The sequence below is a fragment of the Helianthus annuus genome, chromosome 5 (genome assembly GCF_002127325.2).
Source record: "Helianthus annuus cultivar XRQ/B chromosome 5, HanXRQr2.0-SUNRISE, whole genome shotgun sequence".
Lineage (NCBI taxonomy): Eukaryota > Viridiplantae > Streptophyta > Magnoliopsida > Asterales > Asteraceae > Helianthus > Helianthus annuus.
Genome location: NC_035437.2, coordinates 35563118 through 35635206, shown reverse-complemented (window position 1 = coordinate 35635206; position 72089 = coordinate 35563118). Strand labels below are relative to the sequence as shown.

At 37.5% G+C, this 72089-nt stretch overlaps 2 protein-coding genes and 2 long non-coding RNA genes across 9 annotated transcripts; 2 read left to right on the top strand and 2 right to left on the bottom strand.

Annotated features, from left to right (window-relative positions):
- Positions 1–38187: 38187 nt before the first annotated feature.
- On the bottom strand, positions 38188–40416 carry LOC118492048. Of its 4 annotated transcripts, none has more exons than XR_004892491.1 (6): positions 40098–40415; positions 39308–39742; positions 39169–39236; positions 39006–39085; positions 38743–38820; positions 38188–38577 (listed from the first exon to the last, which is right to left on the bottom strand). It is a non-coding gene; the product is annotated as an uncharacterized LOC118492048 (long non-coding RNA). The 4 variants fall into 4 exon arrangements; XR_004892489.1 differs by having other exon boundaries at positions 38743–39085; positions 39308–39441; positions 39534–39742; XR_004892490.1 differs by having other exon boundaries at positions 38743–39085; positions 39308–39874; positions 40098–40416.
- A 4812-nt stretch (positions 40417–45228) lies between these two features.
- LOC110940303 lies at positions 45229–47409 on the bottom strand. Of its 3 annotated transcripts, none has more exons than XM_035989807.1 (7): positions 47306–47409; positions 46554–46649; positions 46272–46468; positions 46019–46195; positions 45633–45698; positions 45429–45548; positions 45229–45324 (listed from the first exon to the last, which is right to left on the bottom strand). In XM_035989807.1, the coding sequence occupies exons 3-7, from the start codon at positions 46371–46373 to the stop codon at positions 45244–45246; spliced, it is 546 nt and encodes a 181-aa protein (XP_035845700.1). In that variant the 5' UTR covers positions 46374–46468; positions 46554–46649; positions 47306–47409; the 3' UTR covers positions 45229–45243. The 3 variants fall into 3 exon arrangements, with proteins under 3 accessions (XP_035845700.1, XP_035845702.1, XP_035845701.1); XM_035989809.1 differs by having other exon boundaries at positions 46019–46192; XM_035989808.1 differs by lacking the exon at positions 46554–46649.
- Positions 47410–58895: 11486 nt separating this feature from the next.
- LOC110938702 lies at positions 58896–59568 on the top strand. Its single transcript, XR_002591607.2, has 3 exons — positions 58896–59103; positions 59178–59267; positions 59476–59568. It is a non-coding gene; the product is annotated as an uncharacterized LOC110938702 (long non-coding RNA).
- A 598-nt stretch (positions 59569–60166) lies between these two features.
- LOC110938701 (dol-P-Man:Man(5)GlcNAc(2)-PP-Dol alpha-1,3-mannosyltransferase) lies at positions 60167–62524 on the top strand. The gene is made up of 6 exons (XM_022180847.2): positions 60167–60485; positions 60619–60772; positions 60834–60931; positions 61009–61087; positions 61504–61560; positions 62110–62524. The coding sequence occupies exons 3-6, from the start codon at positions 60844–60846 to the stop codon at positions 62144–62146; spliced, it is 261 nt and encodes an 86-aa protein (XP_022036539.1). The 5' UTR covers positions 60167–60485; positions 60619–60772; positions 60834–60843; the 3' UTR covers positions 62147–62524.
- The last annotated feature ends 9565 nt before the right edge of the window (positions 62525–72089 follow it).

Here is a 72089-nt window from a genome sequence, read left to right as displayed (position 1 = left end):
CCTCAAAAACGCTGTCTGTCTATGTGCTGGCATTGTCAGCATGTTTTCTGGGTTATCCGCTCACTGTGCTAACTGTGCTTTGTGCATCAAGTTTGTCACTAAAGTTTACGTGTAATAAATGGAGTGACAGTATGAATGTGATGCATATGTATGTATGTAACAGAAATCAGAAAGCAGTTTAAATTGTCAGTTGTAATTTAGCACAGTCATTAAGCACAAATTAATATAAATTAAACGTACGGATGTATGCAAATTTGACAGTTGTCACACAGAGAGTCAAAGTTGCAAAAGTTACAAATGACCTGATCGGACATGTATTTATAGGCAGAGTCAGGATAGAAGAAGTGCAGTCCAATCGACTAGCATTTGATGTTGTCCGGTCGGCTGGCATTACTGACCAATCGGACGGCTGTCCGATCAGCTGACATAGCCAACAAAAGTCAACACTTTTACAATAACGCGCCGTATCCTGATCTGCTAATCTAACATACATACAAACATATTGTCACACCCCCAAAATCCACCTGCGGAGTATCACCGCTTGGGAGCGTGACTGACCAGGATCAAGCCACCAATCATATAGAACAATATATAGTAAAAGTAATTGCCATTAAATCAAACCAAATCCATATGAAAGGTGTTCCAAAATATAATTAAGTTATCACTGTTTAGCGGAAGCGTATAAGTAAAACCGATCATAATAAAGTATCAAATGTCATAAAGTGTTTAACAAACGATCATGATCCAAGCCCACAACGACCAGCTCCTCCCTGTGCAAGCTCCATGTACCTAACGACCTGCAAGGCATGCAACAGAGGATCAATAACTAGTTGAGCGAGTTCACAGAATGTAAATGCGTAATCGTAAGTTTGTTGTAACATGTGGCTCTACTGGGCCGATAGTACGTTCTATTGGTGGGGGCTTCCCATGTTATATAACCACTAGACTATTCGTAACCATAAGTATCCTTCACAACCGAGGATAGTAGTAAGTATAAATACACGTAGGTTTTACGTGAGTATCCTTCACAACCGAGGATAGTAGTAAGTATAGGTCTACGTAGATTGTAAGTATGTGTCCTGCACAACCAAGGACAGTGAATAGCATAAGTATGTGTCCTGCACAACCGAGGACAGTGAGTAGCATAAGTATGTGTCCTGCACAACCGAGGACAGTGAGTAGCATAACTATGTGTCCTGCACAACCGAGGACAGTGAGTAGCAGATGTATGTGTCCTGCACAACCGAGGACAATGGTATGATAGTCTAGTATTAGTGTCAGTACGAATCTATTCAACCTTATTCCTTCACTCCCATTCCTAAGCCCTTGGGAATCCCATGCCTTAATAAGGGTGTGAACTCACCTTGGATTGCTCGGTATGTTATTGCCTCTAGGGTTAATTTAACGTCTAAGTCCGTTACACACGACCTAGGATACATTGCACATACTTGACGTGAGTATATAAGTTCAATTAGGGTTTACAAGTCTTGGTGTTCAATCGACTGTGTGTGATAATTGACTACATACTGATCTGACATGGTTTGCACATAAATACAGTAATATACAGCAATTGCAGCAACATATGGTATCATTTCATGCAGAGCAGAGCACAGTTAACACTTAACAGTTAACAGGGTTAATCAGCTTGGCTTAACAGGGATTCATATACTTTTTATACGTAACGCAGTCGACATACATGTTTAACAGGGTTATCTGGCTTAACAGATCCAATAATAAGTAACACACAACTCATGACTTCATTTTGATCATTACACAAAGTCGGACAAATGCCATAACACTTAAAAAGTCGGACAAGTGGCCATTGCCTTCACAAGGTCGGACATGGGGGGGTTCCTTTGATTAAAAGTCGGACTAGTGTCTTGGGTTTAAAAGTCGGACATTGTGAGGGTTGGCTAAGAAACTCGGACACACATATAGCTCATAATGTTCGGACCTAGGGTCTTGCAAGGAAAGTCGGACCAGAGGAAGAACAAGCATAAACCTCGGACCAAGTGTGGGTGTCAAACTCGGACTCCCATCTTTGTCTACCAAATTCGGACTTAAACTCTTAAACTCGGACAATCATTGTGCAATTAAAACTCGGGCTCTTTGATATGTTCATACAAACTCGGACACCTTACATCTTAAAGGTCGGACCATAGTGTTTATCAACAAGCTCGGACATGATCACATATTTAAAGTTCGGACATAACACATTTCACAAAACTCAGACTATTCTACTAATCAAACGTCGGGCCACGAGTAACATCAACCATCAAGCATAACATCAACTACATGAACAACAGTTACGTTCTTACGATCGTGAAAACCCTAATTTCATTGCATTTGCATTGCAGTAATCCCATTACCAAATCAATCATTCTACATATCATGTATTCTTAATCATCAGACAATCAATTATACGACTAATCACATCATTATCACAATAATCAGAATCAAATCAATTGAAAACACAGAACCATCATATGATAAACTAGGGTTTTCAAGAATTACAAGAATCATGCATTGTTAACAATCCAACAATCAATAAACAATGATTACACAATTACCTTGAATGGTTCTAGAGAAAGAGAGGAATCGAAAGTGATGAATGTCTTGTGCCAATGATGGTGGTGATGATGATTGCTAGGGGATTAGAGAATTGCAAGTACGTGTTTTGTTTTGTGTCCAAATGATTAGTGAAAAGGGATTAGGGTTAAGTATCTCTAGGATTTCACTAATTACCCTCTACCTCCCTAAGTATCATATTTTACACATGTACACCATCTCATAACCATTTCATAGTTTCACCACCAAGTTCATATATTTGACAAATCTTTCATAATCAACACATATACTTAACTGAATCAAAAACATTACAACTTCACAGCAAACTAATTATGCAAGCAAACAATTAAGCAATCAATAAACGTGCAATAAATGTGAAATAGAAATCTTGGAAATTCGAGTTGTCACACATATACTATTCACAAACATACAAAATATGACTACATGCTGTTGGTGCACTACATCTGTCGACTTCGTCTTGTATCGAGTTTTACATTGAATTGTATAGATTAGGGCACGTTTTACGAGAAAATAGGAGAATGTATGTTTCTTAGGTGATGATTTCGCTCATATGGTCATAGACAGGTGATTTCGCTTATTTGAAAATGTTGGGATTTCGCTTTTGTGGTCATTTACATAAGGGCGAAATCAGAACACTATAAATAGGTGTTCCTTGAGCGAAATCATTAGTGATTGCCTTGTATTCCATACCGAGGTGCTGCCGGTGTGAAGATTGAGCTATAATGTCACACCCTGCTAGTAGCGGAAGCGTATTGTGTGTGACGTAAGAAAGGTAATCATTGCACCCAAATGTATTAACAACATAAACCAACAACGATGCCATAGATATATAGTTTTCAACAAAAGATTACAAGTTTTCAACTACGTTTGACATAGCATAGTTCTAAGTTATTTACACATAACAAAAGATAGATTTTGACATAAAACATAGTAAGGTTTTGTCCACTATATACCCATACGAAGTTGGGATATAAAAGACAAACCCTCCAAAAGTGGCCATCGTTGTCATTTGTTTTCCCGAATCCCATAGTGAATCACCGGCTCAAGACCTGTTTCCTGAAATACATGTAGTTTTAAAAAGTCAACAAAAGTTGAGCGAGTTCATGCAGTATTTGTTATCATATGAAATCTCGTAAATGTTATCTGGTAATCATGGTATGTTCTGATTCATTCATGGAGTCTGTTAAGGATCTATCAGTGGGTAGCGAGCCCCCTGACATAATGTACCATAAGTAAATAACCAAACCGAGAACACTTTGTCATCATTTGGGATCACAAAAGCACTCCAGGGTATACCAACCAGGAGTGGGGCGTGCCTCAAGCCCAATAGATCTACACCTTTTGCACCTTGGTCACTAAGTGATTAATGGTTACTAATGTTATCTCCCTACTTATGCACATTGATCATGTTATCTACTACTCCGTAACTAACATACCAATAGTTTTAACATGTATTTCCCCTCGATGTTTTTGAAAACAAAACATTGAAAACAGTGAAAGGAGGGACATGAACTCACAAGTTTGCGTTCCGTGTATTATGATATCAAAGTGAGCGTCCGTACGTATCAATAACCTACATGTGTACTAATCTCGTTAGACACTAGGTCTTTCAGACCCCGTACAAGTTGTTCATCTTGAATTCTTTATTATGTTCTCGTTTGTCATTTTTGGAACAACCTTGTATTTTAGAGCGTTGATAGTTTACTCGCTCGATTGTTATGTGTATACATGTATTCTATTCGTATTGAATTCGTAAGCGTATTCATGTATTCTATGTGTATTGACTTATGTGTGATCGGCTTCGTTCTTCACACGTCCTCGTGCAGTGCACGCATGTCATTGAGCCTTTGCTCATGTCATTGGGCCGAGCCCATGTCATTGGGCCGAGCCCATGTCATCTATGTTATCGTATCTAACCATGTTTTAATGTTATTGGGCCGAGCCCATGTCATTGGGACGAGCCCGTGTTATCTATGTTATTGGGCCTAACCCATGTTTTATTGTTATTGGGCCGAGCCCATGTTATCTATGTTATCGGGCCTAACCCATGTTTTATTGTTATTGGGCCGAGCCCATTACTAACTTTGATAGGCCCAATTCTAACTTTATGAGTCCATTAACATAATCTTGCAATTTTTTACCAAAATGTTACCAAGTAGCAAACTTTAAATAAGTTCATTTTTCCTATGAAAAATACTTGGTAATTTTTATAGTTTTCGACTTTCCGGATTCTTGTTATAGGTCACTTACATATGTGCTCGTTTAAACGTCGAAAATATGTTATTTTAGACTCGACTTTGTAGTAACTTGTTTACGGTGCCGATATGCCCAATTTGTTGTTGTCAAGTGTTACGTATTTCCATTTCGGCCATTTTATTTAATTGTCCGATTTTACTAGCATTTCTTGGACCATGTAGGAACATGTATGTGTATTTATTTTGATCACCCTTTAGGTATCTACTACATACACATATATAGCACACATTGCAAGCACTTAGAAAGTTTTCGAAAATATATAATTTTTCTTACCAAAAATTATATTTACACATTGTTATATTTTTATCCATTAATGTTTGTAAAAAAAATAAGTTTAAGTTCATAAGAACTTCTTGAATATTTAAACCTTAAATATTCCCATCAAAGTTTCCGTAATGATGTTTAAGACCACTAATCACGTTTAACATTGTTAATCACCCTTTAATCCCTTCTTTAATCGCGATTAGATTTTTAGAAAAATTCGCCATAGTTTCCCCTAAACTATGACGTTTCCCACGTTACAAAAATGCGCTTAAATCAATAACCAATTCACTAAATCATCATTATTCACCAAGTTTCTTTTGAACATGTTTATATGTTAACATAACTTCCACATTTCATGTACTTTCATAATACACTTTTTATACATAAAAGTTAGACCTTTTTAAGGTGATTTTCATAATAAACAAGTTGTTTAATTTATCTTGTAAAAACAAAGTTCACTAGACTTCCCAAGCTTAAGTTTTAAACCTATTTAAACCCTTGTTTCTTTATGTAATCCAAAAATTATATGATTACTTCATGAAATGAGTATGATGATCTTTCTTGATTTAAACATAACCATGTTTAAATCACAAATTTATGTTCATCATGATAAGATGAACACAAATATAAAATACTACATGAAACTAACAACATGATCATCATAAATATAGCCTTTAACTCACTAATATTAACAAAAATAACATAATCAACAAGATCACATGAACATATTAACACTAGACAACATAAATCAACACATAATATATTCATATTTAGTGTTTATTAGCTTTGTGTTTAGGGTTTTTGATTATGTTTTTCTTGATTTACAAGATGATCAACTTGTACTTCTAATAAATACTAGTATTAAGAAGCTTAAATATGATGGTTTTAGAGCTTACAACTTTGCACTTGATGTTTAAGAAGATTAAGAAGATGTTTAAGCTCCAAGAACTCCCTAATGCTTCTCCATGCTTAATCCTTGCATTAATGACCTTAAAGTGCCATGAAAGTGAGTAATTTATGGTGTTTAATGGTCATTTATGGTGGGGTTTTGTGTTCTTCTTTGTGCCGTGAATAAGAGGACTCCAAATGGTGGTTTTGTGTTTTAAACTTTAATGAAATGAAGTAATAAATGATGGTGGTGTGTAGAGGTTATTATTTCATATCTTTTCAAGTCTTTAAAACCATACTTTCCTTCATACCCTCCATACATAAGATCTTCCACATTTCAACAAAAATCTTGTGAGTGGGACCCACTTTGACCAATTTCTAGAATGGGGGGGGGGGGGTAAAGTGTAACTTTTTTTATAAAAAGTCTTAAAAATCTAGATATTTTGGTAATTAGGAGGTGTAGGGTGATTAGCATTTTAAGTACATCATTAGTAGGGTAATTAGGGATTAGGACTTTAATTATCATTAACTAGTTCACTAGACTAGTTAAAATAGTGTTTAATTAGTTTAAACGGTTCCCGGTTAAGCGCCGGTTCACCTATGATGCTTTTATGTCGTACCGATAAGGATTTTCAGTAAGTTGTTTTCTTGCATCCGAAAGTTGTATGAAGTGATTCCGAGTCCCAAATTTAGCTTAACTAGTTCACTAGAGTCTCCATTTGGTTGCTACGATGACGGAAATATTGCTTACTAGCTCGTCGGTTCGCTAACGGACTAGTTTAGTGCATGGCGATGTAATACCAGAAACTTGTGATTAGGAACATTCCATTGATATCATCCTATTGTTTTAGTGTGTTTTTCATCAATTGACATTATTCCGAAGTCCCGGAAATGCTTCGTTATAGGTTCGGACACGTTAAAAATGCTATATTTTAAGCCGAAACGGACATTTTTGAGATTAGGGCGTTATACCGGAAAGTCTTGTTTCTTTGCAAGATGTGTTTTCATAATAATGTTTTCTTATATAAATGGACTCAGTATGCTATCCGAGTGTTGTTTTTCAGCGTTTCGGTCTGATTTCACGGTTTGCTTGCATGAATAGTGTAACCGTGAATAGTGCACGCAACACTTTCTACCAACACTTTTAGGACATTGTTTGTTTGGTTTCGCATTACGACAAAAACCAACATATGTTTTAGCTTTGTTTTCTTGTCCTAACACTGTTATCCAGTATACGACACAGTTACGTAATTAAGTTACGCTAAATGCATGAGATTTAGAAATATAAATAGTGATTAGATTGTACGGAATTACCAGTTATTTGCCAGTTGTCACATTCTCCCCCTGTTAAAAAGAATTTCGTCCCGAAATTCAAGTTGAGTCATCCTTTGCAGGAGTCTTCTTAAACAGGTGGGATATTTTGCCTTAATCTAATCTTCACGTTCCCATGTGTACTCGGGTCCGTGACGTGAATTCCAGCGGACCTTGACTAGTTCGATATTACTTCTCCTTGTCTTGTGGACCTTCCGGTCCATAACCTCAACGGGTTCTTCGGTAAACTGGAGCGTGTTGTCTACATGAATTTCATCCGCTGGAATGATAACTGTATCAACGGTCGGACTTTTCTTGAGATTCGACACATGAAATGTGTCGTGTACATTACTGAGTTCTTCTGGCAGTTTCAACTTGTACGCGACGGTACCGATCTTTTCTAGAATCTCAAATGGCCCAATGTATCTCGGGTTTAGTTTTCCGCGTTTCCCGAATCTAGCTACGCCTTTCCAAGGTGAGACCTTCAGTAAGACTTTGTCTCCGACCTCGAAGACTAATGGTTTACGTCTTCTGTCCGCGTAGCTCTTTTGTCTGTCACGAGCCACTTTGATACGGTCTCGTATCTTTGCTATCTTGTCAGTAGTCTCTTGGACTAGTTCAGGGCTAATGAGTTGTTTGTCTCCGACTCCCGCCCAACACAGCGGTGATCGGCACTTCCGTCCGTATAGTGCTTCGTATGGGGCAGCTTTGATGCTTGTGTGATAACTGTTATTATAGGGAAAACTCCACCAACGGTAAATGAGTATCCCAGTTTCCGCCCAAACCATCACACAGGCGCGAAGCATGTCCTCCAACGTTTGGATGGTTCGTTCGCTTTGTCCATCGATTTGCGGATGAAATGATGTGCTTAGATCCAGACGAGATTCAAGCGATTCCGGATATGATTGCCATATTCTTGACACAAAGCGACCATCGCGATCCGAGATTATTGAAATAGGTACTCCTTGACGTGCTATTATTTCTTTGAGATAAAGCTCAGCTAACTTCTCTGTACTGTCTTTCTCGCGAGTTGGCAATAAGTGAGCTGACATGGTTAATCGATCGACGATAACCCAAATCATGTCATGACCTCGAGAGGTCGTTGGGAGTCCTGTAATGAAATCTATTGATATATGTTCCCATTTCCAAACGGGAATCTCGGGTTGCTGTAATAGTCCAGATGGCTTTTGATACACGGCCTTGACCTTTGCACAAGTTAGGCATTTCCCAACGTAGGTCGCACCATCTCCTTTGAAGTTAGGCCACCAGTAATATTCCTTTACATCCTGATACATCTTATCAGATCCGGGATGTATTGAATATTTTAACTTATGTGTTTCATCCAACACTAAGTCTAGCAATCTGCCAAAGTAAGGAATCCAGATTCTTCCCATGAAGTACCTTGTGCCATCTTTGATCTCTTCCAGTCGTTTCTCTAATCCTCGCAAGGATTCTGCTTGAATGTTCTCCGGCTTTAGAGCTTCTAGTTGTGCATCGCGCACACGAGTAGTGAAGTTCTTCTGAATGGTTAACTCTAAAGCTCATACTCGTAAAGTTTTGACTCACTCTTTCCGGCTCAAAGTATCCGCCACAACATTTGCTTTGCCCGGATGGTACTTGATTTCACAGTCATAGTCATTCAACAATTCTACCCATCGCCGCTGGCGCATGTTTAATTCTTTTTGATTGAATATGTGTTGAAGACTTTTATGGTCTGTGAATGTGGTACACATAGTACCATAGAGACAGTGACGCCAAATCTTTAAAGCGAATACCACTGCGCCCAACTTCATGTTGTGAGTGGTATAATTCTTTTCATGAACTTTCAATTGTCGTGACGCGCACGCGATGACTTTTTCACGTTGCATTAGAACACAACCCAAACCTTGGTGCGATGCATCACAATACACCACAAAGTCATCAGTACCGTCAGGGAGTGATAAGGTTGGTGCTTGGCATAGTTTATCCTTGAGTGTTTGAAATGCCACCTCTTGTTTTTCACCCCAATCGAACTTTTTATCCTTTTGAGTGAGTGAGGTTAGCGGTTGAGAAATTTTTTTAGAAATTTCTCGATGAATCTTCGATAGTATCCCGCTAAACCCAGAAATTGTCTTACTTCCGTTAGGGTCTTTGGAATGCTCCAGCTCTTTATAGCTTCTATCTTAGCTGGGTCCACATGAATTCCATTCTCGTTCACGATGTGATCGAGAAATTGGACCTCGCGAATCCAAAATTTCGCATTTTGAGAATTTAGCATACAAGTGTTGTTTCTTAAGTAGCTCCGGAATAGTTCTCAAGTGTTGCTCATGTTCCACCTTGGTTCATGAGTATATTAAAATGTCATCAATGAATACGATCACGAACTTGTCGAGATATGGCTTAGATACCCGATTCATCAAATCCATGAATACGGCGGGAGCGTTTGTTAAGCCAAAGGGCATAACAAGGAACTAGTAATGCCCATTGCGAGTCCTGAACGCTATCATATGAATGCTTTCCTCTTGGATCCACAGCTGATGGTGTTCGGATCTTAGATCAATTTTGGAATAGAAGCTAGAACCTTGTAACTGATCGAACAAGTCGTCAATCCTTGGTAAAGGATACCGGTTCTTTATGGTTAACTTGTTCAGTTCTCGGTAATCTATACACATTCGAAAGGTTCTGTCTTTCTTCTTGACAAATAGCACCGGAGCTCCCCAAGGTGAGAAACTCGGTCTATTGAATCCTTTGTCAAACAATTCCTGAAACTGAATAAATAATTCTTGCATCTCCGAGGGTGCGAGTCTATATGAAGCTTTCGCCACCGGTGCAGCTCCTGGCATAAGATCGATACTGAATTCGACTTGTCGCTGCGGAGGTAGTCCCGGCAAGTCTTTTGGAAAGACTTCAGGGTATTCCATTACCACAGGGATGTCCTCCACCTTGCGCTACTCGACCTTCTTGTCGACCACAGGGACAAGAAAGGCGATGTATCCTGTTCTCAGACTCTTCCGAGCCTTCATACAGTTGTTGGTCAGCAGTCGCGTGTCATGTTTCTCTTTGTGCACCAAAATATGTTCTCTCATCAGACAGGGAAAAAAAATAATAGTTTTCGCAGCACAACTACTTCTGCTCGGTTGTCGGCCAACCAGTCTATGCTAGAAGTTAAGTCGTAACAACCTAATTGAATGAGTGAAAAGTCGTTACTGAATTTTCCTGCTCCAAGTTCGAGTGTGCATCCTTTGATGTCTTTCCTGACTTGACTAATTTACCATTGATCAATCCTATTGAATGGGAAGACGTCTTGTTTACTTGACTCGGCCAAGCATACTTTGAATTTTATGGGGATGAAGCCAATACCGACAGCGGTGTTAAACAAAACGGATGCAACGGGTCAGTTGATAGGAACGTATCGGTGACCCTTAATGACTTCACATGACTTCGCTAATTCCTCATTAGCTAACTTGATAGAGCAAGACATGTTTAACCTACATGACTCTAATTCGTGTATATGCTTAGTATCTAAAGACACTAAGTTAAGCCGGCGTTGGTATCCAAAGAATTGATACATGATGGTTGTAGAGTAGAGCATACCCCTGGACTTCCTTACTCACTAGCTTGATTCATCCTTAACCGTCCATGCTCGTAGTGACCTCCTTGCCATAGTAAAAACCACCTCGTTCATTCTTAAATATGGCTAACTCATTAGTTTCTGTTTTGTGCCAAGTCTCACCACACTGCTACTCTTGTCACTTTTGCAGGTGCCCTCATGATGAAAGTTTCACCTATCTCATTCCGAGTTTTGACAAGTTATTAGCATACTTCTTAATGCGAGCATCGATTATGGCAGTAATCGCCTTCGCTTTGCGTGTCACGGGATTTCTCTTTCTCTTAACACCCTCCTTGGGCAGTCCCCCATCCTCACCACACCCTTGGCGAGACTAACTGAGAGAGTTACTTGAAAATAAATCTAGGTAGGGTGACATGATGTGATCATGATTCGGATCTCAGGGCTAAACCCCAAATGTAGCGCTCCGTGCGTTTAGATTCGAGTGTTATCCAATATGCAATCAATCCTTGACAGATTGTAGAGGCGTCAGGGTAACTAACAACATTAGCTCTAATCATGATCGAGTTCTAGAGCTCGGTCCCAAACTTGGAATTTTTCCACTAGCGAGCAATACTCTTCTCGCTTAAGATTCTTGAGTTCTTCCCACAATAACCTCTTGTTGTATTACTCCCTATAGTTTGCACTTGGAGATTCCACCAAGTTAACGCCTCATTCAACAGAAGGCTATTAGTTTACCCAAAATGTTTACTTAGGAGTACATTTATTAGCAAGGTTAACTGACTTCCTTGTCTTTAACTAACGGATAGAACTCACCGCACCTTCCGTATCAATGAGGTCTCGCGAGTTATAATCCGGAAAAGCCTTAGGATTAAAATCTGGTGTGATTGCATCTCCAAGTGTGGCATTGCCACTCATTCTCGTCCCATCGGGATTTGAACCACTTGAACTACCGGTACCATCAGTACCATCACTAGTGTCGACTTGACAACCTCATGTTGTTCCATATGACCTCTAGTTCAACTTTAATAGTAGGGCGCTGATTAACTGACCCTCTTCTAGGCGTAGATTTTCTTGTCGATGTCACGTTGTTTCCGATACATAGTATCATTGGGTCTAGGCTTTTATTTGGACAGATATAGCCTATCATGCGCCTAAGAATTAAGAATGTGATTGGTCATGGAAACCTCAAGACAGCGTTGCTCTGTTATGTTTGAACAATGATATACATGAATAAATGCATTCCAAAATGCATAGTACCTCTTGAGTGTATTAGCCATGTGCCTAAATGGGAAAAGAAGTAATTCGTTGAGAAGGAGAAACCAAACGGTCGTCTCCAATTTTTACAACGTGTATCCCATACTTCATGGATCTCGATCGCCCAAAGTAGGAAAAATCCTTCGCCGCACTAGCCCGTGTGACGAATACGTTGATACTCCTTGAGCTCCATGAGCTTCGACAAGATTGTTATAATTTCCATAGACGTCGAATAATAAAATGAAGGGGTTGTAGCTTGGCTCATGCCATAGTATCCATTGGAATAAGACAAATATCAAACGATGTAGTTTAATGTAATCATCTCCGATAATAAGATGAGGTAAGGTGTCATAGACACCAAAGAACCAGCCCATGTACAAGAATTTTGAGAATGTTGAGGAAAAATCCTCCATGAGTGGCTAACGAGTTTTGTTTACTTTCGATGACTAGTCTCAGACGACTCGTGTTATAGATCGAATGTTAAGTGCAAACAATACGTGTAGTTTTCCTGTATCGTAGAGTGTTATAGTAACCATTCCGGTTAGTGTTCTACTAGATAGAAATTTGAACAACTTAAGAACTTCGAATGGATAGTGATCTCTTGGTTTGAACAACTTAAGAACTTCGAATGGATAGTGATCTCTTGGTTTGACCCGCAGAGCCCACCAGGATTCCCATGCACTACAAGCTGTTATTACGTGGGCCCCCGTAATAATAAATTGCCTTGCATGGTCACCCCAGTGTCTCTCGTTCGAAGCAGACGAACAGTCAGAGACAGGAGTCTATTATCTACATACCTTGAACATAGAAGGGACCTTCGTGTTGGTCCACATGCCAATGCCCCTTGTCATTACTCGTGAAAGGGCACAACGTAAGACAGAATAGAAATATAGAGAATCCGTAATAATAGCAACTGGAGGGGCAACTTTAAGATGATTACTTCATCTTCCTTTTCTGGACGAGAGTGTCATCAATCACGATTAGTATGAGCCTCAGGGACCTCGTCCCACTAGTAGAGTTGTTGTCCAAGGCTGCCACCTCCGCCTCGTCGTCACTACCGAAGCCGGACATATATCATCCAAGGGAAAACAACCATCTTCCACGGGATCAATGCTTTAGGGTCTCGCTTAGGGACCACGACCGCCATAAGCTTCGTAATAGACGCGAGGTCATCATTCTCATCACGTGAGTCAAGTGTAAAAAATAGAATTCGTAGTCGAAGGTATTTTCATTCTTGGCAAATATTCCATACAACACATATATAAATACATTATATATATAATCACTAAATCTCATGTTATTTTTGTTCTCATGTTTCACATGTAAGCCTTAGTGTTTTCAAGCCTTGGTGTTATAGTGACACAATGAAAACCTTTTGCCATTTTGTCATACTTTTTGAAATCATCTTTGTAATGTTATCAACTTTGTTTTCATGTGAGAGCCCTTAGTGATTGTAGACCAAACTTTATAAAAGTTTGTCCCCGGTTCACTACAATCGGAGCTCTGATACCAATCTGTCACACCCTGCTAGTAGCGGAAGCGTATTGTGTGTGACGTAAGAAAGGTAATCATTGCATCCAAATGTATTAACAACATGAACCAACAACGATGCCATAGATATATAGTTTTCAACAAAAGATTACAAGTTTTCAACTACGTTTGACATAGCATAGTTCTAAGTTATTTACACATAACAAAAGATAGCTTTTGACATAAAACATAGTAAGGTTTTGTCCACTATATACCCATACGAAGTTGGGATATAAAAGACAAACCCTCCAAAAGTGGCCATCGTTGTCATTTGTTTTCCCGAATCCCATAGTGAATCACCGGCTCAAGACCTGTTTCCTGAAATACATGTAGTTTTAAAAAGTCAACAAAAGTTGAGCGAGTTCATGCAGTATTTGTTATCATATGAAATCTCGTAAATGTTATCTTGTAATCATGGTATGTTCTGATTCATTCATGGAGTCTGTTAAGGATCTATCAGTGGGTAGCGAGCCCCCTGACATAATGTACCATAAGTAAATAACCAAACCGAGAACACTTTGTCATCATTTGGGATCACAAAAGCACTCCAGGGTATACCAACCAGGAGTGGGGCGTGCCTCAAGCCCAATAGATCTACACCTTTTGCACCTTGGTCACTAAGTGATTAATGGTTACTAATGTTATCTCCCTACTTATGCACATTGATCATGTTATCTACTACTCCGTAACTAACATACCAATAGTTTTAACATGTATTTCCCCTCGATGTTTTTGAAAACAAAACATTGAAAACAGTGAAAGGAGGGACATGAACTCACAAGTTTGCGTTCCGTGTATTATGATATCAAAGTGAGCGTCCGTACGTATCAATAACCTACATGTGTACTAATCTCGTTAGACACTAGGTCTTTCAGACCCCGTACAAGTTGTTCATCTTGAATTCTTTATTATGTTCTCGTTTGTCATTTTTGGAACAACCTTGTATTTTAGAGCGTTGATAGTTTACTCGCTCGATTGTTATGTGTATACATGTATTCTATTCGTATTGAATTCGTAAGCGTATTCATGTATTCTATGTGTATTGACTTATGTGTGATCGGCTTCGTTCTTCACACGTCCTCGTGCAGTGCACGCATGTCATTGAGCCTTTGCTCATGTCATTGGGCCGAGCCCATGTCATTGGGCCGAGCCCATGTCATCTATGTTATCGTATCTAACCATGTTTTAATGTTATTGGGCCGAGCCCATGTCATTGGGACGAGCCCGTGTTATCTATGTTATTGGGCCTAACCCATGTTTTATTGTTATTGGGCCAAGCCCATGTTATCTATGTTATCGGGCCTAACCCATGTTTTGTTATTGGGCCGAGCCCATTACTAACTTTGATAGGCCCAATTCTAACTTTATGAGTCCATTAACATAATCTTGCAATTTTTTACCAAAATGTTACCAAGTAGCAAACTTTAAATAAGTTCATTTTTCCTATGAAAAATACTTGGTAATTTTTATAGTTTTCGACTTTCCGGATTCTTGTTATAGGTCACTTACATATGTGCTCGTTTAAACGTCGAAAATATGTTATTTTAGACTCGACTTTGTAGTAACTTGTTTACGGTGCCGATATGCCCAATTTGTTGTTGTCAAGTGTTACGTATTTCCATTTCGGCCATTTTATTTAATTGTCCGATTTTACTAGCATTTCTTGGACCATGTAGGAACATGTATGTGTATTTATTTTGATCACCCTTTAGGTATCTACTACATACACATATATAGCACACATTGCAAGCACTTAGAAAGTTTTCGAAAATATATAATTTTTCTTACCAAAAATTATATTTACACATTGTTATATTTTTATCCATTCATGTTTGTAAAAAAATAAGTTTAAGTTCATAAGAACTTCTTGAATATTTAAACCTTAAATATTCCCATCAAAGTTTCCGTAATGATGTTTATGACCACTAATCACGTTTAACATTGTTAATCACCCTTTAATCCCTTCTTTAATCGCGATTAGATTTTTAGAAAAATTCGCCATAGTTTCCCCTAAACTATGACGTTTCCCACGTTACAAAAATGCGCTTAAATCAATAACCAATTCACTAAATCATCATTATTCACCAAGTTTCTTTTAAACATGTTTATATGTTAACATAACTTCCACATTTCATGTACTTTCATAATACACTTTTTATACATAAAAGTTAGACCTTTTTAAGGTGATTTTCATAATAAACAAGTTGTTTAATTTATCTTGTAAAAACAAAGTTCACTAGACTTCCCAAGCTTAAGTTTTAAACCTATTTAAACCCTTGTTTCTTTATGTAATCCAAAAATTATATGATTACTTCATGAAATGAGTATGATGATCTTTCTTGATTTAAACATAACCATGTTTAAATCACAAATTTATGTTCATCATGATAAGATGAACACAAATATAAAATACTACATGAAACTAACAACATGATCATCATAAATATAGCCTTTAACTCACTAATATTAACAAAAATAACATAATCAACAAGATCACATGAACATATTAACACTAGACAACATAAATCAACACATAATATATTCATATTTAGTGTTTATTAGCTTTGTGTTTAGGGTTTTTGATTATGTTTTTCTTGATTTACAAGATGATCAACTTGTACTTCTAATAAATACTAGTATTAAGAAGCTTAAATATGATGGTTTTAGAGCTTACAACTTTGCACTTGATGTTTAAGAAGATTAAGAAGATGTTTAAGCTCCAAGAACTCCCTAATGCTTCTCCATGCTTAATCCTTGCATTAATGACCTTAAAGTGCCATGAAAGTGAGTAATTTATGGTGTTTAATGGTCATTTATGGTGGGGTTTTGTGTTCTTCTTTGTGCCGTGAATAAGAGGACTCCAAATGGTGGTTTTGTGTTTTAAACTTTAATGAAATGAAGTAATAAATGATGGTGGTGTGTAGAGGTTATTATTTCATATCTTTTCAAGTCTTTAAAACCATACTTTCCTTCATACCCTCCATACATAAGATCTTCCACATTTCAACAAAAATCTTGTGAGTGGGACCCACTTTGACCAATTTCTAGAATGGGGGGGGGGGGGGGTAAAGTGTAACTTTTTTTATAAAAAGTCTTAAAAATCTAGATATTTTGGTAATTAGGAGGTGTAGGGTGATTAGCATTTTAAGTACATCATTAGTAGGGTAATTAGGGATTAGGACTTTAACTATCATTAACTAGTTCACTAGACTAGTTAAAATAGTGTTTAATTAGTTTAAACGGTTCCCGGTTAAGCGCCGGTTCACCTATGATGCTTTTATGTCGTACCGATAAGGATTTTCAGTAAGTTGTTTTCTTGCATCCGAAAGTTGAATGAAGTGATTCCGAGTCCCAAATTTAGCTTAACTAGTTCACTAGAGTCTCCATTTGGTTGCTACGATGACGGAAATATTGCTTACTAGCTCGTCGGTTCGCTAACGGACTAGTTTAGTGCATGGCGATGTAATACCAGAAACTTGTGATTAGGAAAACTCCATTGATATCATCCTATTGTTTTAGTGTGTTTTTCATCAATTGACATTATTCCGAAGTCCCGGAAATGCTTCGTTATAGGTTCGGACACGTTAAAAATGCTATATTTTAAGCCGAAACGGACATTTTTGAGATTAGGGCGTTATACCGGAAAGTCTTGTTTCTTTGCAAGATGTGTTTTCATAATAATGTTTTCTTATATAAATGGACTCAGTATGCTATCCGAGTGTTGTTTTTCAGCGTTTCGGTCTGATTTCACGGTTTGCTTGCATGAATAGTGTAACCGTGAATAGTGCACGCAACACTTTCTACCAACACTTTTAGGACATTGTTTGTTTGGTTTCGCATTACGACAAAAACCAACATACGTTTTAGCTTTGTTTTCTTGTCCTAACACTGTTATCCAGTATACGACACAGTTACGTAATTAAGTTACGCTAAATGCATGAGATTTAGAAATATAAATAGTGATTAGATTGTACGGAATTACCAGTTATTTGCCAGTTGTCACATATAATCGTTGTCATATCAATACAATCAGTAGATTAAGTGAAGAATCAGCTTTTCCTAGCTTTGTTTTATGTTTTTCGCACCTGAAACAGAGTAGAACACCTCTGAACGACTCATTCGGGTCAGATCGCGATCCTACAAGTGGTATCAGAGCTCAGGAGGAGGAGTTCTGCAGAGATTAGCTGGAATGCATCTTGTTTTCTTACTTCTACACCTTCTTTCGTCATTTTAGAGAGTTTACCGGTCGAAAATCGTTCAAAATTTCACAGATTGTGTATAATTGGACATTGATAAACCCTGGAAAGTTTGAGACCTAAATTCAAAGTAAAATGGACTAAATTAACCTCGAATTTAATTTTGCTCATACGGACATTTCATGATTTCGCTTATATGTCATCTTAATTTCGCTCCAAGATCATCCAAACAGCTTGATTTCGCTCATATGTCCACCACAAAACCCTAATTTCTCTCTTGAGTACATCAGATTTCGCTCCAGTGTCACATCACTTGGTGATTTCGCTCATAAGGCCATCCAAAACCCTAATTTCGCCTTTGTGTACATTGGTGATTTCGCTTTTAGTGCACAAACTCTTGATTTCGCTCATAAGTGACTGTTTTTGAAAATCGTGCTAAGTCATCATGGATACCGATTTCTATAACGCGTTTGCAACACCGTCTGGTCCAGCTGCTATTGTTCAAGCCATGAGTTTGGAAAACGGGACGGGAACCACCCAAAAGCCCCCGAAACTGATGAGTATCGAAGAATACTACGTGTGGAAAGACAGATTCGAGAACTGGGTTCAGGCAAACCATCTTAGGTCGTGGGAATGTATACTGAAGAAATACGTGTTGCCTCGAACAGATATGCAGGTTCTTAAAGAGTTATCAGAATTCACAGATCAAGAACGGGTTATGTATAAAGCTAAAAAGATGATGATCAGTTTATTGCAACAAGCGATCAATGAAGACAACTTCATTTTGCTACAACACGACAAGACTGCAAAGTCAATCTGGGATGCTCTTCTTGTCAAGTTTGAGGGTAGTGAGAACATGATAAAGAGCAAGAAGGCGTTGCTCAAGAAAGAGTTTGATTTGTTCAGCAGTTTATCGTGAGAGGACACAAAGAAGCTGATCGAACGATACTGCCACTTGGTGCGATCAATGTCAATGTTGAGTATTACCAAAGATCGTGAAGAGTGGGTAGATAAGCTTGCTGATGCGTTACCGCAGAAAGAGTGGGGAACGTATTTGATGATTCTGAAAAATACGGGTGTTTATGACGGGTTAACGATTTCTTAGTTTATCGAAAAGATTGAAAGTCAGGATTTGGAACAGCAGAAGATCGCTAGGATGAACAGTCCGAGTGGTCAACAGGATGTGAAAATGTACTACAAAGGTAGTATTCCAGTTCCAGAAGCTGAGAGAAGTCCTAAAATCCAAACTGCATTCAGTGCTAGGGATTCAACAGAAAGAGCTGATCAGAGTTCAAACAAAAGCAGCAGTGGATTTTCATCATTTCCAAGTGTTAATCCTAAAGAGTCAAATACAAGCTTTCAGTCTCAGAGCACAAAGACAGGAAATGATTACGTGATTCAGTGCAACATCGCTCTAAATCTTCCAGCAGGTCAAAGTTTTTCGGAAGAAACTGCTAAAGACCACATGGCTCTACTTGGTTCTGTGTTGTTATCATATGAAGGTCTAGTTGCTGGTCGGATCGGAAATCCTGTGCTCACCAAAGAGGATTACGATCTGATAGACGCCGAAGAGATGGAACTAATGGATATCAAATGGTGTCTAGCGAGTGTTCTTAGGTGTGCTGAAAAGTTTAAGAGAATTACAGGGAGAAATGATTTTCTAGATGCTCATGTATCTACTTTAGGTTTTGATAAATCTAAAGTTACTTGTTTTCGATGCAGGGAGAAGGGCCATTTCAAGAGAGAGTGCAAGAACAGGGAAGCTAGTGGTGCTCAATCTGTTCGGAAAAGATGATTACTACCGGAAAGCCATTTATCAGCATGTTGGTCAATCACAAGATTCACAGACGGCTCATGGTAGGAAGATTGAGGATTCAAAGAAAGCATGTTTGGTGGATTTCAACTGGAACAACTACATATCACCTGAAAGCAAAGCATGTATAGTCGATCAAGATGATGAAAGACTACCTGAAGGTTTCAGTGGAATATGTTTGTTGATGAAAAGGGTGATTTCAAAGCTTTCATCGCTAAAATTGTCAGAGAACCAGACATGTTTGCCACCTGGATGAAGTCTATTGGTGAGACAGTGAAAAGTGTGGAAGAATAGTCTGTTACATCTGACGAAAGCTCAGAAAGTGCTGATGAACGTTCACAGAGTGCTGATGAGAATGTGCAGAATGATGTTACTTCAGAAAAAGAAGTTGTATTTGATCAAACACCGTCAGATTCTGGTTTATCAGATGCTGATTCTGAAAAAATCTATACAGTTTGATCAGTCACCAGTTGATAGTAGCAGTGATCATAAGGAAGAGAAACATATAAATGTTGCTAAATCTCATCTATCTCCTGAAAGTTTTCATTTCTATTTTGCAGATCGTATGGAGAAACTGAAGGAGAAACGAGCTGCTAAAGAACAACAACAAATGAAATCTGAAGATGTTGTTCAGAACAAGAAAGCTGAAAGTGTTGCTGAGGAGATTGCTAAAGCTGAGAATATAATTGATACAGAAAAGGTGATTGAAGGAGAAATGGTGGTTGAAGTGGTGAAAACAATCGAGGTTGAAAAGATTGTTGAAATTGTCAAGCCTTGCACAAAGTGTTTGGAAGCATGCAAGGGATGTGTAGCAAAAGATGAGATAATTGCTGAGTATGAGAAGAAGAAAGAGCAGTTACTGTTCAACCTCAACTATGTGAAAGAATCATATGATGTCTTGAACAAAACAGTAACTGGTCTCCAAAAGACAAATTCAGAAAGAGAACAAGCACTGACGATGATGAATGCTGTCATGATGTCAAAGCAGAAAGCAATAAACTTTTACATCGAAGAAAGTGCTTAGTGGAAGCAAGAGTTGGAGACAGAGAAGATTGAGAATGAGAGAATTAGACGCCTATTACAAAGTTATTCTAGTTCTGATTATCTCATTGATCGTATTTACCCAACTGTTGCAGGTATGGAAGCTTTTCAAGATGAAAAGACCAAGAAAAAGAATACTGGTAAGAAACCGAATGTTTGCTATAACAAGTGTCCGCCTCCGATTTGGGAAGGATATTCACCTAGAAAACCAAACGAGGAGCAACTTGAAAAAGCAGTCAATATAAAGCTAAAAACCGACACAACTGATGAATTACCAGAAAACATTGACGTCACGTTTACCTCGTCTGACACTGATCATGAGTCTGAGTTAATCAAAAAGGTGGTCGATCAGGTGTTGGATACTGATGAGGAGTCCGAGTCAAAGTCTGAGTCTGGAGGGTCAAATTCGTCTGTCAACAGTACAAAGTCGTCGGTTAAACGGTCTTACAGTAAAGAATTTTTGTTATCAAAAGCAAATTTGGATGATGAAACATTTGAAGTAGCATACACTTTAAATGATTCGGACAAATTATACTCCGACAAAGAGTTTCCAATAAGAAGGGTCAAATTTGAAATGATCAAAAAGGTTTTCAAAATGACAGAAATTAACATTTCTGAAATAAAAGATTTAAATCTTACTGGAAAACCTAAAAATTACACTTCAAGAGTTCAACAACGTTTAAACAAGAAAAAGGGTTACAATTCTGGTTCTGGTTTTCAAAAGAAACCTAACCAAAATCGTAGCTACAAAAAGAAAGGATTAGGTTTTATTCCACCAGAAAATCATAAAAATGTGAAAAATTCTAAAACAAAAACAAAATTTGTGTCAGGTGGAAGCTCAGAAGAGGAACAGAAAAAACCGTTCTGGAGACAGTCAAACAAGGAGTTTCTTGCTGAAAAGAAGAAGAATGGAATTGCATTGCCTCATCCAAAGGAGACTCGAACCTGTTACAAATGCAATGAAGTTGGTCACATTGCATGGAACTGTCAGAAAAATGCCAAAACAAAACAGGGAGTTTCTAAAAAGTTGAAAGAAAAGGTTGTTGATGTCGAACCACCAACAGAAAAATTTAAAGTTTTTGAAAATTCAATTTATGAGGTTGGTGAGTGTTCGAAGAAGAATTTTTATAAAAAGAAAGAAAAAGACAACCAAGTGTGGGTTGCTAAAAGGGTTGATGATAAAGTCGGCGATGAATCTGGTTCCACAAAGCCAGAAGAGCCACAGGTTGAGGTGAAGATTTCAGTGAATGATGATGAATTTCCATCACTGAAATTTGAAGAGATTAAAAAGAAAGTGGGTAAGGTTGAGATCTCGAATCAGTTTTACACAGAGAAAAATAAGTTTGATGTCGAGAAAACATTCAATGGGAAGGTAAAGAAAATTTTTGGGAAAATGCTAAATGGGAAGCAAAAGGGGTTAAAGATTTTTATGCGACTAAAAAGGCAACATACAACCCCACTGCACAAGAACTGAAAGCCATCAAGTCTGAGAAGACTTGGATGGAAGTCTGTTTTCCTTGAAGTCTTATGACTACGCCGGAGATCCCAAGTTTGTAATCGTGGATCAGGAATCGGCATCTTTCATGTTTAATAAGGTTGTTTTGAAAATGCTTGAAATTGTTAAAATTTTACAGGTTGAATGACTACGCCGGAGCTTCCAGGTTGGTAAGTGTGAAGAAGGAATTGGCATTCTGATTGGTAAAAAGGTTTATGTAGACGTAACATTCCTACAGTTAGGAGGGTGTGAATTTTTACACGTGGTATTGTTTCAGATATACTTACAAGTGGTACAAAGATTGCTTACTTACAAAACGGTAAATCAGGGACATTAAGTTGTACTTGATTTACTATACATAATAAAAATAGACAAGATGATGAACCATATCCCCGTACTTAACATGTGGTTAACCTACAAGTGGAAAAAACAAACTCATTTTCCGGAATAATCATTTTGATTAAAACAAAATTAAGTGTTTTGAGATCTAAATGAGAAAATGGTTTGTGATAGGGGGAGTTCTGATTGTTTATTCCTAGAGAATGGCGATTTGATGTGATTCGATGTCAGTTGTCAAATTTTGTACAGTTTGTTTTACATTTTATGTTTCAAGTGAGTCAAGAGTCTTGTCAGTTTTCAAATTTCCTTTGAAATGTGTTTGAATTTTAGGGGGAGTAGAAAATTTTAGAAAATCCAAAAAAATTAGAAAATTTGAAAAAGACAAAAACATGATAAAATCAAAAATGAGTGTTGTTGTGAAAAAGAGGAAATGATAGTACATCAGTAGACTGTCATAACATGCTAAAGAATTGTAAAGATAAAATGTGATAAACAATCTTGCTGTGGATGTGTCAATAGGTTTTTACACACTTAGTAAATTGTGACGATATATAAACCTAAATTTCAAACTTGCTTGTTCTGTGGGTTAACAACTTCTTGGATATATAGGTAACCCCTGAAATCTTGTTTGAAAGGTCCCTTATTCTGAGATACTAGGTCTTTATGCTCAGTGATATCTGGGGTATTATCCCGGGACTTCTGCTGTATGGAAGTACTGACCTAGTCCCCGGATAATGCTTTCCGCAAAAGCTTTGAAATATAAGCTCGCCCTCAGCAAGCTGATGAAACAATAAAATTGATAGTCGCTGTTGTTGTAATCAAAAGATCCTCTAAAGTGGACACACCGTAAAGTTGAAGCCGTCATCTCTTTGCGCATACGGAAGTATCGACCTGAGCTCTCACGGCCCTCGCATTTTAACCCCTAAACAGATATCATCTGTGGTATACACACCTGTAAGACTGACTATTGGGATCTGGATACGGGAGTATATTCAAGTAGTAGGACACACGAATAAGTTCAAGAGCTTAAGACATTAATCGCGGATCTCTGATCAATTGAAGTTTGTGTAAAAATTTAAGTGAACAAACATACTGACAATCTAGGTGAATTGATTAGAGCTTAAAATGTAATGCAGCTTAACGGTGTTGGTGACATGTCTCATTAACTGATATGATCCTCTTACGCAAACTCACAAAAATATTATTTGTAAATATTTCATTTCTGCATTATTCTGATTCTACAAGTGGTGTCAATTACTTTCTTTCAGAAAAATTAAAAAAAAAATTGTGTGTGTTTTAGCATAAACTTTTGAAAAAGTCAAAAAGATTTTCGACAACTGATGTTGGAAAGCTGATTTTCAAAATTCCGAGTGCTAAACATGATGACTTTGTTGTGAAGGGGAGTGTGCTTTGAATGTCAAAATATATTTTTTAAATCAACAAGTGGTTCATCATGTGTGTGTGATCTGAAGGAGAGTGATTGTTGATGCATATGTTTATGAGAGAGAGTCAGTGTTGGTGCATACAAATTGTTAAATTTAGAAATATCACTTCTGGGTTAAGAATGTGCAGGAATAGCCAGGCTTCGATCTTGAACCTGAAGATAAAGTGCCAGGTTACGATACCTGAAGACTCTGATTGAGGAAAGCCAGGCTGATCGATTCGGAAGATTCTATGGACAGAACTAGAGCTAAGTTTCAATCCTGGAAATTAAACGATGTGGATAGAGATTGAGCCGAGTTCCGATTCTGTGGTGAAAGCTAAAGCCAGGCATCAATCTTGGTCCTGTGAAAGCCAGACAATGATCCTGATGCAGATGTTGCTGAAGAACAAAGAAATGCCAGCAAATCGAGAGGGGGAGTCTGAAGATTTTCAAGCAGATATTGTTAAGGAAGAGTCTGTTGAAGAAGATAGAGAGAGAGAAGCCCAGAGACTGATCAAGACTGAAGAAGTGAAGACACAGCATTGTCGTGACTCGATAGTCGACTCATCAACATCTGAGGGGGAGTCCGTTGGTGCACTACATCTGTCGACTTCTTCTTGTATCGAGTTTTACATTGAATTGTATAGATTAGGGCACTTTTTACGAGAAAATAGGAAAATGTATGTGTCTTAGGTGATGATTTCGCTCATATGGTCATAGACAGCTGATTTCGCTTATTTGGACATGTTGGGATTTTGCTTTTGTGGTCATGTACATAAGGGCGAAATCAAAACACTATAAATAGGTGTTCCTTGAGCGAAATCATTAGTGATTGCCTTGTATTCCATACCGAGGTGCTGCCGGTGTGAAGATTGAGCTGTAATCGTTGTCATATCAATACAATCAGTAGATTAAGTGAAGAATCAGCTTTTCCTAGCTTTGTTTCTTGTTTTCCGCACCTAAAACAGAGTAGAACACCTCTGAATAACTCATTCGGGTCAGATCGCGATCCTACACATGCTGACGGAAGCTACAGACGTGTACACTAACAGACTCCCCCTCGGATGTAGCTGCAGTTCCTTCCAGCCTAGTCTTCATATCTTCCTGTTGCGCCTTCGCTCTTTCGCTTTCTGTCTTCTCTTTTCTGCCTTTTCTTCTAACATTCTACGCCTTTTATGCCTTCCTTCATCAATCCACCATTTTCTATAAACTGGGTCACCATCACACTTTCGATCCCATTTAGGAATCTTGTTTTCCTCTGATTCAATTGGCGTTTGATCTGTCGGAGGTACAATGCCCATTTTACGCCTTCCCAGTTCAGCTGCTCTTTTAGCAATTGCTTCAGACCTTTTGCTTCGCTTGTACTTTTTCAAAAATTCATCAATTTCAATGTTTCTCCAGTCAGTTTTCTAGTATCTTCCTGAATTGATGTCTTTGGCGAAGCATACATCCACAACCGATTGGTATTGCGGTGCTTGAACTTTGTCTCTCTTCTCGTAAACAATCTTGTTGCAGAACAAGCAATCGATATCTTTCTTTGAACAGTTAACAAGCTACATTGGATCCAAAATACAGATTCTTCGAGACTTTCCCGTGGACTTGTCAAACAGAGAGATAACTGCCTCAGCCGTCGTTTCGTTGTACAACCAACCTTGAAATAAATCATGAAAGTCTTGTTCAATGGCTCTGAGAGGCATATTCTTCACGCATCTAGGCGGCTTCACATCTAGAGTTATGTCTTTTCTTCCATTCTCCAATGTTGTTACAATCTGCTTTGGATAATGTGGCTTCCAATCAGGATAACCATTCTTAGCCTGCCACTTGATGTAGTTCCACAAATCTTGATCATGTTGTCTTACTTCAGGAACATAGTAGAACTGTTTGATATTCTTTGTCTTTACCAATTCATCTACATCCCACCACGGAAGAGTACTAATATATGATAAAAATTCAAAGTATTGAACTCTCTCTTCCCTTCTGATGGCATAAACCTTGAGATCTTCCAGATAACCCCATGATAGAATATCTCCCCATGATAGATTTTTGTTGTGAGTGAAATACTGAAGAGCTCTAAGAGACTTTCTTTCTTTGGGCGTAACTTTGAACCACTTCTTTCGTTCTTCAGCAAGAATTTCTCTTGGGATTGTTTCCGGAACACCTTCAGTAGAAACTTTTTCAATGATTTTTCTTCTGATTTCATCTTCATTTCTATCTTTGAACATTTCAGCAAATGAAGGGAATGTTTCATCAACTCCAGCATAATGAAAATTAGTTTCATCATCGGATGAATCTGAAGCATCTTCAACAATGACATCATCGTAATGATCAGCTTCATAAGCATATCTTGGCTCAAAATCTTTCTCTGGAGACTGAGGAATCTCATCCTCAATATCAAACTTAAACTTTCCATCTTCCAAACCCAATTCTTCTAACATTTCAGCTCTAGTTCTCCGAATTTCAACCTCCCCTTCTTGTTGAACATTCAGATAAATAACAGTAGGATTTGAAAGAAATACCTGATCAGCATGTTCTTTTTCGGATGACGAGGCTTCATTTTGAGAATCATCCTCTTGTTCGTTGATTTCATCATTCATCAATTCTTCAATCCGTTCTTGAACATTTGGATCTTTAACCAACAAACCAGAAGCACCCTGATCTTTATCATCATCACCCTTATCATCTTTATCATCAGGCTTGTCATCTTTCTTATCATCATTATCATCTTCATCTCCAAACAATTCTATATCAGAATCTTCATCGACGATTTCACCACGTGCTACCTTTGCCTTTCTTCGCTTTTCTTTGATCTTTATTTGGCGAGCAATTTCTTTAGCACTATAAGGCACTGAAGATGCATCACCAACAAGGACAAACTGCTTCGTTTTCCATTCCAACAACAACACTTCTCTAGCTTTTCTTTTTCTTTGAATAACAGCTACTCTTCGAAGAACATTGTTAACATCAACTTCAGGTTGACTTGATGATCCACCAGCTTCTTGAGTATCTTCAATCACACTTTTGTTCTTATGGGTGGCTTCTTCAGCTAGACGTCTGTTAGTGCATTACGTCTATTGACTTCTTCTTGTATCATGTATTAGAATAGGATAGAATAGGATATCCAGTGCATGAGGTTCGAGAAACGAAATTGAGAATTTAAGGATGTAGTTTCGCTCATATGGACATGTCCATATAAGCGAAACCATAACAACAGTTTCGCTCATATGGACTGTCCATATAAGCGAAACCCTATGTAGTATATGTAGTGCACTTGTTCATTTATTTGGTATTGCGACCTTCGGAAGTGTAACGAAGTGCTGCCAAAATCTGTCCAGGTTGTAATCATTGTTAAATGCAATATAAGTGACAGATATTAGAGTATCAAGCTGTTTACGCGTCTAGTTCTCTGATTCCGCCTTTGAACCGGACTTAAAGCTCTTCTGATCGACTCAGTCGGGTCAAACAACGATCCTACAAGTGGTATCAGAGCTCAGGAAGAAGAGTTTAGCTTGATATCATCCTCATTCTGACTTCTCACCTTCTTTCATCATTTCAGAGAGATTTATCGGTCAAAATTTGCTCAAAATTTCACAAATGGAAGACAATTGGACATAGATAAACCATTGAAAGATTCACATTCAAATTCGGACTAAAAATGACCAAAATTGGACTTCGAATAGGTTTCGCTTTTACGGACAGTGTGTAGTTTCGCTTTTATGTCACATATTCCTAGAGGTTTCGCTCCAAAGACACATAGTTTCGCTCATATGTCAACATAGTTTTGCTCATAAGAACATCAAAGACCCCTAGTTTCGCTTTTATGTCATCATAGTTTCGCTCATATGTCATCTGATTAAAGGGTTTCGCTCGAAAGACATCTGGTTTCGCTTATTTGACAACATAGTTTCGCTTATTTGTCAATTGGTTTCGCTTATGTGACACAAAACTTAGTGGTTTCGCTCATATGTACAGCTAGTTTCGTTTTTGTGGCACTACACATTAAGGTTTCGCTCAAACGGTCAAGTAAGGTTTCGCTCAAACGGTCAAGAGAGGTTTCGCTCAAACTGTCAAGTGGTTTCGCTCCTAGATACTTGGGGTTTCGCTTATAGGGATCAACCTGATTTCGTTTGTGTGTCATATTTCGCTCGAAAGTGAACTATTTCGTGTCGGAATCATTCCACGTCCATCGAGTGTCAGTCTGTTACATTTTATTTGATATTGATTGTACTGATCGTGCTTGCTTGATTATCTGTCCAGTTTGCATCATGGTTGAGGAAATCTACAACACGTTTTTCAATGCGTTCACATCCTAATCATCTGAGGTTGCAAATGTTACACCAAAAACCATCACGAAGGCGATCAACGAGAACATCAAGCATGATAACTTTTATGGAACGCAATCAAAACCACCAACTCTTGAAAGCATTGAGGATTATGCATGGTGCAAAGAAAGATTCATTAACTGGGCAAAAGCATATGCACATGAGAGCTGGTTCTGCTTAGAGTTTCGATACGATAGGCCAAAAGATGACAAAAACGAAGATCTACCATTCAAGAGATTTTTCAGAGAAGAAAAATCTGAGTTTGCAGCTGAACAGTGAATGGTTGCTTTGATCCAGACAGCAATCAGAAATGATATATTTGCCTTGCTTACGATGGATCCTCAAAATCAGTCTGGGAAGCTTTAAGAGTTAAAGCTGAGGGGGGAAAAAGATTAGAAAAAATAAAATTGCTTTACTAAAAAAAGAATTTGATCTGTTTGATAATATAAAAGGAGAAACAGTGAGACAAATGATTGAGAGATTCTGTGATCTTAAAATAGAACTTGAACGCTTTAAAATTGATAAAACGAGAGAGGAACTTATTGATAAAGTCATTGAAGCGTTACCACGAGCTGATCAGTGGCAAACATTTGTTTTTATCTTAAAAAATGATGCTTCTTATGACAATATTGCTCTTGATTCTTTGTTTGAAAAGATTGAAAGTCATGATCTGGAGTTACAAAAGCAAAGCAAGATGACTGGTTCTTCACATCAATAGAATGTGGGCTTGTATTACAAAGGCAGTGTACCTTCTGATAAAGGCGTTGGTTCACCAAAAACAGCATTTAGTGGTGAGAAGATGATAGAACCACAAACAGCGTCGACAAGTCATCATTCTGGATATCATTCATCTTCAAAGTCAAGTTTTGATGAAACTGAAGAGATTCTGTGCAACATTGCTCTCAAATTGAAGAATTCTCCTGCAATGCGCATCAATGCAGCAAAACAGCAAATGAGTTTTCTTGCATCGGTTCGGGAGTCATATGAAGGTCTTGTAGCTGGCAAAATTGGAAACTCTGAGTTGACCAAAGAAGACTACGACCAGATTGATCCAGAAGAGATGGAACTCATTGACATCCGTTGGTGTTTAGCTAGTTGCATTCGCAGAGCTCAGAGGTATATGGAGATTACCGGAAAACAATCGCTTGGAGGTGCGTCAACAAAGCTTGGATTCGACAAATCCAAAGTGACCTGCTTCAGATGCAAGTAAAAAGGTCATTTCAAAAGAGAATGCAGAAACTCTGAAGTTGCTGAAGGAAATGAACGTCCTTTCAACGATGACTATTATCGAAAGGCAATATACCATCGAAGCAGAGAAGAGCCGAAGTTGATTGAAGATAAACCAAAAGAAACTTCAAGAGCTTATGCTGTTATTTACGAGGATGCTGGTTTTGACTGGAGCGCAGTTCTTCCAGATGAAGATCGTCCTGTAACAGCTCATGGTAGAAAAACAACAAAGGCCCGGCATCATGTTCTTGTTGCTGAAATTCAAGATGAAAACAAAGACAAAGACACTGCTGAAATCCGTGAAGAAAAAGTTGAGATCAAAGAGAAAACTCGAGAAGAAATCTTGAGTGAGAAGACTTACAAAGAAAGAAATGTGGTCTACAACAGAATGGACGACATGCAGGAAGAGTATGAAAATGTTGTCAGCAGTCAAAGATGGGATAAGAAGAGAGAATGTTACTACAACAGAGAAGGAGAACCGTTTGTTCCAATGAAAGACATAATTTTTGATGATGTTCTTCTCATAGTCCCAATGAGAGCCGAATATTATCGAAATGTGATGAAAGATGACACATATGCTAAAAGGCTTGAAAAGGAGATCAGATATGCCATGCTATCATGTCTGAGAAAAAGGGATGAAGAGAGAATGAAGAAGAATGTTGAACAGATGGTGAACGATTTGAAAAAGGTTGCTGAAGAGGTTAAAACAGAAATTGTTGAAACTGAAGTTGTAAAAGAAATCAAAAGTGAAGAAGTTGAGGTGAATGAAGAGGTTAAGGAAGCTGTGACTGAAGAAGAGCTGAGTGATGAAGAGGTGCAGAAAGAAGAAAAGAATGTGAATTTGGAAGCTTGTGATGTTGGTGATGAAGTTAGTGTTGAAAAAACACTGAATGATGCTGATCATATGGAGACAAAAGCTGCTAAAAACACTGGAGTGCCAATCACTGAGGTAAATTCTGATTCTGAAAACTTAAAACTGATTGAACAGTGCAAGAAATGCATGGAACCATGCAGAGCTTGTACTGAAAAAGATGTGCAATTCAGAACAAGAGATCTTGAATTCACAAAAATCGAAAACATTTTCAAAGAAAAATGCAAAGAAATGTTAGAAAAAGAAAAAGTTTTTAAAGAAAATGATGAAAAACTTTCCGAAAAATGTAAAAAGATAGAAAAAGAAAATGAAGTTTTGAAAGAAGATGTTTTGAAAATGAAAAATAAATGCGAACAAAAAGAAATTGCTTGTCAAGAAATGAAAAAGGAATATGACTCAATGAAATTATCATATCATGTTATAAAAGAGTCATATGATAAAGTAAAAGATGAAATGAAATATGCTCAATCTAGAATGAATTATCTTTCTAAAACAACCAAAGAGCTTAAACGAATGTATGCTATAAAACAAGATGTTGTTAATTCCTATATTGAAGATGTTGCTAAGCTAAAGCGACAGATTGCTGATTTAGAACAGGATAACAACAAGTTAAAAAGTTACCACGTGTCGTCATATGTGCTTGAACGAATTTTCAATATAAAACCGGGTGATGGTGAGTCTGAGCAGAACAAGAAAGGCATTGGCTCAGAGTTTCATCAAGTTCCACCACCGAAAAAATTTGCATTTTATGATGAGGAAAAGGTCGAAAAAGCTTTCAACATGGTAGATCAATTGCCAGACAACATAGACATAACCTATTCCAAATCTGATGATTCTCATGATTCAGAGGTGGTAGGTAAAGTCGTTGAAAGTGTGTTGAAAGAAGAGTCGGTTGATACAGGTAAACCTGAATCACAGGATGAAGATGAAGGAAATCTTCATGATGCATATCTGAAAAACATAAAATCCGGGAAAAATTTGAATGATGATTCAAAGGGATTGGTTTATACCATGATTGGATCGGACAAATTATTCTTAGATGTTGTATTCCCGATTCAGAATGTGATTTCAGAAAAAGTTGACAAAGTTTTCAAAATGGTTGAGATTGAGAAGTCTGAGATTTCAAAGTTTGTTGGTAAGAGTCATAAAGGTTCGTATAACAAACCTGGTTTAAAAAAGAAAAACATGAAGGCTGGGTTGGGTTATAAGAAGAAACAGAATCGAAAGAAAAATGAAAATTATCAGGCTAAAATGAGTTTTGTTCAAGGAAACAGTTTAGCTGAAGAGAAAGAACTTAAAACTGGACGACAGTCTAATGCTGAATTTGAGGCACAAAAGAGAAAGCAACAACCACAGGTCAAAGATGTGTCCATGAGAACATGTTTCAAATGTGATCAAAAAGGACATCTTGCACGAAAGTGTCCAAATCTAAAACTTGTGGATGTTGACAACAAGAAGATTGATTCTGAGAAAAAAAATCTGAGAATGTGAGACAAAGGTCAACCAGATTTGATTCAAAACAAACTTGGAAGTACAACACAAACAAGTTTTCTTCGAATCAAAATTGGAAATCAAACTCAAACAGGTTTGATTCTAGACAAACCTGGAATTCTCACACACCCAGATTCAGAACAACACAAAGTTGGAAAACATCAGTTGATATGACAAAACCCCAAGAGTTTTGGAAACCAAAAGTTGTTGTTCAAAACCAAAGTGTTAAAAAAGATTCACATTTTTACAAACGTGGTACACCGAAAGGTCAAACATGGAGTGTTAAGAAACATGTTGATTTGGGAAAAGATGAGAAAGCTGAAGTTAAAATTGAGAAAGTTTTTGTGAAAAATGACAATGAATTTCCAGCATTAAATGAAAATTATTGTGTTGAAATGCCTAAGGTCCAACAGACCTGGGCTAAATTGTTCAAGTAATTCAATTAGTTGAATGTGCAGGTGCTCAAGAATACTGAAGATTGTGAAATTGAAAGTTGGAGCAGCCTGGCACATGAAGAGGAAGCAGAGGCTGCTGGACTCTGTGTTGGTTGAAACAGGGAGTTTATATGTTTTTCTGTACATAAATAAACAATATTTTTAAAACCTTAAAAATTTGAAAAATTAAAAACCAAAAATATGTTTGTTTTTAATTTTTGTCAAAAATAGAAAATTTCAAAAATATGAGTTGATTGAATACGCCGAAACTCTCACGGCTGAACAAATATGATTACATTCACCAGATTGAAAAACGGTTTTCAAACTGTAAAAATCAATGTGTTGTAAATCATGGGGGTACCTTATGTTAGTTTTTCTGCTAATTGTGCTAAATAGTATGTTATGTTTTCTGTAATTCGGTACACGAGAAGCAGAACATGGATGGCGAGACAAAGCTATCAGTATCGTGTTGTCAAATTTCCTTTAATGGTTTTGCATTTTAGGGGGAGAAAAATTGTCAGAAAATAAAAAAACATTAGAAAATTTGAAAACGCCAAAAACATGATAAAATTCAAAAATTTGAGTTTTGCGTAAAAAGTGGAAATGATAGTATCAGTAGACAGTTACAGTATGCTAAAGAAATGTAATGATTAAATAGCGTTAAACAGTCTCACTGATGATATGTCGATAGGTTTTTATACATTTAGTAAATTTTAATCCTAAATTCAAACACTTGCTTATTTTGTGGGGAACACTACTTGGATATATAGGAAACCCCTGAAATCTCGTTTGAAAGGTCCCTTATTCTGAGATACTAGATCTTTATACTCAGTGATATCTGGGGTATTATTCTGGGACTTCTGCTGTATGGAAGTACTGACCTAGTCCCTGAATAGTACTTTCTGCAAATGCTTGAAATATAGCATCGCCCTCAGCAAGCTGATGAAACAATAAAATTGATAGTCGCTGCTGTTGTAACTAAAAGATCCTCTAAAGGGGACACACCGAAAAGTCGAAGCCGTCATCTCTCTGCGTATACAGAAGTATCGACCTGAGCTCTCACGGCCCTCGCATCTAACCCCTGACAGATATCATCTGTGGTATACTCACCTGTAAGACTGAATATTGGGATCTGGATACGGGAGTATATTCAAGAGGTGGGACACAGGAATGAGTTTAAGTTCTTAAAACATCTAATTCGTATCCTGAATCAGTTGAAATTTGTATGAAAATTTAAGTGGATCAGTATATCGACAATCTAAGTGAATTGTTCAATTCTTAATGTGTAATTAAGCTCAACGGTACTTGTGACTTGTTAAAAACTGATATGATCCTCTGACGCATACTCAAACAAAAATATTGTCTGTAAATATGTTTGTACATATTTCTTTACTGCTTTATATTTTCAGAAAAATACAAAAAGATTTTTGATTCTGCTTTATTTTCGACCACCGATGTCTGAAATGCTGAGTTTCAAAATCTACGTAAGTTGATTGTGTTGCTGAAAATAAAACAAGTTCATTAATTTGATACTTGAATTAAAATCAAAAATTTCAAAAACAGTTTATGATATCTCCAAGGTCATTAGTTTGGACTTGGAAGATTAACTGTGAGGGAGTTGGATTCTTTAACATTGCCATATCTGTAAAGTTTGTTGATAGGGGAAGTGGTTTAGAGAAGGTAATTGCTAATACGAAAACATTGTATTTATGAATGTTTGAGTGGTTGCAGATAGTCCAGACTACGATCCCGAGAGCAGAGTCTAAGGGGGAGTCTGAAGACAAGCATGAAGCAAAGAGAAGCTTGTAGAAGGAAAGCTAGGCATCGATCCCCAAGCACGGAAGCTTGATGAAAGGGGGAGTCTGAAGCTGATAGAAGAAGAGAAAGATTGAAGGATGCTTATAGTGTTACAACTTGAAAGAATAGGCAGAATGATCAAGACTGAAGATGTGTCATATTGAAGATTAGTCACTGAAGACTTCGTCAATATTCGAGGGGGAGTCTGTTAGTGCATTACGTCTATTGACTTCGTCTTGTATCATGTATTAGAATAGGATAGAATAGGATATCCAGTGCACGAGGTTCGAGAAACGAAATTGAGAATTTAAGGATGTAGTTTCGCTCATATGGACATGTCCATATAAGCGAAACCATAACAACAGTTTCGCTCATATGGACTGTCCATATAAGCGAAACCCTGTGTAGTATATATAGTGCACTTGTTCATTTATTTGGTATATCGCGACCTTCGGAAGTGTAATGAAGTGCTGCCAAAATCTGTCCAGGTTGTAATCATTGTTAAATGCAATATAAGTGACAGATATTAGAGTATCAAGCTGTTTACGCGTCTAGTTCTCTGATTCCGCCTTTGAACCGGACTGAAAGCTCTTCTGATCGACTCAGTCGGGTCAAACAACGATCCTACAACGTCTTTCTCGTTCGATTCTTCTTTCCTCAGCTCTTTTTACTTCTATTTCATTGAAGGCAACATGAACATCCATCTTTAGGTGACTCTCCATTACAGAGTATAGCATATGTAGTTGTTCATCTTTCACCACTTTATCTGCTTTCATGGCTTCCATTTCTAACTTCATTGCCTTCATTTCGTTTGATGTAGCTTCACTCATTTCACTGAGAAGCTGATTAAGCGTCTGATTCACATCTTCCAAGTATTTTTTCTTCACATTCAATGAAGATATTTCTGCTGTCAACAGTTCAAACACTTTTGAATTATCAGGAGCCTCATTCTTTATTATGTTCATTGCTTCCTCTTGTTCTATCAACACCGCTCTGACTTGATCATGAGCTTTCATCAATTGATCAACCTTTTTCTTTAGAATGTCATGCTCTGCTTCAGTTTTAGCTTTGTCTTTTTCTAACTTGTTGACCTTTTGTAACAATTCTTTAACCGCTTCATTGTTGAACATATCATAGTCGTCTTCAGGAATGTCTTCTGTGTAAATCCCCGTTGCTTCTGCAAGACCTTCAAATATTTAATCAAACTTTGTATCTTTTAGATGTGATGATTCTAGTTTATCTTGTGGAGGTGGACGTGGAGTAGCAGCTTTCAACCCAATGATTTCAACATAGTCATCATCACCTCCTGTTCTTTTATGAGCTTTCACCACAGGTTCTTCAGTACTATGTACTTCAGGTTCTTTTGGAGTTTCAACACTTTGAGCCTTTTCTGTTTCAAGAACCTTTGACTTCTGAAGATGTTTTTCTTTCTTTCCACCTTTGTCTTTTGGAGATTTAGCACCAGATTTTCTTGTTCTAACATTTCTTGGAATAACTCCAGCTTGAACTGCTTTTCTTTTCTTTAATTGTTTCTTTGGTTCATCTGGTTCATAAGACGAATCTTCATCATCAGATGTTTTCTTTTTCTTTAAAGGCTTCTTCTTTAGCAGAGCTTTCCCTCTCCCAAGAGTTGTTCGATCCAATTCTGATTCTGATTGAGTTGTTTCAGAATCATCTTCACTTGAGCTATCTTGATCCTCAGGTTCAGCAGTTGTGACATTTTTAGCTTGAGCACTCGATCCCTGAACTTTTTGAGCTGTTGCTTCTTCATTTTTCTGCAGATTGCTTTCAAACGATTGATTCAAGAGATCAATTCCTTGCTCAATAGCTACAGGTGGCTCCAGGACAGTTTCATCTATCAGTCTTTGTTGCGGTTCTCCAGAAGACCCTACAAAACAAATATTGACAGATCTATTAGAAACTTTTATCACACAAAAATTTTAATTTCCTTAAGACTCCCCCTTTCACTATACCCTTTTCTCCATCCTTTGGAATAGAAACAACAGGGGACGACTTTGGTGTTCTCTTTCTTTTCCCATCTCTTACACACCACCATCTTGTTTTCTTTTCAACCATCTCACTCATCTTTGCATCTTCATTATCAGAATCACTTTTCTCATGTCTCCATTTGTCATTCTTAGGAGCAACATACTCTGGATTCTTGATTTTGCATATCATTTGTTTCGTTTTTGGATCATTTTCTTTGGTGATTCTAGCAATGGTCTCAGTGGTTATGTTTCTCACATCCATAATGTCACTTTTATTCTTTGGAAGATCTTTGAGCTTATCATTTATCAACATCATAATGAATCTTGGATACATGATATACCTGTCACCTTTATCCTGGCAGTTCTCCTTCATATACTCAAAAATCACTTGTGAAATGTTGTAACGTCTGTTTAGTACCAAACTAGTGACTATGTTCATGATGTAATCAGATACTTCATCATATGCTCCTTTCCTGTGTGACAATGAATGTACCATGCAATGCATCAAGTATCTGTAAGCCTTTGAGAAACTTGTCTTAGTCATCTTTCCATTAATATGACCATAAAATCCCATTCTGCACCACATTCCTTTAGCAAGACGTTCAGACATGAATGTTGGATCATCGTCAGAATCTATCAAGTCTAGAACTCTTCTAATGTCTCCAACACCAAACTTAAATTCAACATCTATGTCTTTTCCCGTTTGGTCCTTCTTTCTTAATACTGAGTGTATCATCTTGTCAGATTCTTCATATCTAGCTGTGTTCTAGAAGGCTCTTACATGAGATTCATATATAGCGGTTCTGTCAGACAAAGCCTTCGCAATTCTGATTTCTCTTAAAAATTTGGCCATTTTTTCAACCACCGTATTCTCCGTGTTAGCCTCATCAATCACGCAGTATACATTGTGAGCCTTATCCGTATCCTTTCCTCTTCCCTGTAAATATATGCATTATTAATCACTAGTCGTTTACCCGCGCGATGCGGCGGGAAACATATTACTTAGGTTGGTGAGTTTAGGGCTATGTACGAGGTAGTTCGGTTTTGAGCCATAACCAAAACCAAATTCGCGATGCAACGGAAAACAAAATCCAGGATTAAATTTCACTATCACACATCGATGCACGTAAAAGCGTTAGATCTACACAAAAGGAACTCAGAAACACATACTCGTCCATCAGAATCGTAACAATCCGACGCAAGAATTTTTTTAGGTTTTTGAGGGGGTGGGGGTTTTTTTGGTGAGGTATAGTTTTTTTTTTCTTTGCCGGGGGGGGGGGGGTTACTTTTTTTTTTAGGTTTTTGGGGGGTGGGGGTGGGGATTTACAATAGGATACTCGTTACCATTAGTTTATCAGTCGTCTCGTGATATATTGTATAGTACTTAAGTTTGTTTTCTTGTTCGTGATATGTTGGCACTCGGTCAAAATGGGCCAGTCGGGTTAGGATGGATGCGCACAAAGCATTTTGAAGACCCATGCAAACATCCACGTTCACATGTTAGATTAGCTTAATTTAATTTTCTAGTAGTTTATTTCTTTTCAATGCATTTTATTTACGTCAATTATTTTCATTTGAAAGCATTTAGTTAATGTAGGAACATGGGTTGTCAGTTATGTTTATCTTTCCTATATGCAATCGTAAGTTCTAAAAGAAGAGGCAGTTTTATGAGTATGAAATTTGTGTGTTAGTTTTCTCATTTGATATTGAGAGCAATTAATTCTTCCATGCTAGTTCAACTTGAATTGTGTTCTTGGAGCCTAGGTGTGTTAGTTTTCTCAATTGATATTGAGAGCAATTAATTCTTCGATGCTAGTTCAACTTGAATAGTGTTCTTGGATCCTAGATTAGAATCAAGTGGTGTATCTGTATCTTGATTCTCATTTAGTTTGCCTTAATCAATTTCTTGTGTGATGTGTATGTATCAGAAGAGACCGTTAGATCTATCAGTTTTTTGTTTAAAGTTTTAATTTTATAACCGTTACCGAACCGATTGCTATCGTATTTGTTTTGTTGATTCTAGCATCAAACAGTCCATCTTTTCCGGAATTGTTATTAAATATTATGATATTTTACATTTTACAAATATAAAACGAATATATCAATGCATGTCTAGAAAATAGCGTTTATCGATTATGTTACATTACATACATCTATGTTGAGCTTTTAGGTGATGTTATTGTTAACAGAGGACTCAAAAAGCGTTATGGATACAAAATATACATACATCATACACACACATGTATAGGGGTGTGTTTAATACAGAACAAAAGCATGACAAGGATCCAATGGTTTGGGTCTTGTTATTATGTTTCCACTGGAGTTCTGGTCAATCCTCTGGTCAACCTCGGTATAAGAGATTCCTCCTGCCTAATTTTATCAATCCATCTGGCTTTGATTTGGATTTTTTCTATGCTTTGTTTCAAGATCCTAACAAACGAAGGAGTTACTCGGTTACTAAAAAACTCTTCCACCTGTTCTGCCATCTCATCGCTGCTAAACTGAAATTGTGTTTCGAATAATTTCAATCAGATGCATATTTCATGTAGCCGTGTATAGGTCGACTAACGGGTCAAAACAAGCAGGGTTGGGTACAACACTCTTGTATAAATGCGTTAAAAGTGCAACCTCAACTATATCAGTTAATAAAGATCAAGACTACTAACCGGTGTCACTATATCTCTATTGAAACGATGGAACACCATCCCTTGATCCCACCACTTTACAATCACATCCCAGTTCTCCTGAAAAGAGAATACAAACCAGAAAAGTATTTACTGTTCAGCATATAATCAAAAACTGATCATGGGGAAAACAAACTACAATCATATATACACCCTCTTTTCTAAATTGATACCCATTAAGGCAGTTTTAACACTAATTACAGAATACATGTATCAGAAAAATTTTAATTTATGTATGATTTTACGGTTTTAGCCATATCCATGCTGTTTCACGGCCTTCCAAGCTCATCCGTGCAGTTACATATACCGTGTCTTGTTCTCGATTCTGTGAGGATGGATATTAAACAGGGTTACATACTTTTTTGCTGACATAAGCATGATGTTTAAAGAGGTAATTAAGAGAAATACCTCATCATTTAAGATGAGGTCTAACGCCTCTTTGACTATATCTGGGTCCGGAGAAGACGCTATATAACCTGTAGTAGGTCAATCGTCCAGATCAGTGGAAAAAACGAGTATAAATAAAAAAATAAAAAAAAATGCTTACTCAGAGTTCTTGCTTTCTCTTGAACTGCATCGGCTTCTATATATAGCTTTAGAAGAGAATCAAACTCACTTCTGTCAATAGCACTTGAAGTTATCTTCTAATTCATCAGCTACATGTAATTTCTTAATGGCAGCCTATGAGAAATATAAAATATAGTAGAACCTCCTAAATCACTTTATCTAATATACAGTTAGTCAGTTACATCTTTGAGAGAAGAGAATTTGACCATGATAGTAGCAACATCGGTTGCAGTAGGCTTCAAATCCAAAGCTCGACCAAAATGAAGCATGGACATGTCGTATATAAGGCGTTTTTTATATATCTTTCCCATCAATGCATAAACGCTGCTTTCTTGAGGAGCGTATTCTTTATGTGTCCAGTGTGAAGCCACTCTTGTGGTTTGTCAAAAGTAGTGACAGAAAACATGTGGGAAACCTGCAACATGTTTTGTGGCCTGTCAAAAGAAGTGGCGGAAGACAACTGTGCTTGATCCACTTCTTCTTCTGCATTAATTTCCTTGTTTGACAAATTCCAATTTAATCTCTATATAAGAGATTCATCTTGTATCTGTTTATTGTATCACAAAGAAATAAAAACCTCCTAGTTACCGAGAGTGGACGTAGGTCAGAGCCGGACCGAACCACTGTAAATCTTTGTGTTCTTGATTGTGAGCTGAGCATGCGTGTGACTCGTGTTCGTGTGTGTGCTCCGATACTAACAACTGGTATCAGAGCATAAGGCTCTTGATCCATACACACGAACAGAGGTGAAGAAGGAGGAAGTTACTGACCTTGAAATCGCAAACTTGGGTTCCGATTGAACCCAGTTGCCGGTTCATCGCCGCCTGTTCCTCGCCTCCGCGGTCTCCTGACCGCCGCTGCTCGACAATCCCGCCGCCACCGGTTCGTCGCTGCTGCTCTCGCCGGTTGGGCCACCGGAGTCTTTTTTTTTCTTTCATCGAACTCCTATACAAATCAAAGTCTTGATCGATTGAAGACCAGATCGTGTTTTTTTTTCTCTTGGTGAAGAAGAAAGTGTCTGTGTATACAGATTACTTTCTTGAAGAGGATCTATTATTCTATTATTCTTTGGAAGAAGACAAAGACCAAGATAATCACGTGGGTTCTTGTTTAAAGAAAAAAAAATCATCTTTTTTTTTAAGTCCACAAGTTCTTGTTTTTTTACCACATAACCCCTTAACCTTTTAACCAAGATTCCATCACTTCTGTTCAATCGCCATTTAACACACAAAATAGAAAAGTGTGTTTCTGTTTCATTGCTTCCGCTCGTATAATTGCCATTTGCAGTACGAACCTATTGGTTAGTAGTAAATTGGTAATTTGTCCGTTAAGTTTGATGGTAGTGATTATGGGTTTTGGAAAATGCAAATTGAAGACTTGTTGTATCAGAAAAGTTTGCATTTGCCTATGTTGGGTGAACAACCAGATGACATGTACGATGAAGAATGGAAGTTGTTGGATAGACAAGCTTTGGGTGTGGTTAGGCTTTCTTGGGCAAAGAGTGTTGCGTATAACATTGTCAATGAAACAACTACATACGGTGTATTAAAAGCTTTATCCAACATGTACGAGAAACCATCTGCTTCAAACAAGGTGTTTCTCATCCGTCAGTTGGTTAACACCAAGATGAAGGAAGGCATGCCGGTTGCCGCTCACATAAACGAGTTCAATTCGATTATCTCTCGTTTAGCCTCCGTTGAAATAAAGTTTGAAGCTGAAGTACAAGCTTTGCTCCTTTTATCATCTTTGCCCGACAGTTGGTCAGGCACAGTCACAGCCGTTAGTAGCGCATCCGGTACTACAAAGCTAACGTTTGATAGCATTCGTGACTTGATTTTGAATGAAGACATTAGAAGGAGAAGTAATGGAGAATCTTCCAGTTCTAGTTCTCTGTTGCACACAGAAAATAGAGGAAGAAGGAATGACAGAGGGCATAATCGAGGAAGGTCAAAGTCTAGAAGAAGGGGACAGTCAAAGAACAGAAAAGACATTGAATGTTGGAACTGCAAAGAAAAAGGTCACTTTAGAAGCCAATGTACAAAACCAGCTACAAAGAAAGAAGTAAACAGTGTATGCTCGGAAGAATTAGGTGATGCTCTCATCTGTTCTGTTGAAGATTCAGTTGAATCTTGGATTATGGATTCGGGTGCTTCTTTCCATGCTATCTCATGCCCAGATATGGTCAAGAATCTACGAACAGGTAACTTTGGTAAAGTTCGTTTAGTAGATGATCAAATGCTTGATATTACAGGTATTGGAGATGTAGACTTGAAGACCTCATTAGGAACTATATGGACATTGAAAAATGTCAGGGTTATTCCTAACTTGAGAAGAAAGTTGATTTCAGTTGGTAAATTGGATGATGAAGGGTTTAATGTTCACTTTGGGGGTGGACAATGGAAAGTGATCAAAGGCAATTTATTGATTGCCAAAGGAAAGAAGAAAGGCACTCTATACATGGCAGAAGTTTCTGCTGAATGTGTTCATGCAATGACGCCAGGTCCGAGTCCATCAAATTTATGGCACAACCGACTCGGACACATGAGCGAGAAGGGATTGAAGATGTTGGCTCAGAAAGGAAAGTTTCCAGACTTAAAGAAAGTGGAAACTGAATTTTGTGAACCTTGTGTTCTTGGAAAACAAAAGAGGGTTACTTTTGTAAAGACAGGGAGGACACCGAAAGCTCAGAAGTTGGAGCTTGTTCACTCAGATGTATATGGACCAACTTCAGTTACATCTCTAGGAGGCTCGAGATACTATGTTACCTTCATCGATGATTCAACACGCAAGGTATGGGTATATTTTCTTAAACATAAATCTGGTGTATTTGATGCTTTTAAGATATGGAAATCTGCTGTTGAAAATGAAACTAATTTGAAGGTAAAGTGCTTAAAGTCGGACAATGGTGGTGAATACATAAGCAAGCAGTTCACTGACTATTGTGCAAAGGAAGGGATAAAGATGATCAGGACAGTTCCTGGAACTCCTCAGCAGAATGGTGTAGCTGAGAGAATGAATAGAACTCTAAATGAGAGGGCTAGAAGCATGAGGTTGAATGCCAGAATGCCCAAGACATTCTGGGCTGATGCAGTTAACACTTCAGCCTACTTGATTAACCGTTCACCATCTGTTCCCTTGGGTTTCAAATTGCCAGAAGAAATGTGGCAAGGAAATGAGGTAAGTCTCGAACACTTAAGAGTCTTTGGTTGTAGTGCTTACAATTTGTTAGAAGTTGGTGACTGGGATAAGCTAGAGTCAAAGTCCAAGAAGTGCACATTCATTGGTTATGGGTCAGAAGAAATGGGTTACAGGCTTTGGGATAATGAAGGCAGAAAAGTAATCAGAAGCAAGAATGTCGTCTTCAATGAAAACGAATTGTACAAAGACAGAAACACCAAAGGACTAGAAGTTCAGAAAGAATATGTTGAATTTGAAAGTGGTGAAAAAAGAAAAGAAGCTTCAGTCGACATTCCAGAAAATGAGGATGAGTCAAGCGACAGTGGGAGCTTAGGGGACGATTCTAGTAATGATTCGAAGGAAGAAGAAGCTACTCCTTCAACTCCAAACTCCCCAGAAACACCTCAAGTTCAACCAAGAAGGTCGTCTAGAGCCACTAGACCGCCAAACAGGTACTCACCATCAGTCAACTACATACTTTTGACAGAAAATGGTGAACCCCAGTGTTACTCTGAAGCTATGGGGTTGAAAGATTCATTGCAGTGGGAGCTTGCAATGAAAGATGAAATGAAGTCGCTTGAGAAGAACAAGACCTGGCACTTGATAAAGCTTCCATCTGGGAAGAAGGCTCTTCAGAACAAATGGGTTTTCAGGGTCAAGGATGAACATGACGGTGCCAAGCGGTACAAAGCAAGATTAGTAGTCAAGGGATTCCAACAGAAAGAGGGAATGGATTTCAATGAAATATTCTCTCCAGTGGTGAAGATGACTACCATCAGACTTGTTCTCAGTATTGTAGCAGCAGAAGGCTTGCATCTAGAGCAACTAGATGTCAAGACAGCTTTTCTACATGGTGACCTAGATGAAGACATTTACATGACACAACCAGAAGGTTTTCAGGTTAAAGGCAAAGAAAACTTGGTGTGTAAACTGAAGAAGAGTTTGTATGGTCTGAAACAAGTGCCCAGACAATGGTACTTGAAGTTTGATAACTTCAAGGGAAGAATTGGTTACAAGAGATGTGACAATGACCATTGTTGTTACATCAAGAAGTTTAAGGGTTCTTACATCATTCTACTACTCTATGTAGATGATATGTTGATTGCCGGTTCAGACATGTCAGAGATCAAGAAGTTGAAGAGGCAAATGTCTGAAGAATTCGAAATGAAAGACTTAGGAGCTGCAAACCAAATACTCGGGATGAGTACTTTCAGAAACAAAGATGGTTCTTTGACACTATCTCAAGAGAAATACATTGAGAAAGTGTTAGAGAAATTCAAAATTAAAGATGCCAAGATCAGAAGCACACCTTTGGGAAATCACTTTAAGCTTTCTAAAGTTCAGTCACCCAAATCAGATGAAGACAAAGCAGAAATGGCTAAAGTTCCATATGCATCTGCAGTTGGTAGCCTCATGTATGCAATGGTATGCACGAGACCAGACATTGCTCATGCAGTGGGAGTTGTTAGTCGGTTTATGTCCAATCCGGGGAGAGAACATTGGGAAGCAGTTAAATGGCTGCTAAGATATTTAAAGGGAACTTCAAAAGTGGCATTGCAGTTTAAAGGGAAAGAGGTTATTCTGAAAGGTTTTGCAGATGCTGACCTTGGTGGGTGTAAAGAGTCATTCAAAAGCACCACAGGGTATGTCTTCACAGTGGGAGGCACTGCTGTAAGTTGGATGTCCAAACTTCAGAAAAGTGTTGCCCTATCAACCACAGAAGCGGAGTATATGGCAGTTGCTGAAGCAAGCAAAGAGCTTATTTGGTTTAAGAATTTTCTCAAAGAGCTTGGAAAGGAACAAGTTGATTGTGCACTGTTCTGTGACAATCAAAGTGCAATACACCTTGCAAAGAACCCTGTCTTCCATTCGAAGACGAAACATATACAGTTGAGATATCACTTTATCAGAGATCAAGTCAGTGATGGCACTTTGAAGTTAAAGAAGATCAAAGGAACTGAGAATCCAGCTGATATTTTGACTAAGGTTGTCACCTTAGAGAAGTTGAAGCTTTGCATAGCTTCAACTGGCCTTCAGGATAATTCAGAGAAGGCCGGGTAACTAGGAATGAGTTAAAGTTTCTTAAAGAAATACAGATGCACAGTTGAAGCACAGGTGAAGATTGTTCCGTGGCTTCAAGTGGGAGATTGTTGAGTGTGAAGCCACTCTTGTGGTTTGTCAAAAGTAGTGACAGAAAACATGTGGGAAACCTGCAACATGTTTTGTGGCCTGTCAAAAGAAGTGGCGGAAGACAACTGTGCTTGATCCATTTCTTCTTCTGCATTAATTTCCTTGTTTGACAAATTCCAATTTAATCTCTATATAAGAGATTCATCTTGTATCTGTTTATTGTATCACAAATAAATAAAAACCTCTTAGTTACCAAGAGTGGACGTAGGTCAGAGCCGGACCGAACCACTGTAAATCTTTGTGTTCTTAATTGTGAGCTGAGCGTGCGTGTGACTCGTGTTCGTGTGTGTGCTCCGATCCTAACATTATGTTCTTCTAGAACAACCAAAGCACCATCATAATCCTCCATACTCGCAAGAATATTTGCTTTTTGATACATTGGAAGTTTTTTAGCGCAGTTTCATGGTCTTTCTGTATGCTATAGCAGTTTCCCATTGCACACCTGTCACATTTGTGTTTAAAAAAATAAATAAATTGCAGCAAAAAATACATATACAGAGCATCCTTCGGTCCTTCCTATTTTTAGAGATTTAAAAAACTTAAAAGTACTTACCATGACTGCAGGGCTAAGCGGTCTGTTGATATTAGCTCCTGTGCCAAATTACTCAGCCTCGTATGCTCCTTTAGGTGCTACAACATATAAGACAAAAGATTATAAAAAACTAACTCGACATGAACAGTAGTCTCAATCGTTGATTGAATAAGAAATGCAATGTTTAACTTATAAAACGTACATATAAAACAGTAGAATAGACATCCATTCCTTCTAAGCTATAAGGAGAAGCCAAACGAGCATTGCTAAAGGCACGCTCGGCTTCTATATAATCAACCAGTTCAAAATGAGCTTTTCCAACCTGCACTCAAAATTACCATATTGCCAGTTCAAGAAAATGAAAACCAGGTCTTCGCTAAACAAGAAGTTGAAAACAAATGTATACCTGAGAGAGCACCCAGGCTGTGTTATAATGCTTAAGAGGAAGTTGCTGAAATACGTCAAGAGCGTCCTGTTTTTTTTAAAAGGCGATAATCAGCAAAGTGAATAACCAGAAAACTAACAAAAGTTCAATAATAGTATAATACTTCAACAGTCAGTTTTTCACAAAAGGCCATTGTTCGGTAGGTTGTGGCGTTGCTGTGCACAATATTTCTTGTCGAGACCGATCTGGCGTAGTGTAGTGGTCCAGCCAAAATTTTGGAAGAGGGACTATCCGTGTACAGTGTACTTTACTCTTTAATTATTTGAACAGTTGTAACTCAAGCTTTCGGTATATGTTTTCTAAAACAAGCATTTGTATGGTAAAAGTTAACTTCCAGGTTCACGTACCTTTTCATTTTTTAAAATGGCATTAGGGTCAGTCATGACAAACCACCCGAGCCGCCAACCTGGCACTATCCATCTTTTTGAAAAGACCCGAGTATAAGAACAGGCACCATGGACCCAGAAACACCCATTGGCACAAATGGGTTTGCTCCAAATGCTAAATGGCCATAAACTTATCTGCTATAACAACAATCTTATGCTTCTTGGCAGTTTCAACAATCTACTTACATAAAAACAATTAAACCCATATTAGCACCTCTAATCTAACATGTGAACGTGGATGTTTGCATGGGTCTTCAACATGCTTTGTGCGCATCCATCCTAACCCGACTGGCCCATTTTGACTGAGTGCCAACATATCACGAACAAGAAAACAAACTTAAGTACTATACAATATATCACGGGACAACTGATAATGTTCCACCATTTTCAAAATCCTCCAATGCCAAATATCTGTAATAAAACATAAAATCCATACGTAGATTACCAAGTAGGAAATTTTATACTCAAGTATAAAGAATTGTGATGAAATTCATACTCTTGACCACAAAGCGTGTGAGCATAGGTGAATCTTGAATTTAGTTGTACTTCCCGACTGATAAATTCAGCCAGTTTGAGAAATACGCATTTGAATCTATGACAATTTTATGAGTTTTAGATGATGAAATCATAATCATAAGTAGATAAACAAATGAATAAACTAAAAAAAAGAAAAAAAGTAAGGATTCTGATGAGTTTTGAAGATCAAACCTTCATCCAAGATTCAATTTTTCTTGGAAATCCAAGTCACAAAATGAGCCAAATTGAGAAATAAGTGGTTGTTTAAAAAGCTCGTGGCTCATAGCTCAGTCGAAAAAGCTAGCTAAAAAACTCGATTTAAACGACCTCAGCCGAGCCGGCTCATTTTGTAACCGAGTCGAGCCATTGTTGGCTCACTCTTGGGCTCGTTTAACTTCGAGCTCCAGCTGTGAAGGTCAAAACTTCATCCAAGATTCTGTTTAAACCAAGTGACCAATTGAACTAAATTGATATTCTGTTTCTTCAAATTAAAAAATACCCATTTGAATCTATGAAAGTCTTATGAACTTCAGATAACAAAATCATAATCATAAATTATAAGATATTTAAAAATGGAAAATAATGAACTGCATCCAAGATTCTGTTTCTTGGAAACAACAAACTGACCCAACTTGAAAATACCCATTTGAATCTAATCAATTTATTACAGTTTTCATAAACTAAAACAAAAAATAAAATAAAAAGCAAGAAAAAAATGAACTATGAAGGTACCTTAATACAAGGCTACAAGAAAACACCAGAATTATGGTGTTAATGGCATCATTAGCTCTATCCCATAGGATTTCAAGATCCACATACTCTGCCTACAATTAACATTTAACAAAAGTAGAAAAAAAATACAAAAGTTAATAGCGGTTCAAATCTGTTCAACATATGAGTGAATGTAAAAACCTAATAAGCTTACAGTGATAAAATTTCCAACCTGTTCAGCATAGATCTGCACAAGTTATCAAGTTCGTTAACACTTGTAACTCAAAATAAGGAGCAAAAAATGAAACTTCAAAAATGAAACAGCGTGATAACTCTATCGTATCTCGCCATTAGTAGTGAGATTGTAGTGAAGATTTAGGGTTTCGTAGTTGGATTTGGAATTTTAGGTTTGATCGGAGACGAAATATGCAGATACTCGCCATGGAGACAAACCGTAGATCCAGATCTGGAATCGCCAGAGAGAGAGAGAGAGAGAGGAGCAGGAAGCGGCGATTTTGAAATGTTTTGAAATGAATGAAGGTGAAACCCTAATGGTATTCCGTCTTTTTTTAGTAGGTGGGTATAACTGGAAAGTGATGTTTTCTTATGCTTAAAGGACTTGTACATCATGCTTTAGGGGTGTTTTAAGGAAATTTCAATGACCTTAAGAAGTCCTTGGGATATGTATATTATATATAGTATAGATAGTATTGTAAGTCCCGAAAATCGGATCAAACAACGATATCAAACGATCAACAAGGATGGGCGGAATCCAAACTTGATGATCTTCAAGAAATCAAGAACAATATGAAGATTTGAAGATAAAGATTTGTTGAATTGAATGCTTAAACTTGCATACAAGGATTCTTGTCTAATACAAGTTTCTAAAACAAAACAACCAACCAACCATGCTCCTAATTTCTAACTTCTATTTATAGTAAGGGGTTTCCCCCAAAACCTAGGCCCATAATTCCCCCAAAGCCCACTCTAATACCCCCACTTCTAGAACTTGATCCATTAAGCAATTAATCTACTAATCCATAAACCTATAGGGCCTAACAATCTCCCCCTAGGTTTACTGGATTAGTTGTTGAATCCGTCAGGAGGACCACAAGGCAACAGAGCTGGATCAATAAACACATGATTCTTGATTACGATCTTGAACTTCTTTTCCAGCTTAACTTTCAACAGATGTCAGCATACCCGCATCGCTTTGTAGTTGCTCGATCGTCTAATCTTTGCTTGATTTTTGAGCTTGCAAGGATGAGATCTGAGCTTCTTTCAGGGCAGCAACTTGTTCTAACACAATCACTTTTCTTTGCAGCTTCGCTACATCAACAGCTGTATCATCACTATCGCTTTCTTCAATAACTTTCATTTTTTGGGCTACAAAGCGCATGGCTGCTTCATCATGCTCAGAGAAATCGGCACCACTGGAACTTTCTACATTGAACCTAATGCCGCTTGAGCTTTCTGGTTGCAAATGAGTTGTTTCAGGCAGATCCAAATCGAAATTAGAATCAAAATTGAGATCTTGTGTGCTTGTTTCTCGAGTAGCAGCAGTGACTTGTGGATCAGTAGGCATAGTAGGCTCTGGTTCTGAGCTTGGGCCAGTAGAATGAAAATCAGGAGCTGTTTCGGTTCTTCGTTTCTTGTTGGATGCTTCTTCAGCATCATCTGTCGCGTCTTCAATCTCAGGAATAGATACGAAAGGAGGGTTTCCGATACTATCCTTTAATGATTCAATCAGGGCTTGAACATCTTCAGTCGTCATTTACATTGATTCTTGAACGGGTTCCTCAACATTCTTAGACACAATCACTTTTACATCACTGTCGGCGTCAGATTCTTCTTCGTCTGAATCCAGAACTTCTGTTTCTATCTCAGCTTTCTCATCAGCAAGTGTCTGTTGCACATCATGTTCTTCGGCAGCTATGCATTCAAAGGCTTTGGTTTGAAAAGTATAGGAATCTGCAAACCTTGTAATTCGAATAAGTGGTCTGGGAATACAATGAGAGGATCCGAAATGCTTAAGAAAAGAGATTAGCCCGAAAGGTAACTCAAAAGAGAAATGGTTGACAATTTGTAGAGTTTCAGATTTGGGCCTGAGATCAACGAGCAATTCAGAACAGTTGTCTGAATTACATTCGAGAGCAATGGGCCGGATCTGATTCATTTTATCTGAAACAGTGGGCCCCAATCCGAAACAGTGGGCCAGATTATTACTTTAATGTTTTGCATTTTCAAGACAGAAAACATCTTTCTCAAAATCAACGATCCAACCAACCGAGCAACCCCTTTTTGAGCATAGAAATAATCAAAACAAAAGAAATTAATAATAGAAAACTAATGGAGGAGTAATATAGGGAGAACCTGCCATGGGATCAAAATCGTTCTCGAACTGATTAAGGGACACTTTTCAGCTCTTCGTTTACTTAGGCTGGTCCACGCAATTGTTGATATGTTTGTCCTCTTAAATCCACCGCTCAAACTTCAACTTTTTGCTTTGTGATACGCTTTTAGGTAGTTTTATACTGTGACATCTGTGTGTCCCATTCCAAGGCATACCCCCGCGATCAAGGTAAGCACAACAGTTCATCGTAGCAGGTGAGTATACTGAGATCATCCTTTTATTATATTTTTTATTTTTTTTAACGCCAGACTTCCTGGTGAACAGGTCAGTACTTCCGTACAGCAGAGAGACCAAGGAAGATCTGACGAGAGCCCTTTTATTCTATTTTTTTATATTTTTATATATTTTACAATGCCAAACTTCCTGGTGAACAGGTCAGTACTTCCGTACAGCAGAGAGACCAAGGAAGATCTGACAAGGGCTCTTTTAGCAAGATATCCTGACTGTGTCCAAGTCAGTACTTTCGTACAGCAGAGGAACAGCCCTGATATCCTGGATGAATCATCAGCATAAAGACCCGAAACTTCAGATGTTGGCTATCTATCAACGCAGGATTTAAGACCATGAAATCATACACCGTTGGTCTGTTACCCACGAGATGTCCAGTCCATTATGTTTGTATCACGTTTGCTTCTTTTGCTTTTCGAGCGGCAGACCTATCAACACATCACATTGGAGCCTATCCTGTTTAACATTGAAACCTTACGTTTTAACACGAAAGCTCATTTCATTTCCCAAGCAAGTATTTCTCCCCCTCAAACGATGCGTATGTACATATATGTTTTTTTTTTTTTTTTTTTTTTTTTTTGCTTTTCTCCCCCTCAAACTATGCATATGTACATATATGTCCCTCCCCCCCCCCCTAAATTTGTGCATCACACTTTATGCGCAAATTTACTTATTTATTTACATTAGTATAGAAACCTTGGTTTTTTTTTTTTTTTGTCGCTCTGTCAGTGAAAACGCATCATTTTCAAAAGATCTACAAGCACATTGAATCACGAGATGCTGACAGGTTTTGTAAAAAGATCCGCTGAATTAGAAGCAGTGTGGATCAGTTTAAGTTTAAACAATCCTCTGTCAAAGCAATCTCGAATAAAGTGCGCATTGATATCAATGTGCTTGGTTTTAGAGTAAAGGACAGGGTTTTTGATAATCTGGATAACGGCATCATTATCAAAATAAGGAGTAGAGTTTAGATAAGTCAAACCGAAATCCTTGAGCTGGTGTTGTATCCAAAGAACCTGGGAGCCGCAGGCAGCAGATGCTGCAACGCACTTTTCTTCTGCTGCAAAAGTGAGCGGTTGCTTCTTGCACTGCCATGAGATGAGACTGTCCCCCAAGGATGACATCCAGCTGTTGTACACTTCATATCCCTGTTTTGACGAACTTGCAAGCCCAGAAATATTTTCACTTTTCCCAACGAGCGCATTTCGAACTTCTTTATCATCATACGAATATACGAATGGCCTCCAGACGTGCCTCCGGTGCGTGCACCTCATCATAATCCAGACCTTTAACTTGATCGAAGCCTTGAATTGCCAGTCGTGCCTTGTTCCTCACTATCATGCTGATGACATCTTGTTTGGATCTGAATAGGCATGTGTTGATGTCGCCCGATTTGCTGCGAGTTTGTACACCAACAGCTACTGGGCCAATTATATTTGTGATTTAGAAACTTCTTGATGCTATTCCAGATTGCTCCCCCTCATTTGGTGCAGTAGCGTTGTTGATCACCGGTGGATCTACAGTGCAATCTGAGGGAATTGCTCCCAGAAACAGAGAAGTTCCTTGAATGTTTGAGAGTCCTGAGGAGACTTCAGTGTTACGGATTGCACCATCAGGGATAGCTATAGCAGGTTCAGAAATCGGCTTCTGAAAAGTCGAAGAAAGAAGTTGAGAGCCACTCTTGGTGAAGAGAACCTCCATTCTTTTGTCGCACATCAGAGATGCGCTCAAAAGGTTGTGCTTCAGTTCAGGGACATAATTGACGTCTGAGAAGATGAGAACTTCGTTTTTGATAATGCCCTTCATGATTATTCTTCCAGTTTCCCCTCCCGCGAAGTTGACAAATCCACCATCGAATATTTTTTTTGTTATTCAACTGGGATAAGTCTTCTATCACGTGTCTGGAACAACTACTATCGATAAACCAAAGTCTAACGATTGCCCTCCATAGCCGTTCCTGCACACTTAGCGAGATTAATTAGAAACTGGAACCCAGGCCATTGTTGACCTGAGTTGACCATCGCTATCTGTGTATGAAACCAAACGAAAAATCATATAACTCTTAACATCGCCGATGGTTTTTGGCGATGGAGTCGATGTTGATGGTTGCGAACACGGAGACTGGGATCCAACAGGAGTTTTAGGTTTCCAATTCCTAGTGTCTGAAACACTTTCATTTGATGGAAAAACTTTTGTTTTTCTTTGAAACCTGTTTATATTTGAAAATTTTTGATTTTCCTGTTTGGCAAGATTCCAGTCTCTATCAGAAGGCCTTGCTTTGGGAGGACCATTTTTGGTCAAGTGAGAGTGCATAGCCTTCTGATGGTACATGCTCCTAGAGTAGTAGGGATGATGAACACAATTTCTTGCAATGTGTCCCGGAATTCCACAATTAAAACATGTCTGCCTTTTTGAGAAAAAGACATCTAGTTCAGCTTGTGTTATTCTCGAGAACTGATCACGTCTTTTCCTTTCATTTGACGCTGAGTGCTTTCGAGGATGCTTGATCTTGGATGAACCCGGCTCATAGTTGTCAGCAAGAGAGTAAGTATCCGCAACTTTACCCTTTAATTTTGGTTCTGTTTGCTTGAGATTTGAGTTTTCCCTTTTAACATTCTTTCTCTTTGGCCTTTTGTTTCTACGTGACCGCTTCCTTTTGAAGGGAACAGATTCAGTTGATTTTGATTTGTTAAGGTCACCTTTGGGATCAACAGTTGAACTGTCTGTGGAAGTGACTTTCACAGATCCCTTTTCCTCAGAGACCATGTTTTCAGGAGTATCCACAGAGAAAGTTTCCACAATAATTTCTTCTACAGTTTCATCATCAGATTCAACTGTGGTATCAATTTCCATGGATTCCTTCTCCATAGGTTTCATGTTTCCATGGGTTTCTGCAGAATTGGACTCTATGGATGTCTCTTCTTCAGTCTGATCAACCTTTGAGTTCTCGACATTAGACGATTCCGGTAATTCAGATGATGAGCAGTTTGTGTCTAACATATTTTGACTGTCTTCTTTCGCAATGCTGCTAGATTCTGATTGTTCATCACAATCGGAACCACTTGAAGATTTGAGCTCATTATCTGAGATTCCTGAATCCTCTGTTTGACCGCCAAGATCGTCAGATGATACCTGTTCAGCAATAATTTCTTCATTATCACAAACAAAATCATCAAATTTTTTATCATTGCAGGGAGCTTCTGATGTATTATTCGATGTTTCAGGCATACAATCACAATTTCCTGAATCATCAGAATTGATTTCTGAGTTACTTGAAACAGATGTCTCAGGTTCCTCTGTTAACACATCAGGCTCTCCTGTCAAAACATCTTCAACATGTTCAACATGGTCATTTTTATCACAAGCATAATCTAGAATAATAGCACCAGATTCATCAGTCTTAGTGGGAACAACCCAAGTCTCAGCAAACCAAGAAAAAACACAATTCCAAGCATAAAGGCCATCTTTATCAGAAATAACATTATTAGCAACACGTTGATGTGATTCATCATCCTCTATAGACTTCTCTTCTGTTCTTACTGACTCTGCACATGAACTAGAACAATTAGTATTTTCAACAGAATCAGAATTTTGCGAACTTTCCTTCATCTCTTCTGCGGATGTGTTAACTGGTTCCGTTTTTGTTTCAGTTTCGGCTTCTGTATTAGTCACTGTTTCATTTATCTGATCGGACTTATCTGCTGATTTATTTTGGACATTTTCATTTTTGACAAAACTCATTGGTTTTTTAAAATCAGCATGGGGATTCTTTTTAAACTTAGATGGATCATATTCAACATAATCACTAGGTTTGCCATACATCATAGTATCATAATTTTCCATCTCCTGCTCAGTGATTGGCAATCTAGAATAATTATGATTGTATGGTGGCGGAACCTGTTTATACCCCAAACCCTTTCCCTTGTTTTCTTGATAAGCAAGTTGCACATTACACAGATTTTGAACTGTGGCACTGGAAGTGTTAAACCTTTTGATGTTTAACTCGTTCTGTTTGTACTTTCCAGTGAGGAGCTCTAGCTCACCCTTCACAGAGTCACATTCAAGAGTTTTAACTGTGAGTCTATGTTTGTAGTCGTGAACCCAACATTGCTGTTGATTCACGTCTCTGTGAAGCTGAGCTATGTCCTTCTTAAGTGCCTCAATCTTTTCATAGAGAATTTTATTATTCTCTCGAAGACTGATGTACTTTCCCATCACAGTGTTGTAATCAGTGATCAACGCTGAGTTTTGAGATCTCAGAAATGCAACTTTCTTTCGACAATGCTCGGAACATAAAAGAGAGTTTAGCGTTTCAGAAAATGATCTCGGTTCTTCAGTCTGGACCACTTTATCGGGATGAGAGCCTGTTGAATGTGGGGTCTTCTCATCAGATGATGCAGTAGTCACAGTCGAAGATGAGGGAATCTGAGCAGTCCTGAGATTGGTAACAAGTGGTGAATCAGTAACAGCCTTCTCACGGTTAGACATAGATGATGACGTGCTAGAGAGATTTTGACTCCTTTGCTTGTCCTCCTGGACATATTCATTGACTAAGGAGATCACATCTTTTGTTTCCGTTGTAGCATGATTGAATGTTCCCATGATAACTGCAACACGATAATCCCATGTCTTGCTACGTGGCAAACCGTACAGAAAAGCCCAGTTAATCCTACCACGTGTCACATTTAATCCGCTCTTCTCGATTTCATAAAGCAGCTGCGTAAACCTTCTAATCACGTCTTCTACGGTTTCACCCTCAATGTAACCGAACTCATCGAGTTGTTTCCAGACCAACTCACGTTGAGAAACGCTGCTTGGAGAATTCATTGTTGAACCAAGCAATAACCCGGAAACTTGCTAACTTAAGCACGTCGCAAACGTACGAACCGATGTCCTTTACTGCACCTCAAAAACTTGTCAAAACTAATCGAAACGAACAACCCCCCCCCCCCCACCTTTTTTTTATTTTATAACCTTTATTTTTAATATTTTAATTTTTTTTAATTTATAAAGTATAATAAATTTTAAAAACTAATATTTTATATATAAAACATTTTAAATTTAAATTAATAAACTATTTATAATATTATAATTATATATATTTAAGATTTATATTAAACGAAAATCTAATTACTATTAATATTATAATTATAATTAATAACTGAGTAATGATTACCTAATAATTAAGCTATTTTTATTAATATTATATTATTATTTACTTAAAATCCTAAACGACAAAAGAGATGTCGTTTCTCAGGTTTCTGGCTTCTTCGACGTTCAAACAAAATCCCGAAACCCTAAAATAACTTTCAGCCGCCGTCTTCCTCTTCGTGATAATGCCGGAGATATTCGGAGGAGGCCGTCGGAGAAGATTGACGGAGAAGATGAACGGAGTGTGTCGGAGGAGTGATCGGAGAACGGCGGAGATGGAGAAGTGTGAAACGGTGGTGTTTGTGATGATCGTCGGAGAGGGTGATGGTGAACGATGATGGCGGAGGTGGGATGTTGCAGGTACGTTGGAGATGCAGGCTGAAGATGATGGCAAAACTGAAGAAACAAGGAGCTGTGGACAGTACCGGAGAAGATGGTTGACGATGATGGTGAAGAACGGTGAGAATTGTGATGATGTGGTAGACCAGAGGTGGAGGTGAAGGAGATGGAGACCGGAGATTATGGTGAACGGAGTTGGTGTGGTCGTCAGCGATTGACGACGGAGATGTTTGAACGGGATGATGTTAATGATGATGATGATGACAATGAAAGATGAACGACGGAGATGAAGAACGATGATGTTGCAGGTGAAGTGGTGATCGTTTATTTGTTGATGATGGTGTGTTATGAAGATGTGATTTCGGATTGTTACGGACGTAGAAAGATGAAGATGAACTATGATGATGAGTGTTTCGGAATAGATGATATGATTCCGGATGAAAAAGGTTATTTCGGATGCGAAGTTGTTTGATTGCGGACGATTGCGGATTGAGTGTTTATGAATGATTTCGGATGAAATGAGAAGACAAAGGAGATGAACGGAATGGATGATATGTGAATCGTTGTTTGGTTGCGGATGATTGCGGATGATGTCGGATAAGGTTGTTTGTATCTTGAATGAAGTATTGTATGATTGCGGATGATTGCACATGCTAAGGTTGTCTGATTACGGATGATTGCGGATTGTGAGCTAAAGATGAGTTTTATCCGAGTCGGATGACAATTTAATGAATGTCACATGTAGTTGTCAGGATGTGAGATAATGTACGATGTTTGATGTCGGCTGCTAATGATAACATATTATTAATGATGATGGCAGATGAATGATATTCAAAATTGTGATGATGATGAAAGATGAACTGTAGACTTATGATGATGATAAAAGGATGATATTTTATAAGATGTAAAGATTTGATGATTTTTAACAATTTCTAACTGAAACACCGAACCGAAATATGATGATTTTTGGAAGAACGCGAAGAACACGATGAAGATCACGAAGAACACGATGAAGATCTTCAATACAAAATCAGAATTTCTTGAGTGTTTTGATATCAAATTGGCTCTGATACCAATTGTAAGTCCCGAAAATCGGATCAAACAACGATATCAAACGATCAACAAGGATGGGCGGAATCCAAACTTGATGATCTTCAAGAAATCAAGAACAACATAAAGATTTGAAGATAAAGATTTGTTGAATTGAATGCATAAACTTGCATACAAGGATTCTTGTCTAATACAAGTTTCTAAAACAAAACACCCAACCAACCATGCTCCTAATTTCTAACTTCTATTTATAGTAAAGGGTTTCCTCCAAAACCTAGGCCCATAATTCCCCCAAAGCCCACTCTAATACCCCCACTTCTAGAACTTGATCCATTAAGCAATTAATCTACTAATCCATAAACCTATAGGGCCTAACAAGTATAGATATATATATATATATATATATATATATATATATATATATATATATATATATAGGATGAGGTTCTAGAGTGAACACTAATGTATTTGCGAACTGAGTGAACTAATCCTGGCCGTTGATCTACACACGTGTATGGCCAGGATCTCATCATCAAATCGTAAAATACACTAGTGTATTTCAACATCAAATCCTGGCCATTGATCTACACACATGTATGGCCAGGATTAGTTCACTCAATTCGCAAGCTACATCAGTGTTCACTCTTGAACCTAATCCTATATATATATATCTATACTATATTAATAAGCATATTAGAAGGACTTCTTAAGGTCATTGAAATTTCTTTGAAACACCCTTAAAGCATGATGTACAATCCTTTAAAGCACAATATAATTTACAATTTCAATTATACCCTTCACTCAAAAAAACACACGGGTACACAAATGGATTAGGGTTTCACATTCATTTAAAAAATTTTCATATTCCGCCGTTTCTTCCCTGCTCCTCTCTCTCTCTCTCTCTCTCTCTGGCGGTTCAGGAACAAAAAGATTTTACTAGATCAAGAGTTTTGAAACTCAAATCTCGCCTATCTCCTCTCCTTCTCTCTTCTCTCAGATCTGGAAGGTGCGCTCCTGTGGAGGAGACTAGGGTTCCGGCGAATCGGATGATAAACCACCGTCCTCTTGTTGTAGTAACGTATCGTCTCGACGGTTTGATGGTGGTAAACCTGGAGCCGCGGCGACAATTGCTGTTGATGCAGACCAAGTTTTTCCGAAATGCTTACAAACAACACGAAGTCCAGCAGGTAAATTACCCTTTTTCAGTGCTTTACCAGTACTCTTTAGTAGCGGTGGTTCTGCTGGTTCCACTTCAGATCTACTTGATTGTTTCTCTCTCCTAGGGTTTGTTTTCGAAGAATCTTTTTGTTCATCTATTGTTGCAGATGACGGGCTTAAATTTTGCTTAATGACTCCAGGTTCGAGTGAACGCCCACCAAGACCATGTGTAGGTATGCCCCTGTTCGGGTGAATGCGGGGTCAAATGGTTAAAATAAAAAAATAAATGGTTTACTTACTAATGACGTCGATAAGATATAGCAAATGTGCACAAACATTTTTTTTCAATGTGATTTTGTTGTTCATCTTAATGCTAACTGGGTTACATCTCATGACAGAGTTATAATCCCATGATAGAACCTGATGATGGCTGGCACTATAAATTTGTTGGAAATCCAAAAGTAATTCATGGAGTTAGATGAGTTGAGGTATGAAGTTAAGGATTAAATAGCATACCCTTTGTGAAATATGCTTAGTAATAGAGTGCTTGATGTAGTGGAATGCATGTCACATATCTAAATCGGAGAGTAATAACAGTCTATCGAATATAATTGTTTTTTTCACTATTTAGATAAGTTCTCCATAGAATGTTAGAAATAAGTTGGCCTTTTAAATTGAGTTTAATTTAATGTTAATATGCGGTTTGTTTTGGTGTATGTGAAGGTACTAATCCATCAGGTTTCACCTACCGAGTATTTTGAACCATTCACTTCTCCGTCAAAGTGCGTGGGGCAGGGCACTGAGAAGACCATCAAAGGTATTGACTTTCATTTTATTTTCAAGTTAATTCAAACATCCATATGTTAGTGATAACCTGGTTTATTAATTAATTCCGAAGTTAGAACTAATTGTTTTGTTTTAGGTGTACCTCCGTTGGTGTCACGGTGTGTTCTAGAAACGTTGACATATTTGGCTAGGAATCATACGTTTGTTGCGAAACTATTGCTTCAGTTCAGGTTACCTCCATTGGAGTCCGAGAATCTTGATAAGTCAAGGGGAAAAGCTATCATAGTTGTCGAAGAAAATAAATATTTCTTAGCGATCACAATGCTGTGAAGTCTTCTGAATCAACCACTTTATTTTAGGAGTATTGCACATCTTGAGTAGGTAGTAAATATTTATTTTTTTCCAAATACGTTAAATGTTCAATGTTGCAACACTGAACGCCATTCTTCCCTTTTTCTACAGTTGTGCTGAACTTGCTAGATGTTGTCAATGATAACGCTGAAAGCAAGCAAGCTCTGGTTGACCACGGTGCATCCGAAACTGAAGAATCATCTGGTTCCAAATCACCCAAAGCCGAAAGCACCTCTAAGCCCGCATCTTCTGGTGGTATTACAGAATTCGACTCTCACACTATTTTGCTAAACTTGCCACAAGCAGAACTACGTCTTCTCTGCTCACTGCTCGCACGTGAATGGTATCGTTTTATTTTCAGTGAAAAGTCTCTTTTCTTTTAAATTTGTGTTGTGCTAACACTGATTGTTTTTTTAGTTTTTCGGATAATGCGTATGCACTTGTGGTAGAAGTATTGAAGAAGTTGGTGACATGCGCGCCACGTCACGATATAGTGCATTAGTTGAGGTAATGTTTATTACTGTTTCTATAGTCAAATGTACTTTTGTTTTGACTTTGATGGTCAAATCTGCATTTTTTTTATCCAAAAATTTGACGCTGGCTTGTTAGATTCAGTGATAGAGATTAATAACCCTATTAATAACATACAAGTTCTTTGACAATAGAAACCGCGTTGAAAATGCAACATAAATTGTTTTGAATTTGAATTTTGAAGGTACTAGGTTTGACTTCTAATAGTGGTATTTTTCTATCGTGTGAGCGCAGCCGCAGCGGCGCAGCGAGCCGGCGCAGCGAGGGCCGCTGGTGAGCGCAGTGGCATGGTTAATAAAAAAATAAAAAAATTCCACCTGTAAGTTTAATACAACTTGTACTTCACTTGTTTCTAAAAATTGCAACATTTCACTTTACGCATGGTTGATAAAAAATAAAAAAATGATTGGGTGTATTTATGGTTTTAAAAAACGCTTGAGGCGTGCGCCTCAAGGCGCGCCTCGAGGCGAAACGACCAAAAAATGAATCTGAGGCGCGCCTCATGGGGTTTTTACTGCATATGCGCCTCAGAGGGGTTGAGGCGCTAAAAAGGCTGCGCCTCAGGTGCGCCTCATGGGATTTTCATAGTTGTTTTTGATGTTTTTGACTTTTTGTGTCAATTTCAAGCATTTCATGTTTTTTATGTATGTTTTTAATGATTTTGATAAATCTGATGATGCAATTAGTTAGTATTATAATTTTTATAATATATATAATTTTTATATTTATTTATTAATACCGCCTCGGCCTTACGCCTCGTTTCGCCTCGAGGCTTACACCTTGTGAGGCGAAGGGAAAACGCCTCAAAACTCATTTCTGTTCTTTTAAATCTTGGGTGTATTTGGTTGCAGGACAAAGCTTTGGCTGCCCTTGCAATTAAGGACAAGAAAAGGCAATATAACATCGGCGCAGCGAGCGCATCCACAACGCCACAGCGAGCACACCCCAGCCAGCCTGACGCAACGCCACAGAGAGCGCAGCCACAAGGTGACGACAGTGATGATGTTACTGGTGGTAGCAGACGATGACAGCAGGATGTTCTAGGGTTTAGGTGACGTCAGGAGATTCTAAGGTTTTGGCAGAAGTAGAACCTAACTCCGATGAGTGAAACAAATGCAATCTCCCTTCAGATCAGAGATTTCTATACTCAGCTTTGATTCCTATAACCCAACCTAGGTTTTTGAACAGATTCTGGTAAGTACAATAGCAGCAGATCGGTGATTAATGTTCTAACTCCATTTTAAGATTTGAACATATGTCATATAAAGCTTCAAGTGTGAGTCTACATGTATAATGCCTTATTAATGCTGTTTTTTAATTAAATTAGGTCACGAGTTAAATGAGATGTGTCTCTGTAGAATCATTCCACACAACTACAGGCTCTGAGTTGATTTTGGCTCCAACTTTTAAGACATTTGCTTGTTAAGTTACTTGCTATAGAAGGTTGGACTGTGATGAAGATTACCCGTACGTTGTGCTTGGTGAGTCAGAATTATTTCCTTGGCAAGCAATTGCAACAAACAGTTCTTTCTTGCGTTCTAGATTTGTTCAAATGCGGCTCAACACAAGCATTACCAGTTCTTTCCCTCTTAAGAAAAGTCCCAACTCTAGCTCCGGAACAAAGATTCTTGAAAAAGAGCGTACGTATATTTTGACTTCTACCATGTTTCTTTGCTTGTGAAAGCTTGCTAACGATAATTGTTGGTTAATTATATAGATATTTTTACAACCATGTTTACTGGCAATTTTGTTTGCATCGTGTGTGCTCGGTCTTTGCATTACCGGTTCTACTCCTGGTAAGTTTTTATTTATTTTTTGTTTTCTATTAATGTGTAAATTGATTGCATGCAATGTAGTACATTTAATTTTGTATATACAAGTTACACGGTTTCATAATTTTTTGTTTATACAAATATCACGATTTTTTAAACGAGTCGATTTTGAGTTATGTCACATCTCTAACAGATTATAGGGATATGCTAAAAGATTTAATTTTTTTAAACGAGTGATTTAATGGGATAAGCTAAAAGATTTAATTTAATTAAAACTGAATTGAGTCAAATGGGTCAAGCGTGTAAAAAGGCTGAAAGTTTAGAATGTTTAGAATTTTACAAAGAATGTCCTTTTTACCTGTCTTTTTTTGCTACCTCTAGCATTCATTGAGCTGATTAAAATGTTTAGAATCTTACAAAGAGTGCCCTATTTTATGCAGGTATTTCTATAGCTTACCATATCTTTTGTGGAGAACACCTTTTCCGACAGTTGTCAGGTATGTGAGCCAACCATCTAGGGCTGCAAATGAACTGACCTGTTTGTTCGTTAATGATTTAAATTTGTTCACGAACTGTTCATAAACACCTACCGAACGATCTTTTATGTTCGTGTTTGTTCATAAAGGAAATGAACATGTTCGTGTTCGTTTGTGTCCGTTCGTTAGTTTTAGGTAACGAACACAGACGAACGAGTTTGCAAGTATTTAAATATAATATCATATAATATTAAAAAACCTAATGAATTATCGAACGTAAAGGAAGGAACATAAAGGAACTCGTTACAGAACGTTCACGAGCACAAACAAAATTGACACGGCCTTTGTTCATGTTCGTTCATTTAACTTGACAAACAAAATTTCTTGTTTGTGTTCTTTGTTTATCAAACGAGCACAAACTTGCCGCCGAACGGTTCACTACGTTTGGTTCGTTTGCAGTCTTACAACCATTAAAGTTCCACCGGTTATACTCTCCTTTGGCCGTCCCAAGCCTAGAAATTCTCAATTTTGATCTAAAATTGAACTTTTTTTTATATTATGGTTTTGCAGGCTGTTGTTGTTTGAAGGGGTGGAGTTCTGCTGGTAGGTTCTCCCCTCCACTGTATACTCATCCCTTGTGCTTCTTTGTGTACACATAATCATCTTGTGGGGTCTGTGGCGGGCCCCACCTGAGTATCCATACGAAAATGACCGATCCCAAGCTGGAATGAAAGCCAGTTGATCATTAATCCTGCTTTGTTTGCTTTTTTGGGAGATATTTCCATTTTTGTTCTGATCTTTTTTTATTTGAAATATTAACTTTTCATGACCTGTCACAGTTGGAAACTTGATTGCAAAACAACAAATATGTGATACAACTCTTCAAAATATAGATGAAATTGTCAATTTAGATGGTAGTGATTTCATATATGTAACAAAATATACGGCAGTTAACATATGGCCTCCATTTGGTACTGGTCAATCATTTTCTGCTTTAATGAGGTTGGTTGACACGAAGTCACAGTTGGTACCGGTACCGAAGGTGGCTCCTATTGATGCTACGGTTCGACTTAGTCTTACCAAGCGGTATATTTTCATATGATGATTGCATGGAACAAACAATTAGTCGCATTGGTTCGATTGATAGTTGCATGTTGGTGCATGTTTGAAGGGATTTCAGGCCTGAATCTCACATGTTTGAAAGGATGTCTCTATGCCTTTTTAAATAACCCATCTACCATCATTTTTGCATTAATGAAACTCATGAACTTGTTAAATCATTGTCCCTTTTATAAGATAAGAGGTACAATCACTGTGGCTATAGAAACAATGTCGTCGTATCTAGAAATCCTTACAGCAGTCACCAATTCAACCGGGTTATAACCTCTATGTGAAAGAGTTGATCAACGCTTTACATACTGAAGAAACACTTGTTCTAATCTGCAGATGACAGAATCCGAGGGGTAGTTTCGATAAAAGGGTTAATCCTTAATCCCTTAACCAATGGAGTCTTGAGAGCTAATCTACAAAACAATATCACCGTGAGGTCGTTACAAGAAGAGGTGGTGGGGGTGTGTGTGTGTGTGGGGGGGGGGGTGTTCTTCCCATAACCACCATTCGGCGTGAGAATAAGTATTACTTTAAAAAGAATAAAGCAAGTGTGTGTGTTAAGAGTGAGATTGAATTGTATCCTTGCAAAGGTTTTATTTATTAATAATTTATGGCCTAAAAATACCCTTTATTTGTACTCTCCCTAAGTGATATGATTCCCGCCGCATCGCGCGGGTAAACGACTAGTATATATATATATATATATATATATATATATATATACATATATATATATATATATATATATATATAATTATACTATGAACATACACTTAAACACACAAACATATTCCACGTATACCACGTATATGTATCCGATCTCGCACGAATATGTAACACATAACATATACATAATTAGGGGAGGTATAGGTGATGAAAAGTCAAAGTGGGTCCCACTTAGTCTTTAGATTAAACTAAGTATGTCTTTAGTTGCATTTGTGTCTAGTTACCCTTAATACTTGTAGTTTAGGGTCATTAGACAAATTAGAGTGATTAGGACCCTAATTAGGTGTTAGCTCAGAAGTCGTTATTAACTAGTTCACTAAACACAGCTTAGTTGGTGGTTTGATGCAAAACGACTCTTATTTACGCTAGTTATACGGCTAACGAACTTTTACACTATAGAAACCGAGATTAGTAACTAGATTTCCACATGACATCTTTTATCTCCCTAACACACCAAATACTAATTAATGTCACATAATAATCACATATTAGTATTCGTTAGGTGATAATTACAATTTCTGATGTTAGAACGGACTAAAAATATTACTTGTGCGATCCACTGAATAATTATGATATTTTACGTATCCAAATAAGTTTTTATCTATGATTCACATCAAACATATAATAATGTCATCGATTTAATATTCCAGATATATTGGAACAATTTCGACACCAAAACATTCACCGGATAACCACAAATGCTCACTATAATTAGTTTTATCGTAACGCAATGAGACGATATCGACGATACCAAATGTAATAACCCATGCATTTCCTCGGACGTTGCTAGACTTTATGGACTCAATTAGCACATGATTAAGTCTTAACGCACATAATTAATTAGATAGATTGTGATTTGGTCATAGGGATTAACCTGTAATTTTACCGGTGGTCACACATAAGGCATCATGAAGCCCAATTAAAAAACTTTTTGTTATTGTTCTTATAGTCTTAGCATTAAAGTTTTCCACTAACTCTTATCTTAGGTATTTGCGGATTACTCGTAAGGAAACACATGTGTTGATTGGAATATTTTCATTAGCAGACTTAAATATCATAAATAGTATCTAACTATTTATCTTAGCCAGCCGTTCAATTGAATTATGGATAATCTCGATACTCATGCCTTGTCTAATGGCATAAATTTGTAGTGAGAGTTTCCTTTGAAAAAACTTATAGCTGGAAGTAGTACTTGTAAACTATCTCTGAAAAAGTATCCTCCTTTTAGGTTTAGTGGCGGCGAGACGAATAACATCTAATTTTTCAATTTCATGCATTCCTTTTCATGTACATATGTTGCTAATCAACACACTCATTTACCTTTCGTACTTCTGAGTGGTATAGTTGATTGTTAAGGCAAATTATTGTATTAGAGGAAAACTTACTATGTAAGGCACCGGAAAAGTGTATTAATATTCATGTGGAAACCCTTAAATTATGTGTTTTAGGAGTTATTTTGATTCTTACAAAGAAAGAAGATAGATTAATCTTGGTAAATTTTAGAATCTAGAATAGCTCTCATAATTGCAACAATTAAATGAGTTATTGATTATCATAAGAGATATAATGGTTGACTTATCCCTCTAATCATGCTCTAATCTTCTTCTGTAATACTATTATCAGAAAACAGCAATATGATTGTCATTTCTTAAGAGATAATCAATAATCTAATAAGAGCAAATTTTATTGAAACTCTTTAGCAAGCAAAAATATCTTAGGTTTTTTTTTTTTTTTTGAAATTAGAGTGGATGAAATAGATGAGATACAAACTTAAAGAAGAAACTTGGAGTGATTGACATTATAAGGTAATCAAGTAAGGCATGCAAAACCTATTATATTGAATATAATCTATTATAACACCAAAATAACAGACTAACTAAAGGTTCAGCCTGAATTTTGGCTTTGCTTTGGCTTTGACCAAAATTCAGGCATTATAAACATACATAAATAACAAAATGTCTTGATGTTCTACATATATTTGGCTTCGCTTTGGCTTTAACCAAAATTTTTGTATTATGAATATACATAATAGACTAACTTATTGGTCTATATGAACTTTGGCTTCGCTTTGACCAAATTGAAGTATTATGAATATTCGTAAATGAAAACGAACTTAATGTTCTACCTGAATTTTGGCATCGCTTTGGCTTTGACCAAAATTCAAGAACTATGAACAATTTATAAATAATAAATTAGCTTAATGTTCCACCTAAATTTTGGCTTCGCTTTGGCTTTGACCAAAATTCAAGCATTATGAAAAATATAAATAATAGACCGTCTTTAGTGTTCAACATGAACTTTGTATTCTCTTTGCCTTTGACCAAAATTCATATATTATGAACTCACATAAACACAGCTTATCTCAATGTTCTACATGAACTTTGGTTTCAATTTGGCTTTAAACAAATTCTTGTATCGTGATGAATGAACATAAATAATAAGGTAAAACACATAAATATAACATAACACCTTTGGGCGAGAAATGATACATTTATGTAAATTAGGTTTGCTGGATTCATTATCCAACAATACACATAATCACACAAAATGACATAACTTAAGCTTCAATATTAAGTCAAATGATATCATGTTGATTCAGTCATCCGAAAAGATGCCTTTAATGTATACAGAAGTACTAACTTACGCGGACGTTTTTGCGAAAGTTATAGTTTCGTATAAGTTATAGTTTCGTATGTAAGTAAAATTTTCGTAAAGTATCAAAGTGAAAGTAGGACCATACGAAAATATTTATGTTTTGTGCAGGACTAAGTTTCGTAAGTTAAAAAACTAATGCACAAAAGTTATAAAACTTTTTCTTAGTAATTCACGTAAAATTTGAGAACTATAAAACATAACTTTCTTAGTAATTGTATGCATGGATATAATTTAGTAGTTATACATACAAAAATTTAGTGATAATATGAAAGTTATGTATGATTCTTTGATTGATATTAATAGTGAAAATTATAGTGTTACATCAAATCACATTATGAATCAATTAAATAATGCCATTAGCATTTACATTGCATCACATCACATCATGAATCAATTAAATAATGTCGTTGGCATTTCCAATCAATATTTAAAACAAATGGAATTTAAGGACATGAAAATCCAAGTTCAATAAAACAAAAACTAATTACCGATTCATTGACTGAACGATCACCAAAAACATTTTAATGATTGCATATATTCAAGATGAGGGATTTGCATATACTTTGAGTTGATTTTAATGATTAAAGTGATATAATCAACAGAAACTCTGAAACCACATGTTGATTATATCTTTAAACATGGGTTTAAAACATAAAACACTTGTGACAACTGTGCTCTGTAAAACGATGTACGATGTAAAACAATGTCAATTATCAATAAAACAATGTGTTTTGGTGTTAATATTTGTTTATTTATGGTTGACGATTTTACGATTGATTCTAGTTCGATTTCAAGCTTTAACTCGCATTCTGGAAAGTTACACGCAAACAAGTGCGTAAACGTAATCAGTTTAACGCGACAAACACTTCGGAATAGTGAAATAGGCTTAACATACCTTAAATAACCTTTACATAACTTAGAAATAAGTTTTGGAGGGTTTGGTGTGCCGAAAACAAGTTTATTCGATCGCATGGACTAATTACAACAAACTGCGAAACTATGCTGATTCGTATGGCAACGAAAATTCCAGAGTTTAGAACTAGGCTTTGATGGGTTTGTTATGCGAAAATACGCTTATTTGATCAATACGGACTAAAAGCATCAAAAAGTGCATAAGTTTCCATTTACGCGCATATCTTACGTTCTGAACATATCCGGACATCCAAAAATTTTTGTAATCATTAAAATATTTTATTTTAGTGATTGGAATGCAAAAATACTACTCGTCGCATAATTTCGATCGATTTCGCGTCCGTTCGAGTTTTCGTCGTAATTAACCTAAGAACGTGACCGTACGACCAAACGAACCGATATCCGAGATGTTTTTAAGCATATTTCATGTTCCCTATGCTTTAACTTCATTGTAGAGCCTTGAAATGGGGTTAACGGGGCTTAAAAACACCAAAATCCAAGTTATATGCTGGCAGGGACCATTTCTACCAATCTGCCAAAGATCCCTCGCGGGGCGCGTAAGCCTTATATGGCTTCTACGCGAGGCGCGACCGATTGCCAGACCAGAAACTTTTAATCTGGTCACAACAGCTATTTTCAGGCGATTTTTACATAGTTTTGGGATACCATTTGCAAGTTTTTGAGTTCCCATTGTATTTAAAACCATGTTACCTTGATTTGCTCAAAAACACTTGTAAAGATCTTGTTAACTCAAGACTTCCTATAAATACCCACCTTGTTCATTCTCATTCCTCACACATTTGATCTAAATCTACTCTAAGTTGAAGTTAAGACTTCATACTTGAGTGTTTTGGATCAAATATTCCTAGCTTGGACCTTTTGTAAGCTTCTTTCATGCTTGTTTATGCTTTTCAAGCAAGAAAGTCAATCAGTGTTTGACTTTCTGCTTTGACCATGAATTGATCAACACAAAGTTCATTCGAACTTTGCAACGTGAGCGTAATCACGATGGTCAAAGTTTCGGTCAAAATACGTGTTTATGCGTATTTTGCAACGAAGCTATTTTCGGGTATTAAAACACTTCGTTTTGATATCAAACCTATTTTCTAACTTAGTTAAACATGTTTTAACATGTTTAACTCGTCACTTTTAGTCTAGCGCTTGTTTAGGTTCGTAAGTCAAGCGGTCTTGACAACCGCTTAGACTTTCGAACCCGACCCGTTTGGTCGATCGTTAGGATTCGACTAAGCATATTTTGTGACCATAATTGTATAGGGAATAACCTTCCAAGGTTATACCTTATGGTCACTTAGTTTGATTAGTTGTATGATAGGTAGTTTATATGCCTTAGGAAAATGACCAAAATGCCCTTTTCATGCATAATTGGATTTTAAGCATATGTAACCTAACTTTTGTCACTTAAACTGATTATGCAACATATTTAAACATGTTAGGGCATATAATACTTATCATAGGACTAGTTAGGCGTCTCGAACTCGCATTCGCGTGAACGACGCGTTAAAGTAGCATAAGCTACCTTAATGGGTCGTAACAGGTCGTAGGTAGGGCTTTAAACGAACCGAACAAACACGAACAGGGCCTTGTTCGTGTTCTTTCTTTAAGGAAATAAATGTGTTCACGAACGGTTCATGAACAGTTACCGAACGAGATTTTATGTTCGTGTTCGTTCATTAAGGAAATGAGCGTGTTCACAAATGGTTCACGAACACAAATAAATTCGACGAATTCAACGAAGGATAAAGGTGGATGGCCCAGAGAGTAGCACTAGAACTTGAATTCCTTATTGTGGAACGGAGGTCGATCATATTCGTCGATGTAAATAATAAGAAATAAAAGGGAAATGGTGCATAAACAAGGTGAACATGGTGTTCCAAGTTTAATTCATAGGGTAATAAAATAAATATAAGTTTAATAATAGATAAAATATATAAACGTACAAAAATCTTTCATTAAAACACACACATGCGAACATAAACGAAAGCAAATGAACGAATGTTCGCGAACACGTTCACGAACACAATTGAATGAACGAGACCTTTGTTCATGTTCGTTCATTTAACTAATCGAACGAAATTCCTTGTTCGTGTCTGTTCATTTATTAAACAAACGAACATAAACGAACTTCCCACCGAATGGTTCACAAACTGTTTGTTGAACGTTTGGTTCGTTTACAGCCCTAGTCGTAAGCACTTAGGATAGGTTCCGATTTAGAATGTAAGCTTTGTTAAACCATATCACACGAGTTCCAATACTCATTTGGTTTACAAGACCTCATTCTACCCGATCTTCCGATTTAGGTGTCGATTTATTAACTAGCGATCCAATTACTAGGTACCACTTGATTTCCTTGGTTTTCCCGAGCATTGTTAGTTCATTAGATCAAGAATACTTTGCAATTCAACGTGAGTACATAGTTCCCCTATTTTACTGTTTTCAATTCTTTTGGGGTGATTCATATGTGTTAAACGATTTGGATGCTTTTAACGATGATTTCAAAAACGAATACTATGGTTTATATTAATCAATAACGATTTCGATAATGTGAACGAACTTGTTGGACATATTTAGATAACGTATGACATTCTTTAGCTTTGGCCGAGCCGACCAGTATTAGGTTATGGTACCATAAGATCTGAGAAATCCCGTTATCGGATTACCACCATGGTTATGTGTGCAGGTTATGTGGGTAACGACTGAACCTGATGATTGTTAACTTACCCTTGGGTGGTTTGTTGATAGGAGTTGAACGATGGACGAGTTGCGAAGGTTTGAATGTTATAAGCGAGACAACCAAAAGTTACTTTTCACAATTAAAACGAGAACGATTTGAACGATTGAACGATTTTGAACGATTGAAGCGATTGAACGATTTGAACGATTTGAACGAGTTGAACAAGTTAAACGAATTGAACGAACGATTGGTTTTTGGTATGTGATTAGATAACGGGACGGGTTTAATGTGATAAAAGTATGGTAGATATGCCGCTAGTACTTCTTATATATAAATGCTTTTAACATATTACATTCTGTGGCATTATTTAGTTCACTTGGACAATCGATTTTGAACGATGTCACACAACGATGTTTACTAAACGATATAAACCATACGAGTTTTATTACAAGAACGATTTATGATTTGGGTTTACATAAACAAATGTTTTAAGTTAAGATTCATGGCATCGAGGTTTTATAAACTATAACCAATCTGTTTGACTTGGTTATTCATTTTACAATATAATCATTTTACAAAACAAGATTTTCTATTATCGACTCATGTTTTTGTACGAGTTATTACAACATGTATACAAGCCATGAATCTGATACTCTCACAAAAACTATGTGCTCGCCGGCATTTCTTTGCTGACTTTATTTTCACGTATGTTTCAGGTGGTGTTGAATGATGTTGATTGCGACTAGGATGCATGTTCACTTAGGACTGGACGAGGCCTTAGTGACTAAATAACAAATGATAGACAATGTAGTTGTGTTTTATCTTTAAGTTTAAGACGATGTAAATGTTAAATATCTAAATAAAACGAAACTTCTGAATCCATGGTTGTGAAACAATAATTCTGTCGCTCCACTCCCAGACGTTTCCGCCGCGGTTTCGTTGTTATACATGATCAGGGTGTGACAGAAGAGTTGGTCTCAGAGCTCATGGTTATAGGGAATTAGGTTATTAGTAATTCTTTGACCTAGACTATAACTTTTCTAGGACCCTAACGCGAGTTTACATGCGTTTAGATTTTAAAACAATACTGTCACCTATCTTTAGGTGATTAACACAACGAGAACACGATAACAAAACCGATTTGAAAACCAATAATCTCTTCGTAGATGATTTGTTATAAGGTTTTGAAACTTGAACGTTTTCAAAATCTCGTCAAAGTTTGGGTCTTATAGTGTGAACACGTGCAATCTGGAAGGGTGGATGCCTGTATCCTGAGTTTCTGTCTAAGGCTAGAGTGTTCGTACAAATCCACATAATCGGACCAGTCACTCTTACCTGGGGACTCTTGGGGTGAGTGTCCACTTATAGGCTAAAGCATGCCTTCGCGATACATTATATTGATCCATTTACTTTGATATGTCACTGTGTATCGTTTGTGTGTTCGAGGTAACGAACGAATGATCACATTCCTTATGTTTTGTCAATGTTTTCAATACCTCTTTTGTTTATCCAATTGTCGATCTCACTCGTTTCTCATGTTTCCTTGTTCTTTTTAGAATATGCCTCCTCGACGAGATGCACAACCTCAAACTTACGCCGAAATCCCAGCCCTTGTCGCTCAGGAAATGGCTGCTGTGATTCCGAACCTAATAACTCAGATTAATCAAGCGAACAACAACAATAACAACAATGCTCAGTGCAGTTTCAAAATGTTTAATTCGGCTAAACCACTTAAGTTTTCTGGGTCTCAAGGAGCAACTGCTCTCCTACAATGGTTCGAGAGTCTGGAAAGAACCTTCAGACATGTGCAATGTCCGAATGAGCGTAAGGTTGAGTTTGTGTCAAGTGTTTTCGAGAAGCGTGCTCTTACATGGTGGAACGGTGTGATGCGTGATAGGGGTGTCGATGTGGCGATGGCACAAACTTGGAAGAGCTTCGGGCTCTCATGATGAAAGAGTTCTACCCCCGTCATGAGATAAGGGCTTTGGAACGAGAATTCGATGTTCTAAAACAAGATGGGGGAGAACATCGTGCGTATACGGATCGTTATGAGGAGCTGAGTTTGTTGTGTCCTACTATGGTTACCCCGTTGGAAAAAGCGATTGAGAGGTATATCGGGATGGTTTACGCGATTCTGTGCAAGACATTATAACTGGTAGTAACCCTACCACTGTGCGTCAAGCGATTGAACTGGCTGCAACCTTGACTGAGTCACAAGTCGGGAAAGGTAAACTGACCCGCAAGGGTGACAAAAAGCAGTCAGCTGATACCACACAAGAAAAGGGTAAGGGTAAGAAGAAGGGCGAGTCGTCAAGGAGATCAAGGAAGCGAAAGGCTTCCCAAAACTTTGCAGTTACCAATCAGAACGCTCAGAACCCACCAGCACAACCTCCTGCCAAGAAACAGTATGCTGGTACCGCACCTCACTGCAATAGGTGCAATGGTCATCATGCGA

Coding starts and splice junctions, on each gene's coding strand:
- LOC110940303 (XM_035989807.1), bottom strand. CDS start 46,373: ATGTTGGCACTCAGTCAAAATGGGCCAGTCGGGTTAGGATGGATGCGC. Junction 46,196..46,271: donor GTTCACATGTTAGATTAGAG/GTGCTAATATGG, acceptor TTGTTGTTATAG/CAGATAAGTTTATGGCCATT. Junction 45,549..45,632: donor CAGCCTGGGTGCTCTCTCAG/GTATACATTTGT, acceptor TTTTGAGTGCAG/GTTGGAAAAGCTCATTTTGA.
- LOC110938701 (XM_022180847.2), top strand. CDS start 60,844: ATGCGGCTCAACACAAGCATTACCAGTTCTTTCCCTCTTAAGAAAAGT. Junction 60,932..61,008: donor AAAGATTCTTGAAAAAGAGC/GTACGTATATTT, acceptor TTAATTATATAG/ATATTTTTACAACCATGTTT. Junction 61,088..61,503: donor CATTACCGGTTCTACTCCTG/GTAAGTTTTTAT, acceptor TATTTTATGCAG/GTATTTCTATAGCTTACCAT.